This window comes from Ruditapes philippinarum, unplaced genomic scaffold (genome assembly GCF_026571515.1).
Source record: "Ruditapes philippinarum isolate M1 unplaced genomic scaffold, ASM2657151v2 ctg2325_1_1_1_1, whole genome shotgun sequence".
Taxonomy (NCBI): Eukaryota; Metazoa; Mollusca; class Bivalvia; order Venerida; family Veneridae; genus Ruditapes; species Ruditapes philippinarum.
In genome coordinates, this window is record NW_026862367.1 from 1,177 (window position 1) to 73,265 (window position 72,089).

The following is a 72,089-nucleotide window of genomic DNA, read 5'->3' on the forward strand; positions in this document are numbered from 1 at the left end:
TTGTAGTGATGTTAATTGCGTTGCGTTCATTGAACGCCGCCTTTTCGTGTTGATCTAGTTTACCATATTTTATTAAAGTCTTGTTCCTTTACTTTTGTTTTAGAGAGTGACGTGGAATTTTTTCACAAGGCGAAGTAATCATAAAAACTGTTCAGTCACTTAATATTACTTTACTTTTGAATGCTCTTAAAATCTATCATAGATTTGCAATTGAATTCAAATCTTTAGTCACTGCAAATTCTGCACTTTGAGTCTTAATAAAGATACATTCAATATAGTCCACTTGTTTTACTAACTATCCGTTTATTGAGGCGTAACTTCATATCATTTTCTTAATCAATGAGACAACTTGAATTAAGTCAGCCTATGGTATCTCTAATATATATCAAGCTCCACATTCTAATGAAAAAGTAGAGCTATTGTGTCATGACTCTGTCGTGGTAAATCTCTCGTCAAGGTCCATTTTCTCAGACATTATAAATTCTATATACTTCAAACATTGAATACATTTATTGTCATGACAAAAAATTATTTAATTTTGAAATTATTTTTTCTAAAGTTGTTCCCTTTTCAACTTATATTGTGAGCCCTGGTTAACCTTGTCAATGTCTATTTGCTCAGAAATATTAAAAGCTTTTTAATTTGAACTTGCTATACACATTCTCTCTCTGAATATGACAACATTTCAGAAGGGCAGACAATTCTTAAATTCATTTTGCACACATTGTATTAATTTTTCTTTTTTCTTTTTTTTCTTTAGATAAGTTTCTCTGAATAACAATCTGGAAACAAAATGATCCCTCGGAAGCATTAATCACAACAAAAATTACAAGAAAACTACAGACTCGATTTGATTGAGTCTGTACATGAGGGATAATGAATAAGTGCAACATCCCTCACGCCCCCTAGCACCGGCTTGAGCGGTACTCAATTCTCAACACTTAAAAATGTCAACTATATTCACTTCAAACTTGGACAACTTTTAATTGGAATGCATTTCTAAAGGGCAGGTAACTTTTTTCTCAATTATAAGTTACAAGAATACAAACATATACCCCCGCTTTCCGTTTGTTTTCATTTAATTGTTACGTTTCAATTATTGTATTTTTGTTGCTTTTGTTTTCCAAAAACAAATTAAATATCTCTATAAAAATGTTTAATTTTATTGTAAAGATTTATTATGCAAAAGATTGTTTAAACTGATTTCATTTTAGATGCTTGTGCGTTCAATTATGTCAATTATCTTCAATTAAAAAAATCTTGCTATTTGTAATTCATTAAGAAATAAACATTTTTTTCTCAACACTGATACGGGGTTATTCTAAAACCAATTTAAATAAAAAATTTACTTGAATCATTGTTACATTTGTAAAAATTGTAATTACATATTTAGCTTTTTTTCTCACTAGTTTTGGTTATGCAAATGTTTATATCTGGATGTTTAATTCACGAAACTGCGTTCCATTTATTAATTCTCTCAGATACAATTTATTAATATACTTAAGTGTTTTCTATTTTCTATTCTATTTTACAATATATACTTAGTTCATACCCGCTAAAATTATCAAATTCATCTTTGCTGTTCATTTTAATAAAAATAAAATAATATAATGCAAACAAATTGTTCAGGTAAGGTCTGTAAAGTGTGCTAAGAATGATCCAAAGGTACAATATATCAATGTTTATGACATAAATGCTGTACAGAATGTTCTGAGTGTACAATATCTCCATGTTTTATGACTAAAAGTCTTTTCAGAATGATCCGAGGGTACAATTTTTTCATGTTTTATGACAAAAAGTCTGTTAAATATGATCAGAGGGTACAATATATCCATTTTTTATGAAACAAAGTATAAACAGAATGATCCAAGGGTACAATATCTCCATGTAAGGTGGCACAAAGTCTGAACTGTATGATCTGAGGGCACAATATCTCCATGTTTTATGACATAAAGTCTGTTCAGAATGATCCGAGGGCACAATTTTTCCATGTTTTATGACAATATGTCGGTTCAATATGATCAGAGGGTACAATTTATCCATTTCTTATGAAATAAAGTCTGTACAGAATGATCCAAGGGTACAATATTTCTATGTTATGTTGCATTAAGTCTGTACATAATGATCCGAGGGTATAATATCTCAATGTGTAATGACATAAAATCTGTTCAGAATGATCCGAGGGTAATATGATCAGAGGGTACAATTTATCCATTTTTTATGAATTAAAGTCTGTACAGAATGATTCAAGGGTACAATATTTCCATGTAATGTTGTATTAAGTCTGTACTGAATGATCCGAGGGTATAATATCTCAATGTGTTATGACATAAAATCTGTTCAGAATGATCCGAGGATACAATGTCCCGATGTTTTATGGCATAAAGTAAGTACAGAATTATCCGAAGGTATAATATATCCTATTGATATGGAATAAAGTCTGAACAGAATGATCCGATGGTACAACATCTCCATTTTAATTGCATTGAGTCCGTGGATACAATATCTCAATGTTTTATGGCATAAAATCTGTTCAGAATGATCCGAGGGTACAAAAACTCCATGTTTGTTAAATGGCAAATCGTAGGTACAGAAAGAACCGAAGGTAAAATATTTCCATGCTTTATGACATAAAGTACTTATTGAATGATCCGAGAGTACTATATTAGCATGTTTTATGACTTTAAGTCTATTCAGCATAATCTGAGGGTACTATATCTCCATATTTTATTACATAAAGTCTGTTCAGAATGATCCGAGAGTACAATTTCTGCATGTTTTATAGTTAAACGTCTGTACAGAATGATCCGAGTGTACAATAACTCAATGTTTTATGGCATAAAGTCTGTTCAGAACTATCCGATGGTACAATGTCTCCATGTTTTATACCATAAAATATGTTCAAAATGATCCGAAGGGTATAATATCTTCATGTTTTATGGTATAAAGTTTATTCAGAATGATCCGAGGGTACAATATCCCAATGCTTCATGACATAAAGTATGTACAGAATGATCCGAGGGAACAATATCTCCATGTTTAATGGCTAAAAGAGTCTGTACAGATGATCCGATGGTACAATATATCCATGTTTAATGACATAAAGTCTGTACAGAATGATCCGAGGGTACAATATATCAATGTTTAATGGCATAAAGTCTGTACAGAATGATCCGAGGGTACAATATCTCCATGTTTTATGACATAAAGTCTGTACAGAATGATCCGAGGGTACAATTTATCCATTTTATATGAAATAATGTCTGTACAGAATGATCCGAGGGCACAATATCTCCATGTTATATTGTATAAAATCTGTTCAGAATGATCTGAGGGTACAAAAACTCAATGTTTTATGGCATAAGGTTTGTGCAGAATGATCCGAGAGTACAATTTCTGCATGTTTAATAGTTTAACGTCCGTACAGAATGATCAGAGTGTACAATATCTCAATGTTTTATGGCATAAAGTCTGTTCAAAATTATCCGATGGTATAATTTCTCCATATGTTATACCATAAAGTATGTTCAAAATGATCCGAAGGGTATAATATCTTCATGTTTTATGGTATAAAGTTTATTCAGAAGGAAACGAGGGTACTATATTTCCATATGTCATGACATAAAGTCTGTTCAGGATGATCCGAGGGTATTACATCTTCATGTTTTATAACATTTTGTCTGTTCAGAAGGATCCGAGAAATAAAATTTTGTCGCCTCTTTCCTTCAAATATATATTGCCTTGTCCTCAACTCATTACAATAGGGAAATTGTTACATTTACATTTTAAGTAAAGACTGAGGGGAACAGATCACATTTTGGCAATGTATTAAAGTTCCTAATATAATCGACCATTGGATTTCTCTATCCTCTATTAAACTCATTAATAGATTCTTTTATTCATAAAATCATTAACATTTCTTAGTTTGAGTATAGTTAGTAAATCTAAAGTTCTCAATATAATCGACCATCTTCGGGTTGTGATTTTTCTATCCTCTATTTAACTAAATGAAAGATTCTTTTATTCATAAAGTTATAAATATAACTTAGTTTGAGTATAGTAAGTGAATACAGTATAATATTATCATGTACAGATGCACTCGAAGTGCCTGTTTCTTCACATGAAACTCATTTCTTGTTTTAATTTAAGCACCATCTGCAGCTTTGACAAATTTGAATGTCTATACTCCCTTGTATTTTATTTGTTTAAGTTCTTAAAATTAAAGAAAATGAAACGATTACAAACTCATTTTGGAACAGCCTCGCGCAACAATCAATTCATATCAAAGAAGCCCGTAGAGTTGTGACAAGATAAAATTAGTCCTTGTCGTTCGAGATACAAATTTCACTTTCCTATCAATTATTTTTAAGAAAAAATATGATAAACAAGATCAACACGGAAAGGCGGCACACTATTGAAAAGCTTACACTCTTTTGCGATATATGAAAATTATTTACCTTTATTTATTAAAGGCACATTATGCCTCAGAATCAAATAATGTTTTACTTCTTTAGAAGGGAAAACATTAATTGTTTATAACGTTTAAATAAGTTTTTTAGAAAAATCTTATATGCTTGTTACCTGAAAAAATTAACTTACGGAACGTCGGTGGTTCTACTCAGGTGCCCTTTCGTGCCTGATACTTCACTGAAGGGCACCTGAGATCTTCCTCCGCCAGTAAAGCTGGAACGTCGCCATATGACCTATACTGCGTCGGTGTGACATAAACCCCAATCAAACAAACAAACAAACCTGAAAAAGTAGCGATAAATATTGTTGTTTTTTCCCATAAAACTAGCAAAATGTAAACAAAGTAGTATTTTGACTTCCATACAAAATACTAATTGACTATAACTGTTATAACTGTACTAAAACGCAACGAATGAAAAAGATGGTTCCAATAATTAGTCAAAGAGTAACATTTTTGGATACTATTAAAATACACCAACATTAAACAGATTTTGAGAAAAAAAATGAAAGCATTTGTGAGGCATAATGGGCCTTTAACGTTTACAATATGTCAAATTTGTTTCAAATTATGTTCATGTCAAAATTGCAGCAGCTTCATTTGAGCCTCTGTTTCTTGTCCCTTAGCTAATTGACAACCAGTTTTGTTTTGTACTACATTCAGACGCCAATCTTTCCTGTTAGTATTATAACGCTGTCATATGACATCAAATCTTAACAAAATGAATTTTATAAATTAATGTTGTTTTAATTCCAGAAAGAATGGACAGTTATTTTTACTGTATTGGGACATATGTTACAATCTATCAGTTATTTCAAAAGTTTCAATGATAGGAAACACTTAATCTCAATGATAATATCTGCAACATTTTGCAAAACACTTCTTTTCATCAAGTCTAAAACAAGTTAACATATTTAAGACTTATTTTTGGCCACACCACAGACATTAGTTCTCTATTTTTTTAATCATACAGTTGTCATTGTTTAATTCAGTAAATAAAGCCAATGCAGCTGAAAATAACCTGCAGTGTATTGAGACATATGTTACATTACGTAGTTACAGGTCTTATCCCATAAAAATCAAAGCAGAAGTAAAGTGCATAGAACGGATGATGAGGCTATCGGTTGCTCTTTTTTCTCTAGCAAATCAAAACAAAAGAATGTTACAATGTTTTTAGTTTGCACTTCTTTATAATTATAAAAGAAAATGTGAGAAAATATTGAGAACATAGCATAAATTCGACCATTTGTGTCCTGATCATAATTTGTTTATTTCTTCATTAAAAACGAGGCTGGCACAAATTTATTATGTACATAAAGTAAAATGAATAAGAATACATTAATAACTAGACAAAACAGAATCAAATTAGTTCAACAATTTATGTGGAAAGTAAATGCCTTGAAAATACATGGAATGTTACAAACAATGCCGCTCCAAAACTTGTGTGTTTGTCAAATTTTAACTAGATGAACGAACTCCTCGCAAAGATCAAACTGATATTTTTTTATCTATTTTCGGGAAAAAAATATATATAGAACATATGAATGTATTCTGAGATATGAAAACACAATTGCCGTGTGTTCCATGGCTTAAATTTTATCAATGTCTTATTTTCTTCTTCTTTTTTTTCGCATCAGTCTTCGACCTGAAATATATTGAATATATCAAAACATTTATGTTTGCTTACATTAGGAATGTTCCAGGAGTTATGTTTTATTTATGAAACTATTTGGAAGGAATCGGTGTAAACGGTAGAATGCCCTTATTAACAGATATTTAATCTACTGATTCATCACGTAGATATAATAGACAAAATCACTTATTTATCTATCATATTGGCAAGGTCATTGGAATAAATTATGTGTTAATTTAGAGTCAAACAAAATATTATGTTGTTTTTTTTGTTCTGTTCTTGTAAGATTTCTTTTAAGAAAAGTAAAGGTACGAGATAAATGTCTACAAATAGCATATTTTAGTTATCATCTCCGATATAATACGATGTCAACGAAGACAGAGAGTGTTATTTTTGTATATAAATTGCGGACTGTAGTTATTTGACAATTTAAAAATTACAATCACAATTTATTTCAAAATACTTATTGACATACAGTTATAAACAAATCCAAAATATCGTCAAAGTATATGCCATTTTCAGTAACGAATAACATAATTATTAAAATTTAAAAAATGAACGTTCTTACATTTATATCTATAAATATTAACTTAAGTCGACTGATACACGATGAGATTTTATAGAATAAGCAAGTAAATGATGTGCTGTTAAAATATTTTATCGTATTTTTGACAGAGATGCCGTATCCGTTCTTTGTAATCAAACAAGTTATGGGGCGAATAATATTTAAAATTATTGCAAAAAAAAACTAATATTACTTGTCTCATTTGTGCATGAGATAAATTTGACAATTATTGTAGTTTGAAAAAGTAATGCATATGATAAGCAATAAAAAATTATACATTGAAGTAAGCATTATATCACTCAAATGTTAACTGCTTATTGATAAAGAAAATAACTTTTAATGTATATATAAAGTATATGAATAATTTGAATGAATAATTTTATTGAACAAAAGGCAAATGCCTGTGAGAATAAATATACAAACATATAATACAAGGTATATCAATGTCCACAAACACGCATGTTCACTATTTATACAAATAGCATTAGCTATCAGCATAAATCATTGTTGCACTTGATAAACACCAATTGTTCAAACACACTGTCAGATAGTCTGTATAAACAAGGCGCTATCATCAAGTGTATATGATTCCTTTAGTCACATCTCAAGGACATAGTACAAAATTAGTACATAAATAAAAATAAGGACATATTGGTCAGTAACCATGTACTAAGTTTTCAAACCCCCAATTTCTTACTTTTGCTTTTTTGCTGTTTATGACACATTAAAAAGTTGTATAGACAATGGACTATATGGACAACTAGAATACTTAATAGAAAATTATTTTATAAATGTCATAAAATATGACAAAAAGGCATTAATATTAAGACCACACATCATCATTAAAGTTAAACAATTTATATGAAAGGCTTAGACGTCTGTCTACATGTCCATTTTCCAGTCAGTTAAAGGTCATAACGATTTTCTTCTCGACGCATATGGCGTCATATGCTCCGTAGTCAAGCAGGTTGACTTGGTGGCGGTAAACAGAGTTAACACCACGATTATATAAAAGTAGCCTTACGGTAAATTTCACCAAATTTTTTAGAATCCTTGTTTATAAACAGTTTTGAAATATTCATTAAACAAATTGGCCTTGAAAATAGTCTTAATCGTTGATGCCTTTAGCATGTAGTAAATTTACTAAATTAGCCGCGTCACGACAAAACCAACATAATGGGTTTGCGACCAGCATGGATCAAGACCAGCCTGCGCATCTATAAACAGACAGGTCGCCTTTAAAAGTACTGTTACAGATCATGTTGTTATTCTGCTGTCGTAAAAGCGAACGAGGTCGTTTAGATAACTTTAAGTAGCTTTAGGAACATTACCGACACGATTTTGTCTGAATAAGTTAGTCATATTCGTATTGCGTGATCACCGTTTAAAGGTTATCTTATATACGTTTGCAAATTGTAGGGTCCCAACTAAGTGGGCGCATTTTTATGACGAGACTGGAAATATAATATTTCGAGATTGGTGTACTATCTGATGTAGGTCTAGACCAAAAGCTTGTATGCAAAAGTTGAGATCTTTTTTCTCACTCTGTTTGTCAAGAATTATATTCCTATTATGAAGAATAACCCCAAATTTTCGAAACGCTGTTCACGCAAGATTAGCTTGAAAATGCATTTTTTTCTATTCGTTTTGGTGAATATTTTCTAATTATCTTTTGTATTTTTTACTTTTATTAGTGCCCCCATTTGATCTGTGTATGAAATTCAAAATCAAGTATTTAGGCTTCTAGACCTCAGTGAAAATTTTTAACAATAAAATTTCGAGTCTTCTCAATATGTCGTTATTTGGACAAAAGCGATCATTCACACTAACAGGCATCAGCAAAGTCCGATCAATTATAAAGTTTGAACAACCTTCAACAATAAATAACCTTGAAAATCTAAAATGGCAAACGTTATAATGTGGCATTACTGACGTCATTGGGCACACGGCTTTTCTTATAAAAAGAGATGCGCTGAAAAACGACGCATCAAAGATTCCACTGTCGCCTTAATGATGTGAAATGGATATGTCAAGTAAGTCTTTTGTTTCATTTTATATAACATAACCTTTTATTTGTTTTGTATAAAATTTAAATCTAACAATGTAAAATAAATACGACAATTATAAGTTATCTTTTATTTCATTTCTATAATTATATAAAATAAAACCTTTGTATCTAAGGAATAAACAAATTATTTGCATCGAAATAATTAGAATTATACTTGTGTTCTATTTCAGACATTTTAGTTGTCTGCGTAGCAATTTGTTTGCATTTAAAATTTTCACGTAAGTATAATCTTAGTAATTTTTTTGTTCTATTTATGTTAATTACCACACACGTATTTGTTATTTATTTACTTTTCGAAATTTAGTCTGTTCTAAAAATTTGTAACGGAAGAACAAATAACTTTTTATGACACAGTGAGTATGTTATGCCGATTGGATGATCAAATATGAAACTTTTCAATAACCAGTTAATACTTTTCAGTATGTTTTGACGGTTAAATGAACATCATTAAATGAATGTTAAAAGCCCTTTCTTTTTGTATATTTAACGACCCAAATTTTGATAATAATTTCATATTAAAGCCCCACGTCTATATTATATTCCATTGATTAATATATTATAAGTGAATGAGAATTTTGAAAAAAACTGTGTCCCAAAATCTGTCTTATAATCTAAAATGTTTGCATTAGAACGTATATTTACAAGTGATAAAGTGACAACCAATTTATATTTAACAAATAAATGGATTAAAACTTTTAAATAAAAGAATATGCCACTGTTTTTGTTGCTGGGTAGTGTAGGGCTGCGTTGATTGAACGGTGTCTTTCATTGTTGACCTTGTTTATCATATTTTAACGCTTAATAGTATTGTGTATTGACAGTGCAACTAGCATTTTAAATTTATTTGTTTGACATTAAGTAAAACTTGCCTTACAATGGCAGTTGTGATGCTAGTTTTTGTGAGTACTGCAATATTTCATTTATATTTATTTATTTTTTATTTTTGTGGGTTTGTTGTTGTTGTTTCTATTATTTATTATAATAGTACATTATATATAAACGTGGAACTTTAAAAAAAACACTTTTTACGAAATGTAAGATTGTGTTTAATTCGGTATTGAAATCTTAATCTTAACTATATAGTATTATTTAACATTAAGAAAACTGTAACTATAAAAAATCGTTGTTCTAAACGTTGATTTCGTGAATTTTGGTATTGAGAAAAATGTCGGATGTATTTTATTTTTTTATTTCAAGATTCCCTTAATTGCTTGTCTTGTCAGAACATAGATGACCCACATACCTGCAACAGAACGACACTATGTCAAAACTCTCAGGTATGAATATTACAAACAATTTAATTGCGTATTTTACTATACTTATTTACTGTTATATTTTGTGATATGAAAAACAACACTTTTTTAATGATAATTAGATAAAAACTTGTCCGTGGAGCCGATATAAACCCTTCGATTTAATGCTAAAACAAATTCGGAACATTCGTTCCGATTTATATTATGTAAAGTCATAAATTGGTTTCTCCTTCGGTGATTCGCAGCATCTCATATCACTTAGGGAACAAATTTCACGCCTCGACCTCTAGGAATGCAGTATAAAAGAGAGAACAATAAATAAACTTAAATTCGGTAATTTATTTCTTAAATTTGTATCTTCTACAGGAAATATCTAATTATTTTGTAGTACGCAGTGAGTAATATATGTATTCTATTGCTTCGCAAGACTGGTTACGTGAATAAGAAAGCTATGAATAGATGACCTTACATTGAAAAAATCGGAAAAAATATTTATAGATGTAGTTTTAGTTTTGAGTCTGAAACTGCTTTATTAAATAAAAGATATTTTAAAAATAACTAGTCGCGCAAAATAGCCGGAAAAAATTATACTGATCAGAGACCTATATTCCTGTTTAAATACAGCTTGATGTGAACTTATGTAAGAAATACTAATGCGTAGTCTCCCTTCGTCATATGATTGTTTTCGATTTGTCTCCCTTTATTATATCATGCCGCGAAACATGTATTGTATTAAAAGAAAACAGTATTAGAACTGAAAATATAAATTTAAAAAGTTTTTAAGTGTTGCTTTAAAAGGATTTGTTAACAATATAATCGAGGAAGAAAACATAACAGCCGCATATACAAGTACTCCTTAACCAGTGTTTATTGGCAGTTTATTGGCTTTTTCTTCTTTGTCTGTAGAGACAAAATTATGAGGTGTGTTAGAATTTGTATTATAAACGTCACGTACTATTTTTTTGTTTAAGGTACTTCAATGATATAAAAAGTATAATTGTTTGAAAACCATTAAATTATTACTTTAAAGGTATCCTACAAGCAGATGTAGTAAACAGAATTCAAATTAGATCTTGCAAGTTAATTACAAAACAATGTGTATTTTCATTACATTGCCTTGGTAAGGAATTATTTAAGAGACCTTCAGATCGGTAACCTGTAATCTATACACCATACCTCATTTACGTGTAATATTAACCCTTTCACTGCCATAGGGACGGCTTATGCCGTCCCTGTTATTTTCGGCGTATTTCCCATATGGACGGCTTAAGCCGTTTCTATAATAATAATAGTAATAATAATAAATTAATAATAATAATAATAAATATAAAGAAAATTATACATTCGACTATAATTATTATTATACTCACAGATTTGGAAGCATATATAATTATTATAATACTAATAACAAATAATAATAATTATATTAATTAATAATATAGTAATTTCGTAGAAAACCCTCTGGCAAATAGGTGATCAATAAAACAATAACCCTCTGGCAGCGAAAGGGTTAAGGTTTAAATATTAAGAGGATATTTATTCGTTTTGGTTGAAATATAGAATATATTTTCAGGAAACATGATAATATGCGACGAGCCGGGACGGCGAGTGAAAATATGTAGCATTTTATCATGTTTCGTGACAATATACACCATAAAAACGAATAAATAACCTTTTTTTATTTAATTTCATTATCAAAGAAAAATGGTGACGAATCCCCTTGCTTGCTAAGCAAATGCAATTGTACGGCGCAGTAATACATTGTTTTGACTGTTTTTGCACGCGCTGTTTGGTGTTACATTATGACGTCACATAAACAACTCTTTTAAACGTCTGTTCAGCGGTAATGACTGAATCAAAGATATTGGTGTTCGGATTTATTTTCTTAGTTAGACCATCTTCTATCATTTTAGACAGCTTTCAAAACAAAATTCAACAAAAGTTGGTTTTTATTTAACAGATTTTTCAAACAAAAATGTTTTTCACTAGGTATATTCCCTAGCCTTGAAACTAGCACGTGTTATACCTTTACACAAAGGGAGAGATAAGTCAACCCCCAATAATTGTAGGCCAATGTCTATTCTCCCAACCATTTCAAAAATACTTGAAAGGCATGTTGCAAATCAGCTAAATTATTATCTTCATTATACCAATATCATTAATGAACACCAGTCAGGTTTTTTTCCGGAGACATCATTCTTGCCAAACGGCTTTGATCCGCCTTATAGATGCTTGGCTTACGAATATTGATGATGGAAATATAATAGGTGCTGTATTTTTAGATTTTAAAAATGCCTTTGATTTAGTTGACCATAATAAACTGATTCATAAATTAAAACTTTATCATTTTCCTGAAAACCATTTTTCCAGTCATATCTCTCTAATAGAGAGCAAATTGTAAAAGTCAACAATAATAAATCTGAAAGCTTACCGGTTATATCAGGCGTGCCACAGGGCTCAATCTTAGGTCCTATACTGTTTCTTTTATATGTAAATGATATATCAGTCACAACGAATTCAGACATTGATATGTATGCAGACGATTCAACATTACACATAGCTGACCAAAGTTTGAGTAATATACAGTCTGGGTTGCAACTAGACTTACTAAAAATACAGGAATGGTGCACTCTCAATAATATGGCCATAAATCCAGAAAAGACCACGTGCATGATAATTGGATCAAAATGTAAAATAAATAACATAGGCAATCTTTCTCTGCATATTGAGAATTCCAGTATAAATAATGTTCATTGTCAAAAGCTACTTGGATTGCATATTGATAACTGTCTATCTTGGAAAACACATATTGATTAAACGTGTTCTAAGTTTGCTTCTAAAATATATGTCTGCTGAAAATAATTCAAATATTTCTTACACCTGAAATGAAATAATTATTTTATAACGCTTACATTGCCCCTACTTTTGATTATGGATGTATTATTTGGTCCCAGTGTAACAAATCAGATCTAAATAGAATAACAAAATTACAAAAAAAGAACCGCAAAATTATTTTAAATGAACCCTTAAAAACAAATTCTCTTGATATGTATCAAAATATGAAATGGTTATCTTTTCCATCTAGATGTAAATACTTTTCTGGAATTATGGTATATAAAACGATGAATGAATTAACGCCAGCATATGTTTCTAATCTAATTCCGTTATCTCAAAATAAAACTTACTTACTAAGATCAACACATAAAAAAGATATTATGCATAAACGACCTAAAACAAATTATTTCAAACGTATTTTTTATTATTCTAGTACGGAGTTATGGAACACTATTCCTTTAAAACTAAGAAATCTTTCAAGTATTAAATTGTTTAAATCACATTTCAAACATTTATTATTATCTATAGATGAATTATAGAAAATTTACCTATACTATGATATAATATTATGTCTGTCTTCTTGGTTGATTAATATTTACTGAATGTTGTAATCTTTACAATTGCTTGAATATGTCCATTGTTATGTTTATGTTTTATTGAAGGCCTTGTTGAAAATAATAATAATATATTGTATTTAATGCTTTGATGTATTGTCTTAATAAGTTACCTTTGTTAAATAAAGAGTTTATTATTATTATTATTATTATTATTATTATTATTTTTATTATTATAAAGAAGTCCCTTAAAATAAATGTAAGTTTTTACTCAGCCCACTTTCATATTGATATTTCATATTAATTGTTAACAAATATGAAATATGTTTGACTGATAAAGCACCATATTTCAGAGGTTAAGTTAAATTACTCGATATATTCGTTAGATACATAGAGGATACTGAATGAGTGTAAGTGCAATACTGAATTCATTGCACGAATTGAAAAAATATATTATGCGAGCCTCTGGCGAGCGTAATATTATTTTTTTCAACGAGCGCAATAAATTTAGTTACGAAATTACAAGAATTTAATATTCTATTTATCACATACCCAAATAAATACCGTTTAAAGTGAAATAAAAGTCATTTTTCATTGACGCGCCTATTATATGTTATTTTGGTTTTGGAGAAATATATGTGGATATATTACCTGTCAAGATTTCATATCACCCGAGCCGTTAGGCGAGGGTGTTATTTTATCTTGACAGGTAATATATCCCAAATATCACTCCAAAACCAAAACAATAATTTGATTACCCTTCCCCTGCCGAGTTAAGATGATTTTAAAATAAATCATTGCTACATCAAACAAAACGTCGAAATAAGATTCCCTTTAGGGTACCCCTTCATCACTACATGACGTCACATAAATACATGACGTTTTTTCTTTCGAACATAACGAATGTAAACAAGAGAAAAGGAGTAGTCTGTTGAACGCCGCACTTTTTTGGAGTTAATATCAAGCTTTCACAAGGTCATATTTGTTTTCAATAATGTTGAGAATATGTATGATTACTCTTTTTTGGTAAATATTTATCATTTGACAGTTAAAAAGTGCTTGTAAATCGGAATTTACATCGCGTAAAATCAAACCGTACGCGCATCGCCACAGCGCATGTTGTTTAGAACGTGGGTTACCCAACGGGGAAATTAAGTGTGTATATTACCCGTCTGGCTCGGTAATATCAATTTCTTTCGGGTGATCAATATCCAATCAAAAAGGCGGAACAAATCTGGAAGGGTAATAAAGTATAACACTAACATTCAGCACGTCTTTACATTATGTTTTTATAACGCTAATGACGTCGCGTCAAAATATATGCACGACCGTGCAATACCATATTTACGGAGACGCAAAATCGGCACGGGTGTGTGATAACAGTGTTTATCCAATGACCTTTGTGAAAGTTAATAAAGTGTCATGCCAATATTGTTGGACAATAACGGACACCTTAAAGTAAAGTCGATGAAAGTTTTTAATTTGGATTATTTACATTTGGATTTTTTACTGATTTTTTTTATATTTTTTAATATTTTCTTTATTTCTATAATTCACGCATTTTTTGCGCGGAGTTTCTCAACTGCTGCATTGCAGTGACATTTGTACTTGTAAGTATCCGAATTTGACAAAATAAGGTATATACTGACCGTAGAAAAATCATACGTTAACACAAGAAATAGACTGATTAAAAATTAAACGTGTGCTGAATTATATTGTACATAATAAATTATTTGCCATGAAACAAGACCTGGCATGATTAAAAAAATAGAATATAACAATGCATTTGCAAAAGTAGTATTTTATTTTCATAGGACGATACAAGAGGCGTAATGCCTAATTGGTTTCAATTTGCTTAGCTTTACATAGCTGTCCGGCATGTTATATACAAATGTCAAATATAGTCTGAATTAAAACGTTTTATACGTGTTTATCAAAATTCTGTTTTACTTTAGGAGTCACGTGTTGAATAGTTTAACGTTAGGGCAGCATGCATCCGATTCAAGATAACTTTCATGCAAATTTTGAACATGTATTTAAGAAAAAAATGATGGCGTGAAGAAAGAAACTAATCTACAGATTCCAAACAACACTTAATAGTCCAGTCAATTTGTAACAAAATATGCTAAAATACTTCAGAAAATGGGAAAAGCATGAAACTTGGCACAGATGTTAATAAAGGCAAAAGAAACATTTTGGGCATGGGACCCATTTCATATATGCCAAGATGGTTGCCATGGCAGCCATTTTTTAAAATGGCCGCCATTACATGGAATTATCACCATTTTTTTTCAGAAGAGGCTATTTATAGTTACAATTATACTGGAAATTACCTCAGTTTACACTTAACATATGAGATTTGCATTACTAATAATCAAAGATACTAGTTACAATTATAATGCTATTTATTGTTTCTGTTTCTATGGTAACAAGTTACTGAAATTACAAAACAGTCTATTTCAGTACTCTGAAATATTTTTTGATTATTTTCTCATATTCATTTCATTTGTTGTAATCCTAAGTAGACAATCGTGTCAAATAACTATGAGATATAATGCCTTAAAATGCTTGAATGTGTAGATTGTGAGCAATTTACCATATACGAAGTATTCAAATTTTAATGTCTGAATTTACATAATTTACAAACAGAATAGGATGTCTTAACATATTCCATTTCTGTAAATGCAAGGAAAGCTGGAAGTATTTATATTTCCTTCAGCTTAATCAACAATATTTTGCTAGCACCAAATATTACCTAAATTCCATGTTCAACAAATCTTATGATACTATGAAAATGAAAGAACAAAAGCGTACATGTATGTATCCAAGGTACTATATAGTGCCTGAAAGGGTGGATTGACCCTCATAAGGCATATAATACACACACGGTCCTGTAGGCATTGAGCTCTCAGATCTATTAAATGTAAAACCACTTTCATGTTGGATTATTCATAATTAAACTTTGTCATTAATTTGCCTGCGTATTCTTTAAAGTTTTTTTTTTTAATTTCATCATTTACGTTCAATATTAAATCTTAGTTAGGAGGATATTTAAAGAGTGTGTAGTTTTGCGCTTTGCAAGCTCTATGCATATTGAAATTCTATGGGTGATGCTTAGTGTCCTATTTCATGTATTATAATGATATCAAGTATCTCTCTAGTTGACGGAAGTCTATCTGAGGTAAGACTTTATCTGAAGTTTATTTTAAACAAAGTCCTGAAAGGATTGACAGCCTTAGACTTGATAACAATAACAACCGTGACTTAACATGCTTAATCAATCACAGGAATCTCAAAATATGAATACAACAGAGACCAACGTTCATTGAATGCAGTTCTGGGAATGTTAAGTCATATAAATTTGTTAATCAGGTTTTAACAAAAACCGGTAATTGTTATGTCAAAGTCGGCAGAAGGGCAGGTGAGCGGACGTCAACTTTTGGTTTCCGCTCAACTTGAGTTTGCTTTTGCCTCTAGAAACCAAACTTTGTGTGTGTGGATAGCTTATATCAAGAGGCAGCTTGGGATTGCTCCTCAGGTGTTTGTGAACCAGGTCACTGCTGCTAAAAATAGAAACTCAGTTTTCGCTCAATAGTTCGAGTTTGCTTTGACCTATTAACAACAACTTGTTATATAGGTAGCTTTATCAAGAGGCATCTTGGGGTTGCTACCATGGTGTGTGATAAGGGTCAAGGTCACTGTTGCAAAAAAAAAATGCAGTTTCCGCTCAATCACTTGAGTTTGCTTCGGCCTATTGACATCAAATTTAGTATGTGGGAAGCTTACACCAAGATGCAACTTTGTATTGCTACCAAGGTGTGTGTGCCCAAGGTCAAGGTCACTGTTTCCTAAAAAAGAAACTCAGTTTTCACGTAATAATTTGAGTTTGCTTTCATCTATTGACTCTAAACTTGCTGTATTGGGTAGCTTATATTAAGATGCAGTTTTGGATTACTATTAAGATATCTGGGAGCAAGGTCAATGTCACTTTTTTGTTCTAGAACTAAATTACAAAACTTGGATTGGTAGCAAAGAGCCTTAGTTAGGAAATTTACTCTTTATCTTTTAAAAGTTGCTCTTTGGGACATTTCTAACTGCAAACAAGATAACCATTATGTTTATCCTATTTGAGCTTCGAAACTGTACTAAATCTCAACCATCATTCTCATTCTATTGAATTGTTCGTAATTACGTCACATATCATAAAAAGAATTGCACACATGTCAGATCAAATCTGTCACAAAGGAACAAAACCTGCTTTTATAGCCTATTTTGGAATTTACGTTCTTGATCTTGATGATGAAAATCAATATATTTTACTCTTGTCTTGTTTAAGCATGTCAACGAAAATTTGGAATTTGTTGTCAAGTCTGGAAACTGCTGAGCTATAACAACAAAACCCAGCACAAAATACTGACTGAGACTCTCAATAATAACAAACAATGCATTCATATCAAAGTCTGTTCTCATAAGCATGATCAAGAGCTGTCAGAATTAAGAGAGAAATACCCTAGGTATCTGATGTTTTATGGGCAGCAAGGTGTACTTATATTATTTTCAATGTCCCATTCGTTCTAAACCGTATCTTGAATCTTACAAACATTTAAGGCCCTCAGAAGAAAAACCAGTGCCAAGACAAGACAAATTATCTAGCACGTTTGTCCATTGTTTTCCTTGATCTGATTATAGCGCGGAAATGCCGAGTCTTCATATAAAGGGCTATTGACTTTGTAATGTCTAAAATAAAAACTTGTAAGAACATGCCTTTTGGAATTTTGTTTAAAAATATGAGAAAACATGATTGCAAACGGAGGCCAAAAGTCATGAAACCCAGCAACCTAATATAATATTTTGTGGAACAGGGCACCCTTAGGGACACTAAAATGGAATTTGACATAAAATTAAGGCTGGTGGTGGCATTAAAGAAGGAAGAGGGGTATTATATCAATTTTGATACATCCCGAAGATAAAGGTTGATGCTATTTACAATAATGAGTTAGTGTAACTTTTAACTAGATTAGTTTTGAAAGTTTGTGTCAAGTTAGCAGATAATCAATCGAAAACCAATGTGTAGTGTTTAAAAACAGTTATTTCAACAAAGGTGTGTCAAAGTCTGAGTCTGTAAACTGCAAATTTCTACAAAATTATCATTCCATTTTTATACAACAAATGGACAGTCATGTACTTATATATGAAGAAAAGTGATATTTTAGAATGATTTTTTTTCTGTTACGCATACTTTGACCAGAGACAAAGATAACATCTACATCTCTGCTTTGACAAAATGTACATTATGTAATTATGTCTTCCAGGTTTTCGTTTGTTTCTTTCACATATTCTAAAAAATGCACTTTTATAAAGTTTCATATTTTTATGATATGACAATTCAAATACCAAATGACTGTTAAAATTAAACACATGTTAGCTTATAATTATGTTATTCACACCTTCTTTGCTTAATCCATTTCACAGCGATCAACAAGATAAAATTGCAAGGTGTACACCTGACTTGACGGGCAGATATTTAATTTCCGTTTGCTTGAGTTATGCTAGAATTTTTAAATACTTTTGTTTAATCTGTTTGATAAGTATTTCCTTGTGATAAATTTACATTGTAAACAATGAAAGTTGTAAAAAAGATGTCTTAACATCTTTAGAAGACAGCGATGACAGATCTCTACAATATCTTACCGTATAAGTACTTTTTTTCTGCGGGAACTTTATTTCTGCTATTTCTGCGGTTTATAATGACACCGCAGATTGAAAAACCGCAGAAAATTAAGCCTTTCGCTATGTCTAAATGTATGTTGGAATATGTCAACTACCTGTATTGTATAATTACATTACCATATCAGCTTTTGTAGATGGGAATTATTCTTTATGTATCCGTCATATAAAAAAAGTTACTTTACTTGTTCTTTTTGTATGATTTTCGCTCACCCTAAGCTTGGTTTATTTTAAAATAAAACTATTATAGTTTGACGGGTGCAATAAACATACCCTTTTGTATTTGTACACTATATATTGTGTCTACTTAGATTTTACCATTGTTTATTTTTCACACTTCATATTTATACACATGCAGTATTACAATTAATTGTTGTCATTGCACGTTGTTGATTTTTGTTTATTAACGTTTATATACCGATACATGGTGATTACGATGAACACACATTATAAGTCGTCTGCATGTTTACCGGAAGTAATGTACATGTTACATCAACAAATCTTGAAATATTGTCTGTTTGTATAGGTTAATTTTGTAAAAACGCAGAAATAAAAAGCATCAATGCGAGAATGATGACACCGCAGAAATAAGATACACAGAAATTAAAAACCCCTTATTTTAACCAAAACCGCAGAATATTAAGCCCGCAGAAATAAGTACTTATACGGTATTTCAACCGGTTTCCAGGGTCGTGAAAACTAATGACAAACAGAAATAATAAAATATGTTAAGTGTAATAGATTGAAAAAGACAAAGCAATGTTTAAATACTAATAACAACATTTTTTCTGATAACAATACCCTAATATGCAGCTATCTATCAAGTTCTCCTTGTTAAAACAAGCGTTTTTGAAATTTTTAACACGTGTGGCGGCCATTTTAAATTTTTCCCGCCATATTGGATTTTAGAAAATGGGTCCCATGCTCAATTTTTCTTATTTATGTCAAAGTTCATTTGTACCAAGTTTGGTGCTTTTCCCATTTTCTGGAGTATTTTTTCACAATTTGACTGGACTATAAGTATACTTTAATTGTCAAACCACAAGGTCAAAATATGCAAAAAATATTCTTTACTGTGTTAGACACGCAGTCAATATTTGATGATAAATACTACGAAGTCAGTCATAAATCTCATATAACATGTTAATTGTTACTTGTATTTTGAAACTTCAAAAGATCTGAGTACATTTTCATAAGTTCTTTAAATTTTTTGGAGGCATAATTATGCTCTTTTATGCGTAGCTGATAATTATGAAATTGATAAAGAATCGTCTTGAATATTAATTTTACTATGATAGCACTATACTTTCACTATTTAATGTATCCACGCATGTGATAATTGTAGATAAAAATAATTCACTTTATTCAGCCACGTCAACAATTGCAAGTTTAAAACTTCTTTTGTTTTGTTTTAGGTATGCTACTCGGATGTAAAGGAAGGGATATATCAAATGGGATGTGCTGATAACCAGGTTAGTGGCAAATTTCAATATTTTTCATTATCTGCCGTCAAAATGTAATTATATCTTGTTCGAAACAGTTTGATAACGATAGTTTTCCCTTTTTCGAAGTTTTCGAAGATGCCGTTCATCTAAAAGAAAAATGGTGGTTAACAGTGTAATTTACCCTTTCGTTGTACTTAATTGATTGTTTAAAAAGTACGAATGTCTGTGTATCATGAAGCTCATAGCAGGCGAATACATAAATAAGGATATGCTTATCTGGAAAAAAAAGTGATCCCTCGGAAGCATTAAGACAGCAAAATTACATGAGAATTGCAGACTTGGTTTGATTGGGATAATAATCAAAAGTTGCTAGACTAATAAGTTTTTTTATTGAAAAAAACTATTGCTTTAAATAAAATAGTATTTCTTGATGATTATGTACAGCGTAAAACTTTCAGCTTTTGCCCTCGTTATTGATAATTTAAATGTTTAAACATGATATTGTCTTATTCAAAAATAGACAAGTTTTTTTTGTATTATCATGATGATGATTTTAAGCGTTGTGGTGGAAGTGCCAGTATAGGTATCGTCGGACGAGATATGACGTTTCGGCAAACCTCAAGTTGTCTAGAATGTTGTTCTTTTGATAGTTGTAACTTAGACTTGTGCAAACACATAAAACGTAAGTTCATTGTAACACATCTTTGAAAATATGAATAAATATATTGCTTTGTCTGGTTTAGATTATGACATGCGCTAATTTCAAAGTGGTGCGAAATTTTGTATTTATTAGTGTTTTATTTCATCTTCTATGTTTGCATTTTATTGTCTATGTAATAGTACGGCTTCTTTTAATTCATTTGTAAACATAACTAAGCTTAATCTCATGAAAGGTCATTACATTGATGTCCAATATTTGATTAGTAAGAATGCTTATCAAATTATCAATTCAAAAACAATTTTTTGTCCATTGTTTTAAAATGTCTCATATAGTCCAATTCTGTTATATCAAGAACAATTTAACTTAGATCAATATCTAAACCAACCGTCAAAGAAATCTTAAATTGCAGCTTCCGTGTGCATTGACGATAAAACGGTTGACTGTGCACGAATGAGTACAATATTCCACATATGTACAGACGTCCAACATGCTAAGCTGGTTTGTCCAAAGTTTTGTGGTCTCTGTGAAGGTAATTATTCTTTTTAAATTAACTATAATATTAGAAAGTTATTGTGCCCCACTTTAAAGGGGAGGAATTCATATTTACCCTTGTCCGTCCGTTCCTCCATCCGTCTGTTCTCTTTTGTCGTATGTAGCTCAAAAGGTGTTTGACCAAGGGTCATGAAACTTTACAGGAATGATGCTCAGCATGTGAAAATGTGCACCTGAGGTTACGCTTTTTTATTTATCCTGTTTTGTCTGAGTAATTGCCCAAGACTAAATATTTACAATTTTAACTTGTGTCGCATGTAGCTCAAAACGGTATTTGACCTGAAGTCTTGAATCTACACAGGAATGTTGAACATGTGTTGGTGTGTACCTTGGTGTTTGTTTGTGAATTTATTCAGTATTTGTAGATTAATTACCCTTGACTTTGTAAATATTTGCAATTTTCAACTGGTGTTGCACGTAGCTCAAAAGGTATTTTACCTAGGATCATGAAACTTGACTGGAATATTGCTCAGCATGTGAAGTTTTGCAACCGGGGCTTCGCTTGTGGCTTCATTTGGTTTTTAGAGTAATGGCCCTCTGACTTAATTGAACTTCACAATTTTCATCTTGTGTCACATGTAGCTCAAACAGTATTTGACATAGAATCATGAAACCTTACTGGAATGTTGATCAGCATGTGTAATTGTGCAGCTGGATGCTTTCGTGTGGATTTATTCAGTATTTGTAGAGTGTTTGCCCATGACTTCATAAAAATTTGCAATTTCCATATTGTGTTGCACGTAAAGTATTTGACCTATAGTCATGAAACTTGTCAGGAATATTAATCAGCATGTGCGGTTGTGTACACGTGTGTTTGTGTGTGGATTTACTCAGTATTTGCCCTTGCCTTAGTAAAATTTACCAATTTTCAATTTGTGTCGCACATAGCTAAAACAATATCTGACCTAGGATCATGAAACTGTATAGGAATGTTGGTCAGCATGTGTAGTTGTGCACGAGGTGTTAATTAAGTATTTGTAGAGTTATTGCCCTTAAATAAAATAAAATTGCAATTTACAACTTAAGCGTGTAGATCTTAAACAATATTTGACCCAGCGTCATGGAACTTTACAGAAAATTGGTGTGCACCTGGGGTCTTGATTGTGAATTCATTCAGTTTTTGTAAAGTATTCACTTTTGACTTAGTAAAACCATTCCAAAAATGTTGTGTTATGTAAACCGTGAGTTCTTTAGTTAAAATCATCCAACTTTACAGAATTGATGATCAACATTACTGTGAAGCTGTGTACCTGAGGTCTTGCATGTGTTTTTTGTTGTGTTTTTGTTTTGTTTGTTTTTTGGGGGATTTTCTGTTCAGTTTTGTTAGAATTATTGCCCTTTAACTCAGCATAGATTATAGGCTTGTTAATACATAGCTCAAACGGTTTTTGACTTGTAGTCCTGAAAGTATACAAGAAAAAAATATTGGTCAGCATGAGTACTTATGCATTTGGGATTTGCTTGTAGATTTGTTTTGAAGAGTATACAATATCAAATTCCATTCAAGTAGTACATAGCTCACGAAACTATATTGGACGAGGCTCTAGCCGTGTCTAATATAGGTTTTACAGCTGTGTACCTGTCTAAAAGAATCAGTTTTTTTCTTAAAAATGTTCAACATCGTCTATATTTTGTACTTACATATTTTGACATTTTGGTATGATTTTGTTGCTTTAATTACAAAAACATGATATAAAATCGATTTTTGGACTCTCAAAAATGACAACGGGATTGAACGGAGTACGATGTGCATTTACGGACTCAAAAATAAAACATAGTCTATGTGTAGGGTTTGATATAGATTTGAGGTTAAGTTTTTAGAATCTGGCAATAAAAAGTAGGCTTTATGTAGTGCGATTTGGATTTGATATTAACATTTTGAACTATGGAAATGAGCAATGACGTGGTGCATATGCTGAAAGTGCATTGGTTATATTTCATAAAGTGTTAAATAAAGTGATGTATAAGTAATGGATACTAGATATTTACAATTTAACGTACATAAACATTGTCATTCACAAATTGAAATAAGTGACGCTTGTTAGCATTGGCGTTCTAAAAACAGAAGTCTAATGCTGTATTTTTTTAATGATTTTTATGTTTATATGACCGGTTGAATAAATTGATAAATTAATAATTGACTTTTAAAAAAATCGCAATGCAGATTTTATACACTATATTTATAAAACATATAATTTTCCTTTTAATTTTGCCATTTATTGAATATTGCAAATCAGCTTAAAATGTTTAAAATTACAAACACCTTAATCGTCCAGGAAAGTGTGTAAACAAATCGTCCCTAACACTTATCCTAACTATCATATTAAGTTGATGGAAAGTGGAGTGACTGGTCCTCGTGGACAAATTGTGACGTCACCTGCGACTTAGGCATCCAGACGAAAACTAGAACTTGCACGAATCCTGCCCCAGCAAATGGTGGACTTGACTGTATTGGAAATGTAACTGAAACTAAACAATGTCAAAATGATCCTTGCCCAGGTGCGTAATACTTCCATGTAACCTTATTGTTTGAAATCTCTTTTTATCAAATAGGATTGCAGTTTTATAAGTAACACAATTACGTTGGTAAATCAATTAACCAATATACAAAGAAAATAATTTCAAACACTAAATTGCTAAGTTTTTACTAGTTGGCATTTATCAAAGTAAATTGGTCAAATGCCTATGCCGTTTTTTTTTATTACCAAATACTTACTTCTAAAACTGACCTTTTCGGAATAAATATGTTATATGTGTTATGTTTCATAAATGTAGTCTGTCAAAAATAGGAAGCCACCCGATAACGCATGTTTAATTTGCATGTTTTCCATCACATATATTTTAATTGTTTTTGCGTTTTTCTATATAATGTTATATTTTCAATCAAATGTTATTATCAAGTCTAATAGAATAAAAATAAATTTCTAACAGTAGTAACTTTTGTAATTTAGATACTTTTATTCAGATACTTACTATGTCTTTATTTAGTGTATTTCTACAGTTATTTAATATCGTCCAGAGGAACTGGAGGCCATATATTTCATAACCTGGTACAATGCTGACAAAGTAAGAAGTAATTTAGGAGCCCAAAATTCTCAAATTGTTTTTCAGTGCACGGAAATTGGAGCAGCTGGGGGTCTTGGGCGTCTTGTTCAGTTTCTTGTGATGTTGGAATGCAGCACAGAGATAGGTCTTGTTCTAATCCGTTTCCCAGTTTATATGGAGACCACTGTTTCGGAGATTCACATGAAGACAGACTGTGTTTTCCTGGTGCATGTGCAGGTAATATATCTTATATACAAGCACGTCATACATGTATATCACTGTTCAATATTACTTGTTTTGAGTAGTTATTTGAAAGATAGCAAGGAAAATGAAACAAAACTGCAATAGGTAGGGTATCGATTATATCTACGTTGGCGATTGCATAACATTTGTTTATGCTTTTCTTTTAAACCTTTCATTTCATCTGCTAACTAATGATGCTATTTATTCAATATTCAAAACAGAACTAAAGCATGACAATGAATTATTTTAAATCGTGAATCTCCTTTTTTAGATGGTGGATGGTCAAGTTGGGAAAACTGGGGTTCTTGCAGTGAAAGTTGTGGAGGTGGAATTCAAAGTCGGCTAAGAACATGTTCTAACCCAAGACCATCTTTATTAGGAAGATATTGTGATGGAAGTCCAGACGAAATGAAAACGTGTAACAAACATATTTGTGCAGGTAAGTAATATTCTTTACTCTAGATGTCAATGAAATTTGTCGCATATAATGATTTGGTTGGAAAATGATTTTTTCATTATGTTGAAAAAAAAATTATTTAACTTTTCCATTATTCAATTGTAAATACAACTGAATGATACTAATAAATTGGTGGTTATTGTTTGTTTGGGGATAACAAGTAAAGAATAATTTTTCCAATTATTGGAAATGAAATTAATTTTGTTTTAAAATGCGAATACAAATGTATATTCCTTTTGGTGATATGAGAAACAGATTTAAGATGATATCACACTATCAGGACATGAATCAAATTCTACATTTCTACAAAAATCATGCTTAGAAACGTGAGATTTGAACTTAACTGCTGGTTTCGAAAAGCGAACTGTTTGTGTCGCAGGTTGTCATTAACCAGACTGTAGCATGAAAACAATAATAAAAAACTTTAAAGGTTAAAGAATTAGGTGAATTAGTCTTTAATGGAAAGTCTGTTAAGCAATAAATCATTGCGTTGAAAGTATTAAGTATCAAACATATCTACAAACCACGAAGTAATTATGAATGTATGAAAAAGTTGTTGCCATGTGTGAGATACGTGTTCCAAATAAAGCATATATTTATGAATAAGATAATAAAATGTTCTAGAAAACAAATAATATTCCTTTTATAAATGTTGAATTCTTAATCACTAAAAACACTTTCAACTTTTTACCAAGCAGCTTTTTATAAGAATATCCAAACGGTAAATTTCTATTGTTTCAATCAACATTTCAACCATTTTGAAAAAATGTGCCCATTGTAATCCTATTTTAAGTTACTTTAAGTTAAGGTAAACAAACAAGAATCGGTCATACGCGTAATCAATGAAATATAAACAAAAGTATTTTTAAGAACATCATTAATTTCGACGGACAAAAATAACAAGTACATTACACAATAGAAAAGTTCAATTTCAGGAATCGATGCGGTGGCTGAACTGTGCTCTGGTAAATTCAATGTGTTTTACTGTCGTAATCCGGAGTTAAAACTACCAACACCACCATTACATATCTTGTGTCCTCTCCATAACATTTAAACTACTTAGCATGACAACTAGATCAATACTCCTAAGATGCATTGATTACTTGGCACGAATGCTTATCCCAATGAGTGAATAATCCATGTTGATTCCACCAAGGGCAAGGGCATACAAAGAAGTCATTTGTTCTGGTCTAAAACTTTAATCTATCTTTTTGCAATTGGGAACGCTTTGAATAGGTCATTGTCAATCCAAAATTAAAATGCTACACACTCATGCGGCAGGAGATACCTTTCTTGTCTAAATTGTATCAGTCTTTTGAGCCCTACAAGTTAAAAATGTCATGATTGTTTAAAACGTTAGTAATATAATATTTTATAACAAAATAATTATCAAAATGATGAAATTATGTGAACGTTAACATCACGTAAAGCTAACAAAATGTCGTTTTTCATGCCCCCAGGCATATTTAAATGAAACGGACCGTTCGCCTGTCCGTATTAGTTTAACCTTGCACTATCTTAAGTTAGTGCCCTTTTCAACACTTTGAAAATAGAAATGGTTAACCTTAACTTGCAAGTTGAATATGACCTAAGTTCTACCTACTATTAATGGCTTTTCGACATTTTCTAGTTGGGTGGTTCCAATATTCCTAATTGAATAATGTTGAATCACCCTTAGGATATGTCGCCTGCTTTTTAAATTTGTCTTTTGACGTCTTATCTGTAATACGCAGGCTTCATAACCTCTGATCCCCTTTCAAAATTCCATTTTATTTAGTTCCGCCCATTGTTTTCTCCTTTAGGGCACACGCTTTTTATTACTTGGGGACCATACGCCGCTTTTCATGGAATGGCACTTACGTGTTACATTGAAGGTTCCTTGATAACCGCCGTATGAACACTTCTGCGGATGTTTCTAAATTCAAAATTTTACTATTTCACGTTTAAATGTTGAATTCTGCTTAAGCCGGTGCAAGGGGGCGTGGACGGTAACTTGCACTTTCCAGTACCGTCTATGAACAGGCTCAATCAAACCGAGCCTGCAACATTTTCAATTTTGCCGTGTTGGGCTTTCTTTAGGGATTCTGAATTTATCTATTTTATACTGCCTCATTTACTTTTCAATACAAAAAACATGCTATTGTTAAGTTATATGATTATGTCATTCATTTTATTACCCTTATTATCACTTTGTAAATAGAACAGGTATGATTAAACCATTTTGGCAAGTTGGACTTATCTCAAATGTCTCCTGTTTACATTTACCTTATGATATCTTCCTATTTGGTATGTTGATATCTTGGATATCTTGGATAGCCCTCTAACCTCCTTTTGTGAACGTAGGGGTAGTTTGGATCAAGGTCGAAGTCAGTTGGCATTTATTTTTAAGTTGATATATTTAATGTTTTATACGGATATGCATAGATAGTTCCTCTTACTATAGGTTAAGCATTATGCTGTATTGAACATCTTTAAAGATTCTTATTTCTCTCTATTTTATCGCCACATCAGCGTAGTTGTTGCCGTGTGGAGGCTGTAAAAAGTCGCCCCGTACATTCAATGAGGGATGTTATATTTCCGATCCTTAAAGATCGTTCAGCACGACATTACTGTTTTGCTTATGGTATTTTCGTTCGTTCTATTTTGGCATCTTGTTGGGTGTTTCCAGTATTCCTCACTTGAACCCTTAGGATATGTGGCCTGCTTTTTAAATTTGTCCTTTTGACGTCATATGTGTGATTTGCACGCTTCATAACCTCTGATCCCCTTTCAAAATTCCATTCTATTTTAATCCGCCCATTGTTTTCTCGTTTAGGGCACAAGCACTGTTTTACTTGGGGATCATATGCCGTTTTCCATGGAATGACACTAACGTGTCACATTGAAGGTTCCATGATAACCGCCATATGAAGACATCTGAAGATGTTTCAAAATTGTACCAGTTCATGTTAAATGTTGAATTCTGCTTAAGCCGGTGCTAGGGGGCGTGGACGGTAATTTGCACTTGACAGTACCGTCCATGAACAGGTTCAATCAAACCAAGCCTGCAACATTTTCAATAATGCCGTGTTGGGCTTTCTTCAGGGGGTTCTTGTTTCTATTTTAGGTCGACGTAAAGGTCAAGAGAATAAAAAATATTTGTTTACCCTTTTGCAGGTATATCCTTTATCTGTTGACAGATGGCCTTATATTTAATAGAAACATTACATATGAATTCTTCTACCATTCGATGGAGCGAGAGGTCAGTTGGGTTAAGGTCACGTGTACTTAAATAGATGATTACACTTTTGCTCATACAGCTTTTATTAATGGAAAGATGTATATTATATATGGAAGGATGATAACCTGTTTTGTCTTGTTCCTTTGGATTGAGTAAGGGTTCAGTTGGTTAATGTCAATATTGCCAAAAATAGTTTTCTACATACTGTATCTGCTTATATATCCTTTACTTGTTTACTGATATAGTTCATCTTTGAATGGAACATTAATTACACTTTTACCCAACTGAGGCATCTGTCTCAGTCATAAACACCTTTTCGTTCACAAAAATGAAAAAATATCAATTCAGAATCAAATATTAAAGCAACTAAATATATGAAAACAACTTTTTCTGCACTTGACATATATTGATATCAAATCGTCTTTATAATTACAAGTCTCAATATTTAACATACATCATTGAGTCTTGCGTTGAATTTAATTAGCGCCCTTGGAAAATACCCTCGAACAATTGTAATAATCATGTTTTACCTGATCTATAAATTTCACAGACATTTTAGGATTTTGATAATATTGAACAAAAACTTATCTTAACTTAAATGTTATCTTGTAGATTTACACGTTAGCGTTGCATTGATACAACATGTATTGAAATTCATTCATTTTACCAGTGTTAATAGCTCGCCATAAATTGTCTACTCGTATACGTTAATAAAGAATGGTTGGTACAAGATCATTACAATATTTGCAATATTCCAGTGTGACCATAGTATGCCTCACAAAACTATGAATATACCTTTAGTGATTGGATCCAAATATTGAATCTTTGTTTATTTGTTGGAGATGAAGACTGTGACGAAACAAATATAAACGATATCAGTGACGGTTAAAAAAGAATTATTTTTTACGTGAATAGATGAATGCATATTTGTACACTTGTAGTTCATATCATTACTAATGCCTGTCTCAAAAAATTTGAACATTTCAATTCTATACGTCCGTTCAAAGGAAACGGAAAATGTTATGAGATCGCCACTGCTTTGGCGTCGAATTGATTTAATTTTGAACACATCTGCGGATGTTTCTTAATTCAAAATTTTACTATTTCACGTTTAAATGTTGAATTCTGTCTAAGCCGGTGCTAGGGGGCGTGGACGGTAACTTGCACTTTCCAGTACCGTCCAAGAACAGGCTCAATCAAACCGAGCCTGCAACATTTTCAATTTTGCCGTGTTGGGCTTTCTTTAGGGAATCTGTATTTATCTATTTTTTAACTTGATACCAATGCGTACCATAAAATTGCATAGTGCTGCGTACATGAAGCAGGTATGTAGGTCAAAGTTACACTTAGAGGTCAGGGAAAAACGTTTGTCTGGAATATTTACATGCATTTTAGGCCTTTAACATGTTCACCATGATTATAACGCGGAATGTCTCACGCAAAAATTTTGTCATTGTGGCATCGGTCAAGCTCCACCATGTAAACCTTTGATATTTTTAACGTTGAAGCACTTATTTGGAACCTCTGTTAGTCATAATCCTTGTAAAATTAATAAAAAGTATCACATTTACAATAAGGTTGTTTTTAATTAAGTATGTGGAAACCCAAGTTTATAGTAAAAATATGTCCATATAACTTATTGAGAATAAACATGGTGGGAGTAATGTTGGGTCAGGGTCTGAACCCCGAGTACCTGTAATTTGTCTTGAATTGAGGGAGTTTAGAGAGTGTTCCTACGTAACATGCATTATAATTGGGAATAATTAACGACATCATATTGGGAATAATTAACGACATCAAGGTCAGATTTGTCGTTAAAGACAACAAAAGTGTTTCATACCTGGACCAATTTCTATAATTATAACAGTGGTTTTTTTATAACATAGTCTGTTTCGTGATTACATAAAGGCAAAGTAATCGTATCCGAAATGTGTGTGAACAAATGCTTCAGTGTAAAGTATAAGTCTCACCACTTATTTCCCATAATACAATGTAATAGTTGTCGTCCTTTTTTTAAATTAACTCACTATTCATTTTTATACGTATTTATATATATTTTTTTACGACATGCCCTAAAATTTCTTGATAAAACGGGGGCGTCCGTGGCCGAGTGGTTAACCTCGTTGACTTCAAACCTTTTGTCCTTCACATCTTTCGGTTGGAATCCCGACAGGGACTTTTTGATTATTTCATGTGAGGACGCTATTCAGCTAGCTGTCGTTCTACTCAGGTGCTCGTTTGTGCCTGAAATAATGCACGGAAGGGCACCTGAGGTCTTCCTCCACCATTAAACTTGGAACGTCGCCATATGACTTATACTTTGTCGGTGTAACGTAAAACCCAATCAAACAAACAAACAGACTGGAGAAAACAAAATAATCAGGTTGACCTTATCAATATAAATAAAAGAAGTATATGAATTATATGTATTTTTATACTTGTATTATATGTACTACCCATCCATAACGTAGGGTTCTCTCGACGTTTCGTCTTTACCAACCAAATATTACTTTCTTGTCTATATATGAGGTGGCTTTCCTCAAAAGTACAGTTAAAATTAATTATGAAATGTCCCATATATTACTCATTTTTACCTAAAAAGAGATTATTAAAATAAACTTGTTTTATTTCATATGACAACACGTCTGAAAATGTCAAGCGCTTTTTTCCCACCAGTTTAAGACAGCTTTACATCAATATATACTAAAAGGGCAATCAGAAATTATATAATTATCAAGGAATATACTTCATATCTCTAAAGTTGTGTCACAAGATGACTTATTGAATTCATTTATGTATATAAAATATTGTTTGTTTTAAAAGATTATAAACACTTCCGCCATTATGTAATTAAAACATGAATGGCATTTGTTACTGGCGATTCCATTTGCGAAATTGGATACATATTTGTACGTTAGCCAATGAAATAATACCTGCAATATCTCACCTACGGGATAGTGGACGGCAGTTAGACAGTCGAAAATAACATTTATAGAAATATCAGCTTTATTCTCCCTTGCTTCAGATTACTAAGAGGAAAGTTACTGATAATTACCGTTAATGATTTTTTTAATTGTGAAAAATTACAAAACTTTGAAAAGCGTCACTCAATCCGGCACAGATATATGATTTTGAATTCGTTTCTGAAAATATTTCTGAAATGTTTTTAGCATATCTTGTTATCTAAAATGTCCCAAATGACCTATCTAAGAAATTCAAATTCTATCTTTTAGACTTTCGAAATTCGAGTTCCTTCAACAAAATAACGAATAAAATAACGAATATATAATTAGTTTGCAGATGCAAATTTCATTTAGGAATGCTTGTCTGTATCCCACTTTAAAATAATTTATAAATTAAAGAGTCAATGTGGTAAAGTGTTAACATCCAAATAATCCCTCCTGATCCATAACGTTTAACGGAGTCGTGAAACCTGCGTGTGCATGTTATAAATTCTGTTATTACACAGATTAGTTAATCACAGAAATGTCTTAAGGATAAAGTAATGTGCATCTAATTCTCTTCGTTTTTATCTTGGAACTGATAGTATTTATTATGTGTTTTTCAGATTTACACGTGGCATTTACGGCATATAAGTTAAATACAAGTTCGCCAGATCACACAACCCTTAAGTTCGAATCCGTATACAACAACAATGGTCGTGGTTATGACGTCTCCACAGGAAAATTTACGTGTACAATCCCCGGACTTTACCATTTTTCTATTACATTATTAAAGCCATACATTAAATTGCCCTATATTGAATCAAATCTAAGGATCAATGGTTCAGATAAATTGAAAATGCGCTGGCAGCCATCTCAATCTAACGACGAATATCAATATGAATCGATCACGATATCACAATCTGGAACATTCCCTTTGAAAAAAAGTGATATTGTAGAAGTTAACGGCGTTTCTACCCATTACGTTGGTCACGAGTTTTCTATATTCACGGGATTCTTAGTACAACCCGACTAGTCTTGCAATGTCGGTAGTGATAAAATTGGGCAGCACGTGTAGGCCAGACTATAGTGACTATAGTGAGATAGTATAGAACACATGCTTGCTTCTAAACTTGATTTTTTGTTTTTGTTATTACTGTAAATAAACACGAAAAAGTATATGAGTTTGTTGTTAAAGAAAAGGTTTTGCTCGATCTGTGCGGTATAGATCGGTTATATAACAACGATTTTGAGTTATTGAACATAAAGGCCGAAATTGATGATATAAGAATACCAAATTTTAGTGTCCCTTTCCGTTTTGATCGGATATAAAGAACAGGTGGCGGAGTCGCAATTTATCTTGAGAATGGACTTTCTGGGAATACATCCAGACTTATCATTCCCTGACATCAAGGCTATCTGGATCGCAAAACAAAACCAAAAACTTCTAATCGGTGGCTTCTTCCAACTCCCTGATGCCAACAAAAACTATTGGTCGCTACTAGAAGAAAGAATTGACAGAGCATATAACATAAATATTCAAAATATTATCATCACTGGCGATTTTAATTGCAATTTACTCAACCCAAACAACCAGAAAATCCGAAACGTGATTAATTCCTATAATATGCATCAAACTATATCAGAGCATACACACATTATAGAACTCTCCTGCGCATCGTTCGAATGTTCCACTATCGCTCACTTTCTAACCTCTGCTAAAATTGTAGGTTCAGACCGATATATCTATTTTTAGACATGAAAATCTGTGTCTACACTTCAGCCAATCAAGCTTACTTGAAACGAATTATCATATACCTGAATTAAGCGCACCGTAATCTTAACAATGCGTGTTGATTTGTACTTTACTTAAAATTGTTTGTTTTAAACGTTTCTATTTAATGACACATAAAGCTACCAAAATGGTAAATTCGCGATGATATATTATTAACGGGTCGTCAATTGTAATGGGGTCTACGTAAACGGTACGAATAATGATCCGCATATTCTGGCTGCAAGAAAGTCCACGTCAGGCCGTTAAAATTATTTTTCTTATATTTTCTCAGATGACCAGTAGCATTTCGACAATAACTCAACCCATCCCTCGAAAAACGAGACATTCTTATATACATTGTTTACTACATGTATGAATAAAGTGGAAGAAGTTATCACATGGATGGGCAGGTTTTGTACAGTCATGATACACATGTATGTGCAAAATGACATACATACTACATACAGATATCTGCAGACTCAACATTTGATATTCAGCTATTCTACTTATTATATATAATAATAATATTGTAGTCAATCAGGAGACTACCAAAGCAACCATAAGCTTGTCCATTTATATCAACAAGGGCTGTCAATAGAACAGTTGTTCTATTCAACTATCCTCAGAACTTGATGGAAAATGTTTGAATTAACTAAGGAATATTTCATTTATATACATATGATCAAGTCTTGCAATTTTTTATGTTCGCATGAGGTCATATTTATTTTAAAATTCACAAGTTATGAGCCTTTGACAGTGACCTGCAATGTATACATTTATTAAATTTCAAGATTAATTTTGCACGCAAACCTTTAACCTGTATTTAATCAGAAGTTTAGAGGGTCATTCTTTTGTCAAAATCCATGCTAGAGTTAATGGCCTTGGGAAGTGACCATTTTTATTATCCCAAAAAGTGTGCAAAGTCTTTTACACATGAAATAATCCACTGTCCCTTGAAGATTTTAAACCAAGGTGAAGTGCAAGCCATTAGTTGCACGAAAAACATTAAGATGTTACACTGGTGAAGAATTCCAGGTGTGAAGGATAGCCCCATTTTTCATCAAAAAGTTAAGCTTGAAAAAATAACTGCATTGTAGATCATCAATGAATTTATTTCATACCTCTAAGTCTTGATTTTCAAAACAATATGCAATATGAAATTACAAATATAATATTTTATTGATTAAACCACATATTTAACCATGTATAACAACAATCCTAAATAAAATGTATCAAGGTTTGATCACATAAACATAAAATAAAATAAACAAAAATAAGAGCACATACGTTGGCTGTAAGGTCACTCACAATCACAGGGATAAATTGACAAATATTTCTTTTCCTATGAAGTTAACATCCTAGGTCAATAGAAACAATAGAAAAACAGCAAGATCAAACTTGACCAACACTTGTTATCCGGAATCCTTTCTTATCCGAACGATTGTCCGGTCCCGATTTTTTTCGTTATATTTTCAATAGTAAAAAACCTTTCGGATCCGGAACCTGTCTACTCCGAATTCCAGACGATTTTTACAATTTTTGTTCTTATTTTACTCTAAAATTAACCTCTGGGATGCGAACAGATTCTGCCAAATGTCACACTACTCAGAACAACAAAAAATCGCACATTTTGCAGGTGTAAACATACACCAAACTGATAAGAGTAATTTCGCTTATTTAATGGATGAAAAGTCTGATCTGCGAAGGTGTGAAAATTACACTTAGCTTGTCTTGATATCTACTATTATTGCTTAATTGGTTGTTTTTCGTCACCTTCAATCAAGTGAAAATGTCACTTTTCTAATACTGTCTTTTTTTCTAGAATCATCGACATAAAGTCGAATTGAGAAACGATTAATCCAATGTAAGATGGATTAAAATTGCAAGATATTTGTTGATGGAATTATTCTTCATTGTGATTTTACTTTCATTTAAAAGTTATTCTCGGACACTGTAATAAATATCATTTTCTTCGAATACACATCATGCACAGTTTAAGCTGTAGAAAATGACAACTTATATTTGTAAACACCAAAGTGTGTACCTACATTTTTTCAAAATATAATAAAAATAGCAACTTATACGATGCTCTCATCTTTATGTCAGAATTTAAGAATATCAACCAATAAAAACTGTTTAGAAATCAGCTTTCTTCGAAACACAATTTATTTCATTTCCAGAGTAACATAAATACACTTAAAATGTTACTTTTCTAACACTGTCTTTCTTTTAGAATCATCGCCATAACTGTGAAATAGTCTGCAACATCACCGAATGATTTTGTAAACGGCAATAAAATTTTATGATAACAAATAAGACAATATACAAAGGAAAGTCTATACGCAATCATTAAAAGTAGTATTTTGCAACATTATTCAAAATCAGATGTTGTAATACGCCTGTACGTGTTATACTTTCGACCTTGTACCTGTTTTAATTGAAAAAGTATCATGCAATTTTTATTATAATCATTTAAAGATACTGAACATTTGTATTCATAAATATATTACACGATAATCTACCTGTATTTAGCAAGGAATATTACCATCTCTATCTCATATTTGAGTGACATTAACTGACAAAACTTTTAAAATTCGACTTTTTGTCTATTTTTCTCTGAACAAATATAACAATTAAGAAATTCATGTGTATACTGTTTAGAAATAAGATTTCTTCAAAACACAATTGTTTTCTTTTTGGGAATTATTGAAATATTCTTGAAAAACAAAATTTATCTATCATAAAATAGGTAAAGAAATCCAAGGGAAAATAGTTTTTTTGATGAATAATAGTTTGTTTGACTTTTCAGCGTCTTTGTTTGGTTCAAAAACATGGCTTAATGTACGAGCTTTAAATGAATTGTTACTTCTTTAGGAAATAGAATTGCCCTTTTTAAGTTTCAAAAGTGAAGATGGAACGAAATCTAATATACTTAAAATGTCACTTTTCTTACACTTATATTCTAGAGTCATCGACACATATTTGACATCAAGTCGAATTGAGAAAACGATTAGTTTATATATTCAATCCGATGTAAGATGAATAAACATTGCAAGATATTAGTTGATTGATTTATTCTTCATTGTGATTTTTTTCATTCCTGTGTTATTCTCGGACACCGTAATAAATATCATTTTCTTCGAATACTCATTTTGCGCAGTTTAAGCTGTAGAAAATGACAACTATTTTTTGTAAACACTAAAATGTGTACCTACGTTTTCTCAAAATAAAATAAATAATAGCAAGTTAAAAGCTGCTCTCATCTTATGTCATAGTTAAAGAAATTCAACTAATTAAAACATATTCAAAAGTTGTCTTCAACACTATTTTTTCTGATGTATCTTATCCTTATCGAAATTCGGCTTTCTGTCTGTAATTTTTGCGATATATCTAAGATGAATTCTTATCTGCGGAATTCGGAAATTTCAATATGAATGACTTGATGAACCGTACAAAGTTTATTTTGCCTTGCATGAAATAACTGATGATTCTTATACAAGTCCTTAGATATGTTTCAAATATCTTTTCTCCTTTGGAATTCCTGAATCAATGATTATTGAAATAGTTCTGATAATTGGAAAATAGTCTGTAACATTACTGAATAATTTTGTATATGGCTATAACATTTTATGATAACAAATAAGACAATATACAAATGTAAGTCAAGTTTCAAGTTTTATTAAATATATCTCAGTATGTAATATACATAGACATGAGAACAAATTCTAATAATACACGTAATCACAGAGGACAACTTTTATTTAAGATCTTGAAGGAATTTATACGAATTCAAAGTGAAAAAAAAATCTATTCCGTAATTAATGATATTGATACCAGTCCATTCTAGTCATACTCATGGATTTTAATAATGCGCGACCCGGTCTGTAGATATTTTAATCAGGTTATTTGATTGGTCGATTGATTTACACACCGTGTAAACCCATTAATTATGTCACGTAGGTCAGTCAGGTTATGCAGAAATTGTGTCATTGTGTCAGGATGAGGTTAATATCATGGAAAACGTGGATTTTGTCTGTCTCGGACTTAATCACACGTAATCTGATTAAGGGTAGAAGTTGACATCTTCGTACTGGGTTATTAAATGTTGTCTGCGGTCTGTGGAAACTGGCAATAATTCATTTTTGGAATAAATGTGAATCAGTGAACTGTGTCATTTTGAAATTTATTTGATGGATTATTTATAAGAGGGTCCGATTATAAGATGCTCACAATCTCCTGTTGGCATGCATAACAACTGTAGAAATAGGTAAGTGAATTTTATTTTTATTTATTATTTTTGTTGAGTTGTTTACACGTATAGGGATTGTGCATGCCGTCCATTTGGTGAACAGGCCACTATGTACAGTCCTTAAAACGAAAGCGAAATTTGAAGGGCTGCTGAACTGGCAGTTTTCTTGTCAACAATATGGATTTTAAATCTAGTGAGCGCGAATTTTCAATTGAAATGCATTTTCCAAACTACAGTAAATATTTGTTAACATTGAAAATGAATATTTCCTTCAAGTTTTTAAACAAACTTCGTCCTGTACAATATAAATGCATGTTAGTGACAGCAAAAAAATATATATCCGAAGTATTATGGAAAATTAAATGGTTAAGAATTGTATAAATATTTTCTAAGTTAGTCATAATATTTAGATCTATTTACTTAGAAGTTAGAACAATACAGTAGTTACAATAGAGTGCATAAAAAATGTTAACAGCAATATGCAAAATGATTCCATATGTTTGAATTGTTCTAGATCTATTATAAAAAGATTTTCCGAAAAATTTAGCATCATCCTTCAAATATTTTACCAACTTACAGTAGCTACTGTCTGGTTTATTTATGTATATACAGTATTGAAGTAAGGAACAATCTCAATAGCAAAAATATACATTAAATGAACACATACATTGATATGATTATGTAAAATTAAAATTGTTTATTTATTTATTCATTCATTTACTCAATTATTCATTTATTCATTAATGTTTCGCACAATATGTCTCATTATGAGATAGTAATAATAGATAAATGTTAAGGATGTTAAACAATAAAGAGTAAAAAAATAAATAAATAAATAAACAAAAACTATTAATAATAGAAAAAATAAACAAACAAACAAACAAAAAATACAAAAAACATACATCCTTATGTGCAAAAAAAAATAATTAATTAGTAATAATAATGTTTGTGTAAAGAATATACTGCAAATGCAGTAAAATAGCAATAAGGCAAAAAGAAAACAATATAAATGTACATCTGAATCAGCTTAATTGATACATAGGTCTATAAATAGAGTTTTCAATCTTAATATTATACATATATATGTAAGTTAATAATGTTTATACAATTTATAACTTTACATCATATATTGAACAGTACACTTGACATGTTGATGTATAATATAGTACATACATATACTTCATGTATTATTTATATATAGTAATATGTTAGTTTCTTTGATCTTACTGACTGGGTATGAAATAAGTACATATAAAATGGTTTATTTTTATTTTCCTATTTATATTACATATCTTATGTCTTAATTTGATTTAGTTGTAATTATCAAACTTCATGTGTAATAAGTTTTTACTGTTTTGGTGATAATTTCAATAAATTTACTCAGTTTAATTAGCTCTATTTTATTTTCAGTATTGAAAAGTTGGTCAAATTTGAGTGTATTGTGGTTGTTGTAGTAGTAGGGCTTTATTAACTTAATTCTACTATCATTAAAGTGATGGCATTCTAAAATATAATGATATTCGTCCCCAATTCCGTGATTACATAGGAAGCAAATTCTTTCATTAATTGGTATATTATGATAGCGACCCACCTCAATGGGACATTTGTGGTTTCTTGTGCGGAATCGTGTTATTACTTGACAGTAATAGTTTGGGATTATTGTAAAGTATTTATTTAGTTGTATGTTATGCTTAATTGTTTTATACATGAAATTTGTGGACTTATTAACTGTTGAGCTCCAGGTTTGGAAATATTGATCTATAATGTTTCTTTTGAAGGCGAGTGAGAACCATTTAAGATTGACGCTGTCTTGGTTCAACCATATATTGTTAAAACCGTTTGTTTCTGTTAGACTTTGAATATAGTCTTACCACTTCGATTTGACTCTTCTTTGGTTTTTTAGGGCTAGTAGAATTTTATATAATTTAGTAGATAGTTTATTGTTGGTATCATTAATATTACTTTTTAATCTACACCAGTATGATATCATTCTAATTTTTGCTTCTTCCTTTAGAGGAATTATTCCAAGTTCACTATAAATCATATAGGATGGTGTTGACATTTTTAAATTGAGGATGTGTTTAAAAAATTTCAATTGTACTTTTTCCAGAGTGTTCATGTTGCTGAAACCAAATAATTCACTACCATAAAGTAGGATTGGCCTAATGGTTTTATTGAATAAGTCTATTTGTATGTCAAAAGATAAATCTAAATGTCTAATTTTCTTTAGTAACATGTACATTGCTTTAGTTGCTTGTTTAGCTATGTGTTCTTTAGTTTTCTTATAGTTACAAGTTTTTGATAAGTATAGTCCCAGATATTTATATTCATTTTCTAATTCTAATTCATCATTGTTAAATTTAAATTTTGGAATATTGTTTCTTAGTCTTGATCCGAAAATAACTATTTTAGTTTTGGATGTATTTACTGTTAGTTTCCAATTTGTACAGTATTGTTCAAATATTTTTAACTCTTGTTGTAGGCCTGTTTCATTATCACTCATCAAAACTGTATCATCAGCATATAGTATAACAAATAGTTTTAGGTAAATTATTGATATGTCTTGTTCATTGTCAATGTTGCAGGTTACTCCCTGTGCATTATTTTTCGATAAAAAGGAGTCAAGGTCATTCAGGTAAATTGAAAATAGTATGGGGGATAAATTTTCTCCTTGCCGGACCCCAATCAAACTTGGGAAAAATTCAGACATACCTTGGGATGTTTTAATACAAGATTTTATATTTTCATACATACTTTTAATTATTTTTAGAAATTTCCCATTTACGTTATATTTTATCAGTTTTTTCCACAATCCTTGTCGCCAAACAGTATCGAAAGCTTGTTTAAAGTCAATAAATGCACAATAAATTTTCTTTTTTTGGGTCCTTAAATTATCTATTAAACTTTGCAATATAAATAGGTTATCTACAGTGGAGTGGTTTTTTCTGAATCCTGCCTGGCAATTTTTGATTATGTCATTTTCGTCAGTATACTTTGTGATTCTGTTATTTAAAATGGCTGTAAATAATTTTCCTAGGCAGCTTAGTAATGTTATTGGCCTGTAGTTTTCGGGAAGATTTTCATTGCCTTTATTTATATATATTGGAAGAATAATACCTTTTGTCCAAACTGATGGAATGCAACCAGAGTTAAATATTATATTAAACAATTTTTAATATATAGGGAGCATTTTTTCAAGGGTAACTTTTATATGTTCGTTTAGTATTTTGTCAATTCCAGGGCTTTTATTGTTTTTTAGTGTTTTAACGGCTTTCATTATTTCATCTTCTGTGATTTCGTTATTTATTTCTTCATTAATTTCAATTTGGATATCTTGTTCATCATTTTCAGTTAAGTTTTGGTCACCTTCATTCACTTTCTTAAAAAATTCATATAGGTCTTGTAAATTTGCTGAGCTTTGTTTTTTGGATTTATCTAAAGAGTTTATTATTTTCCAATATTCTTTTGGGTTTGTGCCTTTAAGGTTTCTAAGTTTGTCTATTCTAGTATTCCTGTGATATCTGTAAGCATTATGTATACTCTGTTTATATTCTTTACTAATATTTTTAAGCATTGACTTATTTCTATCTGTTTTACTTTTATTATATATTCTTTTTGCTATATGATATTTATTTCTCATTGATTTACAATTTCTATTAAACCATGGTTTCCAATTTTTCTCTTTACCATTGATTTTATTTTGTTTTATTTTTTCGAATGTTAATGTACATGCAGTGTTAAATAGTTGTTGGACATCGTCAACACATTTATCTATTTGTTCTTGGGAAAAATTCTCTTTTTGCCCTAGATTATTTAGGTACTCATTTATGTTTATAATTGTTTGGTTGTCTATATTTTGTGTAAATGACATTTCTTTATTTTTATCCCATAATATTTCATATTCTTCATTATTGTTTTTATCTGCGAAATTATCTTTTGTGTAAGCTGGTTTTACCGGGTTGAGAAAAAGTTCTAATGGGTTGTGTACATCAGAGTACAGGCATGAGAATGGCAAAATATTTAATTCATTGATATATTTGATAATATTTACACTACCTATAAAGTAATCAATAGTGCTAGCTCCTCTACAGGTCAGTCCTGGAGAAGTCTTGTCACTATCAATTCTGCCATTTAGAATGAATATATCATTGGCCACACATAGGTCTAAGAGTTGGTTACCATAACTATTTACTATTTTATCTTGGGTTTTTCTTTTTAAGGGTATATTTAGCAAATTTAGTTCTTGTAATGGTATATTACTATCTATAAACAATTCATCATTACAAAACATGCCAAAAATATATTCATCACATACTATAAAGTCATCTTTATCACCGGTTCTTGAGTTAAAATCTCCCATCAATAAAATGTTTTCCTTATCATATTTGTCTATTTCGCCCTGTATCTCCAAAAATGAATCAGGGTTCTCGTATTTTGTGCCAATCGGGGGTATGTAGACATTGCCAATATATAATTCTCTTACATTGTCTTCAATTTTGCATGTGAGTTTTAGCCATTGGACCAATTTACTTGTAACATCTAAAATTTCAACTGATGGTTCTATTGTTTGAGAGATGATATATGCAGTACCACCTGACCTATTTTTGGAGGTTTTTTCTCTGTTTGACATATTTATGTTGTACCCTTCAATGTTAACTCTATCTAAATCATCCAGTTTACTTTCCTGTATAGCTACAATATCATAGTTCTGTAAAAACTGATTAAATTCTGGTATTAGTACTTTTGATTTAAGACCACACACATTCAGTGAGCATAGTTTTATGTTTTTTGTTTTCTGTGATGTTCTAAACCTGTTGTCCTCTAACTTTTCCTATTGCGGTTTTGTATTGTTTGTCTTTTCATTTGGGTTTTTGTGCATTACACTGGTGTTTCCTCTTTCAAAGTTTATAAATTGTACATCCTCACTATCGCTTTCGCTAGATGAACCATTAATATCTCTGTATTTTTTTGGGTATGGCTCAGCGTCAAGAGGGGATCTTTGACTAGCACTTCTTTTATCTGGCTTCTTTCTAATGGGATCATTTAAGGGTGTGCAAGAGTCTAAACAGTCAAATCTATTTGAGATGGGGGTTGGGACTAATGGTATCTCAGTGATTGGGTCCTTCATTCTACTATTGTATACCATTCTGTATCTTGCATTCTGTGGGTTATTGACATTGGGATTGTATTTGGGCCTTGATTGTCTATTTTCATTGTCAGGCCTCCTTCTGTTTCTGGTTTCAGTTTTTGGGTGAAATCTTTCATTGTTTATGCACAACTTATCTCTCACTAACTTTACCTTGTCACCATTTTCTTTTGCCTTTTTAAGCTCTTGGTATAATGGTTTTCTTGGGTACTGCTCTCTTACAGCATATTGTGTTTCTTTGAGTTTATCGTAAGCCATATGCTGTATGTATTCCTTGTCTTTTAGAGATATTAGCTTTATCACTATTGGTCTTGGTTGGATTTGGTGCACTGATCTTTTTCCTAGTCTGTAGGCCTTATCAATTTTGATGTTTTTCTTAATATTTAGTTTTTCCTTCATAAAGCATTTTACAGCCCCTTCCGAGTATTCAACAGCGTTTAACCCTGCTTCAATCTCTTCTATTCCAAAAAATAATAGATTTGTTTCCAAAAGTTTACATTGCATTTCTAGAATTGTTTCTGCTTGAGTTTCTTTATTTAATTTCAATTGTTCATTTTCTTCTTGTAATTCTAATATTTGTTTTTTATGATCAGTTAGGGCATCCCCTGCATCTCTATTTGATATCATTTGATTGTCAAACATGTCACTATTTGTCTGATAACTAGTTTCTAGTTCTATCATTTTACTGTGTATATCACTTAATTCTGTATTAAAGGATGATACCTTCATTGAGTTACTGAGTATTGATTGTTTTAGGTTATTGCTCAAGCCTTTCATGTCACTTTGCTGAGCTTCTACTTTTGCGAGCCTATCGTTTTGAGCTTTCAATGTATGATTAGTAATTCTCCATTCTTCATTTTGTTTTTCTAATTTTGACTCAATACTGTTTAATTTAATATCTAGCTTCTTGTTAATATCTTGAAGTATGCCAGCCCGCCAATGAGGCAGCCAATGAGGGATTTCATTATTGTACCCAGGTGCCCCAGTATGTGCTTGAGTCTGGTTTCGTGGTTAGGTTTGCATTCTTGGTTGCATTGGGGGCATAACAAATGGTGGAAATGGGGGGTACATCATATACGAGAATTCGCTATTATTGTTCATAGTATTTTGTGGGAAGTCATTGTAATTGTTCGATTGACTTTGTATATTTGTTGTATTTGCATCAATTTGAGGACTTTGACGATCGTTCACCTCTTGTTGATTATTAGTGCATCAATTTTTACTGCTGAAGCAAAAGCTATCGATTTAGCATTGTCATACATAGCACAGCATACCCACGATAAATTTGTGATATTTTCTGACTCGCTTTCTGTTTTAATATCCATTAAAAATAAAAAATCTGACAATATCATGGTAAAGAAACTTCTTTTGCGATTTCATGATATACTAAAAACAAAATATGTTAAATCATATTGGATTCCAAGCCATGTAGGAATACGAGGAAATGAAAAAGTAGATGCTTTAGCTAAACAATCATTAAATTTTCAAAAGACTGACTTATTGTTACCTGCTGGTGATTTTAGACCGGCTATAAATAAACTCGTATCATCTGAATGGAAAGCAAATTGGGACAATGCCGTTTTAAATAAACTTCACGATATAAACCCATCTCTTGATATGTCACCATCTCTATCTCTGTCAAACCGCCGTGATCAAACAGTTCTTCTTCGATGCCGAATTGGACACACTAAAATTACCCACTCTTATCTCCTCACAAATGACAATGCCCCTTTCTGTGTAGGTTGTAATGAAAATTTTACTGTCAAGCATTTTCTTCTTGAATGTCATGATTTTTCACAGGCCCGTAATAGATTTTATTCTGTAAATTCACTCAAAAAACTTTTTCATACAATTCCATCAAAAAACATAATTGATTATTTAAAAGAGATAAACTTGTATTCTAGGATCTAATTGGCTCATTTCTATTGTCATTTACAATGTTTTACATAATATTTTTAAGCCTATTATAGCATTCGGCACGATATGGCCAGTTATGTGTTGACGTGCCGTAAAAATCCAAACAAACAAACAAACAAAAGTGGTGGGGTACAACGTCTCCCTTGCCTGTGATAACTGTTTCGTAATACTGTTTTCAGGGGATTGATTGTTCATCTCATTCGTTTCAGTAGCTACATTCATATTATTTTTGTTACTATATAAACGTTCACTAAATAAATACTGTTCACAATGTTCTCTATCATCAATGTCACCAGTGGGTGGGGTATTGTTATTGTTTGGTGTTTTTGTTCGTTTGCTCTTTTTATCTATAATCGCCTTATATGTTTTTTTCTTGGGCATCATACGTGTTTACCTGCATGAAATCATATTATTGTAGTACAATTGGGTTGCTCTGTGCCCTGAATTCTCGATACAAATATTTTTTTTATTGACAAATTTTGAATGTGTCCTCCATGATCACGTGACAATCACCCAGTCATACGCAATCATTGAAGTAAGTATTTTCCAACATTATTCAAAATCTGATGTTGTAATACACTTGTACGAGTAATACTTTCGACCTTATACATGTTTAATTGAAGTAAAGTATCATTCAATTTTCATTATAATCATTTATAAATATGAAACATTTGTATTCATAAATATCATCATCTCTTTTGCATGTTTGAGAAAAATTTACTCACCAAACTTTTTCAAATTCGCCTTTTTCGTCTATTTTTCTCTGAACAAATATAACAATTACGAAATTCATGTGAAAACTTTTTAGAAATAAGCTTTCTTCAAAACACGATTGATTTCAATTCCGGAATTATTGAAATAATTTTGAAAAGCAAAATTCTATCATACAATATGTAAAGAAAATCAAGTGAAAATAGGTTTTTAATGATTAATACCTTCTTCTACTTTTAAGCGTCTTTGTTTTGGTTAAAAAACATGGGTTAATGTACGAGCTTTTAATAAATTGTTACTTCTTTAGGAAAGTGAATTCCCCCTTTCTAATATTCAAAACGTTAAGATGCAACGAATTCTAATATACTTAAAATGTCACTTCTAACACTGTCTTTTTTCTAAAATCATCTGAATCAAAATGAGTTAAAACTAGCTTGAGGAAGAACAACATCTGTTGAATAGCTTGAAACAATTGTTTTTTTAAAAAATACTTGATATTTAATGAATGGCATCACCATAACAAAAAAAATTACATTTTAAACTTCCATTGGTATATTTAAACTAGAAATAAATCCATAGCTATACACAATAAAATAAACAAAATATAAAGTTATCATACATCTTGGTGTAATATAATTATGAAATATCTTGATATAAAAGCTATCATTTGTTTTTAATAATCGGTGGCCATGGAAACAAAAATATAAAAAAAATGTCAAATGCAATAGTTTTGCACTTAACATGATTAACTCATCACCAAATTATTGCATATATTATATTAAAAGACAAGAATATTTAAGACCTTTCCGAAAAAAGGAGTTTTCATTTTCCCCATAAATTGTTATTGATAATAAATATTAACATAAAGGATTAAATACTCAGAATTACAGTAACTTTTCTATGATTGAGGCGAATATCATAACTTAAGTTAGTCCACTTTAAAACGCATAGCTGTAACATGATAGCTTATAGATTATGAATCCAATGCAAAACAAATATTCTTTAATGCACTGATTACAAAAATGGTGTATTTTGGTTGCCTTGGTAACAAAAAATATGAAAAAAATGAAATTATTTAACATAATGGCATTTTCTAAAAATTATTCCATATAAAATATGTATTCACAATAACTTCAAAGATCTCTCAGAAATTTAACCAAAAATTAGTAAGAGTTTGCACTAGTTATTTTCCTGACTATATTTACAGTTACAGATATTGATAGTGTAATTATATCCTGATCAGTGTATTTTAAAATGTATAATATGAATAACATATTAGTATATTTTTAAATTGAAAATGATGTTAATAATTTGAAACAAATTACAGATTCTTGCAAACACATGGGAAGTCAAAAATAACAGCTCACTTAAGTAATTGAATGTAGTCTTGCAACCCCCGTTGAGTGTTTGATCCATACAGGGTAACAACAACCATGTCTCCTCATATGTCTCCAGTTTTTGGAAGCAGAAAATGAATCATATATAAAACTTGCAAAAACTTGTTTCACAATTCATAAGTAATAATACTGTAACATTTGCCACTGCAGTATTCAGCATTTTCAGGGATACTTCTGAAGACATAAATTCTATGAGAATGTAATACACTTTTGGTATACTGTCAAACATAGACAAGTCATTGACTTCTCACATGCCATCCTGAAATAAATTGTTGTATAGTATTGCACAGCTATTTGGTTCATATAAAGTATTGATCATCATGTAAGAACTATGTCAGCAATATATAATATATATCATGTACATGTAGCTTTAACATTCTTCTTGAACATGACTAAAATAATCTAAATCTACATTATGTGCATGTATTATGGTGAAGACACCTCACGTCATATTTCACAAAATAGAGTATTTAATATGGAATACTGCATAAAATACATGCTAACCCAATTGAAGTGTTTTTTATCTTGACCAATATAGTACTGTTGATACAAAGTGATTGTCTTTTTTACTCCATACCCCTGGTGCTAAATAGGGCAAAGATGTCACACATTTTGCCTCATTTCCAACAATTGTTTAGTATATTCATCAGCAAATAGATGCAATACTTATGTGTTCTTTTTTAAGATCTCATCTGACATTGTATATACAATGATAAATTGCAAATAAGTTACATTGCTTCCAACTGCAATTCAGAAAATTTAGTATTATCATTATTTTGATAAAAGGGTTGAGAATGGTCAGTTCATGATGATTATTTACATATGTATACAATGATTACAACATAGTTAATCATGTTATCTTTAAACCAAGTATCAAAACTCTTACAAGAACATTTCATTGTGGTCTTGAAGAATATGGCTATAACATGCTGGATACTATCTGCCTCAAAACTCTAATGAACTAAGTTGAAGATCTTAACTGTATGTTGGCTGTCAGACCTAAAATTGCAACACAAACTATTTCATCAGCAAAAAGTAAAGGCTCATAAATGTTAAAAATATCTTGAAGTTTGGGAGTCATTTACTCCTTGAGTTTGGCTTCCAAAATAATGCTTTTCCTTCTTTACCTATATTTAAAGTGACTTCCAATTACAGACACTTTGCAGTCTTTGACTGCCAATGTTTGGAACTTAATGGAAGCCATACTGATAGAAAATGCTTTATTGTATTTCAAAAGCAGCATGCTGTACAGGGATAACTTTTTCTCTACTTTATTGGATCTTGAATTATAATAGAAATTAATTTGTCAATAATTACAGTACTGGTACAGTACTGTACAGTAGCCTATACATATATTTCCTTTAATAGCTACACTGACTTTTAGAAATATTTTAAACAGTATAAATCTACTTGATGTAGATCTATATCAAGCTCATTCATTGAAAACAAATAGCGAAATATGTTAATGGGTGTGTCCAGTAACATTTTTGTCCCGGTGATGTAGGAAAATATAAACAAAAATTAAGTGGCAACATTTTTTTTATCCACACTTGTTTAATTTGTTCATTGCTGCCTGGACTTTTATTTATTTTGTAATGTAATTAATATCTAATTTAGAAAAAAAAAACAATTTTCTATAAAGACCATGACAAATACAAATCGAGTGCAATAAACAATGTATCCCAAAAAATTGTCTGTCATGACCTGACCCAGATGCCTGCCATTTTATTTATAACCCAGTCCCATTTATTTCATACGATGATTATTCAACATATCAGAAAAAAAATGAACAAAAATAGCATTAATAATAAAAGATGCACTTATCTTGGTGTTTATTTAATTAAACCTCCAAATCTGCAGTAACAGAACATTTTTTACTCGCTGACATGACTCCTGAGTTTACACATGTATACATGTACTGTTTTCCCAAAAATCTATATTTAGAATATATATACTGTTGAAAAATGGACATAAGGTTAATGATATATAAAAATTGACATAAACACCAATTTGTTGATAATTTACCACAAGGTAGAACGTTTACACAACGTGTTGGAAGGGCGAACATTTAATTTACAAAAAATACTAATTAACTAAACCGATGCTGATAAGATAAAAAAATATTCACCAAAAAATAGATAATGAATTTAACAATTGGAAAAAACAAAATACAGATAGAAACTAGAACTATCGCTGAATGCGAGTCATACCCCCACAAATATCCTTGACAGAAGACAACCTGGAAAGGTGGTTAAGGAAATAACTTTAGTGGCACAAATACATAAAAAGAAATTATCTCTGGTGAAAAAAAGACTAATTGTACAGGTAATAGTATAAATATTTATTATCAAATCATGTTCGAAACAGTTACAAATAACCTTTCGTTTTCCCAATGTACTAAACATTTTATAAGTCAATTTTTGACCTTCAAGTGTGGCCTTGACCTTATGCTGGCACAATGGTAAGATAGGTTCTGCACAGTGCCCAGTTGGGGTGAACAATTGAGTAAAGTTTGAAGAAAATCCTTCCATAAGTATAGAATTTATAGAGCGGACACGACATATTGTCTAGTATTGATTGTATTTAAAAAAAATCCATTTATTATATTCTTTCATATATGAATTACAAACATTCCAGTTAACATACTGTTGTTACATGTATTCAACATAATATATTCCATTTTAATAATTATTCACTTCTAAAACAGTAATGTAAACACACACTCAAACGCACGCACACACACACACATACACATACACACACGCACGCATATACACATACATACACAAGCACTCACTCAGGCACGCTCTCTCATGCACAAAAAAAATGTTGTCCCTTTTTTATAGTCATTATTACAAATCTTATTAGTTTTCTTAATAAATATTGTTTTGGCATTGTTTTACTCTTGATTCAATCGACAATTCTTATATTAAAGAGGATATTCCATTTAGTCTTAAGCGTTTACAATTTATCTTTAGATAAAGCAATTTGTTCTTCTACTTGTATTCTACTGTATAACATTTTTCTAAATATTTCAAAACTTGGTGTATATTTTTGATATTTTGTCTTAAAATGTAATATTTCATGAGAATGAAATTAATTATGTTACTATGCAGATTAATTTTAAGTTCTCCAAAGAATAATATTTCTTTCAAAATATTAAACATAATTCCAATTGAGTTTAGCCGTGTGTGTAGCTTTGACAAAATATTTTGTATTTTCGTACATTCCCAGAAGAGATGGTCAAAATTTTCAATGCTATTATGACACAAATCGCACAAATTTGTGTCAGACAGTTTGCATTTGAAGAGAAAAGTATTAGTCGGTATAAATCTATGAAAGAATTTAAACTTGAAATGTCTTAATGTGACATCTAGTGTGCTCTTAAAAGGCAGTTGATACATCTTTTTTCCAGTCAATATGCTTTTGTATATTTTCTTCCCATTTAGGTTCATTACTTTTTTCCCTTGACATTTTCCGTTTTTCATTTGCATATCATATAAAAGTTTATTCACAGATTTGGATTGTATAACATTTTGTATAAAAGGTTGCAAGGAAACAGTGTTTATTTCAGCATTTTTCAACTTGTTGATAAGAGTGTCAGGTATATTTCCAATAAGCATAATTATAATAGTTTAAGAAATCTGTATAATTGGTGCCATACAAATATTTAAATTCTTCGAAATTATAAAACTTTCCTGTTCTGTAATCATATAAGTGTTGTACGAATTTTATTCCTTTAATAAACCAATTTTCATAAAATACAAGTTTACCATCTATTTTTATATCCGAATTATTCCAAATAATGTCTTTATAAGAGATAATTTTTGTTAAGCATGTACTTTTTATTTTAATCCATGCATTTAGCATATTATTTATAAAATTTTTGTAAAAACTTTTTGTATGTAAATTTGAAGACTTAAAAAGGAGCATAACTTTGTCAGAATGCAATACAGAGTAATGAAACTTGACCTGCATATCTTATTTGTGACACCTCATATAAGTTTCAAGCAAATACCTTTCCTAGTTTCAGAAATATTCAAGTATATGCGAAAATGTAAGAACATTTTCTAAGTTTTTGACCTTCCAGTGTGATATTGACCTTTAGCCGCCACAAAGGTGACATTGATTATGCACATAACCTTGTTGAGGTAAACATTTGAGTAAAGTTTGAAGAAAAGTCTTTCATTACTATAGGATTTATAGTGTGATCACAATATATTGTCTAATATTTGATTGTATGTATATTTGAAGACTTCAAAAGGGGTATAACTTTGCTAAAATACAATACAGAGTAATGAAACTTGACCAGCATATCTTAATTGTGACACTTCATATATACTTTAAGTTTCTAGCAAATACCTTTTCTAGTTTCAGAAATATTCAAATTACATGTTAAAATTGAAGAATATTTTCTAAGTCAATTTTTGACCTTCAAGTGTGACATTGACCTTAAGCCGGCAAAAGGGTGACATGGGTTCTGCACATAACCTTGTTGAGGTGAACATTTGAGCCAAGATTGAAGACAATCTTTCAATTAGTGTAGGACTTACAGAGTGAACACGAAATTTTGTGTAATCTTTGATTGTTTGATATTTGACCTTTAATTGTGACCTTGACCTTGAGCTGACACATAGGCAACATGGATTCTGCACATTCCCTTGTTGAGGTGAACATTTGAGCCACGTTTGAAGAAAATCTTTTAATAAGTGAAGGACTTACAGAGCGGACACTACATACTGTCTTATATTTGATTGTGTTTGATATTTGACCTTCAATTGTCACCTTGAACTTGAGCTGACACATAGGCAATAAGGGTTCTGCACACCCCCTTGTTGAGGTGAACATTTGAGCCAAGTTTGAAGAAAATCCTTCATTTGGTATAGGATCTATAGAGCGGACACGAAAATGGAGACGGACCGACCGACCGACCGACGCGACAAAGCGAATCCATTCTAGCCCCCCCCCCCCCACATTTTGTGGTGGGGGTTTAATAACATCGTTTTATCTCACAAATGTCAAAAAGTAAAACTCTACATAGTATCGGTAAAAAAAATATATATGTTGAAATACGACCGCATGACGGATAGATAGATACACTTGCATATCTTATATATATATATAAAGCTAGCTATTAGGTAGGCAAGTAGTTTGGATATTTCAGGTTTTAAAGTACAATTTGTGCCTTCAGCACTGGTTTAATACTAATCTTTCTGAGTCAGATATCCAGTCATATTGTTACATGTTTCAGTGAAATCATGATACCCATTCACATTGTTACATTATACAATGTTTACTAAATACGCATTCAATCAAAGCAAGAGCCTACAGATTATTATCTTATTTTTGGTAAATCAATGGTAATAATTTAACAAATTTCTTTCAAATTAGTTTTTAATTAAACCATAATAGTCATGTGACCAGCATTACTACGAATATAATCAGAAGAAACTTAGACACTAAAGATATATAAATTCCATGTACATGATCTACTTGTAAACAAATAAACAAAAACCTCCAGTTCTTTTAAACTGTTTAGGGTTTTCTAAGCTTTATCAGCAAGCATGCAAGCAAGCTATCTTGTTAATAATTTCTCAAATAATGACATAGAAAATCATTCACACGAAAAAAAAACAAGGGGGCCATGATGGCCCTGAAGACGCTCATCTGTATAAAGGCCCCCTTGGCGGGCCCAATTTTTACCCAGGGGCTTTTATTTGAACTTGATAGACACCCATTTGAAGATGTTTCATGATAAATATCTAAGCTCTAGCTCATAGAAGATTTTTAGTTTTACTATTCACATATAGGGAAACCCAATGACCCCCCCCCCTCTGGGCGGGGCCAATTTTGTCCCCAGAGCTTTTATTTGAACAAACTTTGAAGACACTTACTAGCAGATAGTTCATGCTAAGTATCTAAACTCTAGCTCGTTGGAGTTTTTAAAAGAAGATTTTTTAATTTTTTACTATACACATACTATACACATATATGGAAAATCTATGACGGAGCCAATTTTAATTCCAGGGCCCTTATTTGAACAAAAATGGTAGACACCCATTACAAAATGTTTCATGCTAAATATCTTAGCTCTAGCTCTTAGGTTTTTTTTAAAATATTTTTTAAGGTTTTACTATATGGAAACAAGGGAAAAACAATGACCCCCTGGGGCGGGCCAATTTTGACCAAAGGGCTTTTATTTGAACAAACTTGGTAGACACCCACTAGAGATGTTTCATGCTTAATATCTAAGCTCTAGCTATTTGGGTTTTTTAGTAGAAGATCTTTTAAGATTTTACTATATACAAATAAGAAAAATCAATGACTCCCCTGGGCGGGGCCAATTTTGACCACAGAGCTTTCATTTGTAGAAACTTTGTTGACACTAAATAGACGATGTTTCATGCAAAATATTTAAGCTCTAGCTCGTTAGGTTTTTTAAAAGAAGATTTTGAAGTTTTTTCTCTCGGTTGCCATGGCAACCAAAGTTCTGCATGGAATTAAATTATTTGAAAATTTTTGAAGTTGACTACCAGAGGAACATTCCTGTGAAGTTTGGATGAAACAGGCTTAGCGGTTTATGAGAAGATGTTGTTTAAAGTAAAAGTTTACGGACGGACGACGGTTGAAAAGCGATCAAAAAAGCTCACCATATCACTTTGTGACAGGTGAGCTTATTATATATATAAATATTTTGACAATTGCCAAAAGAAGGCCGGAACAGTATCTGGTTTATAAAGCTATTACTAAAAACAGATCATATTATTTGGTCGTAATTTAGCATTATCCACAGGACAGTGTAATTGGCTATTGTCATGTTTGATTGTACATAAGCTTTACTAGCTTATCAAAGAAAGTGTTCAATAAGTTTTAAAGCCTGCATATTAATCAAATTATTGACATAAAAATAAACTGTACTTAGAATTTTAGAAAAGTAAAAAGTTACTTTGTATTTTACATTATTAATCACCATATTCCCTCAGCGTGACTTATAAGAACGGCTTATTTTTGCATATTTGACTTGTTTTTGGTTATTTACGTGGAATGTAAGTGCCATTTGCAGTGTGTAAATTACTTTCTTTACTCACTTCACAATACTATGATATTAAAAATATATTTTGAAAATTTTAATGAAAATTAGCATGCACCTGGATGCATGCTGCTTTAAGTCTAAGAACACAAAATGTAAGATGTCTTTAATTGTCAGAGCCTTGAACTTTTCCGAGATAATGCCTACTAAAACATTTAACTCTTACACTGCTGAAACCGAGTGATTAGCCTTTGCCAGCAGAATACAGCAAGGCTATCGAGACTGAACAAGCTCCACACTGTTGTCTCACTAACTTTAGCTTTTTATCCTGATGTATAATGTACCCGAAAATGTTAATAAACACTTTTAAATATGAAAGCCAGACATGTCACTTAAGGTAGCTCGCTACTTTCCGATCTAAATTTGACAATATCTCAGATCTTGATGATTTTTGGTATACAGACATGTAGATATGTTAGCTTTACTTCTGCCGCATTTAACGTAAATTCTAAGTCGAAAAAGGAGCATAATTCTGTCAAAATACTTGATACAGTTACCTCCTCCTGTCTACAGGTTAGGGTCATGATGGTCAACTAGTGTGAAAAGTTTCAAAGCCATATGTCAAAGGACTTGAAAATATTTGAAGCATTACAAAAACTTTAAATGTAAATTCTTAGTCGAAAAAGGGGCATACTTCTGTCAAACGTTTCAAGAAATATTTTACATATTATGACCAGTGACTAAAACTCAACAATATCTATATATAAATAGATTTACCTAAGCTTCTGATTGTTTAAACAAAAACATGTCCAAATTTAGTGGCCCCAAAATTAAATATTTGTAAAATAAATAGCATGTTCTTTGCAAAAAAATCTAAGATAAAGTATTTACTTAACTGATATTTAGTTTACACAACATGTTTCTATTCTTTAATTGTGCCAATGGCAAATAAACAAATGATAAAAAACCACTTTTTTCTAAGATTTTCAGTCATATACTCCATACAGACAGCGCCAAAACCTTCACCACTTTTATCAAACACAGTTTATTCACTTCCTGGTTTTTTTTACACCTTTCCTTCCTTTCAGTTTTAAATTTGATCTTTTTTTCTCCTTTTCCTCTGCTAATTGAATTGCTTGTATCACATTTTCATTGATAATATGAGGATTCTGAACAGGTGGCTTATACTTTGGGAGCTGGTTCACCTTTGGTACATTAGGCTTCATCACTTTCAGTTTTAAATAATTCCTCCACCAAAGTACCTCCTCCTCTCCTAGCCTGCCGCTCATTTTCCATTTTTCAATTTCGTTTTCCATTTTCTTTGCCTCCTCTTTCATTTTGGGGTTCATGAGAACTGGCTCTACAGACAAGTCTTCCGGAATTCTCTCATGTATATCTAAGGTTTTGTAGCTCTTGTCTATAGGCCAGTCCTTATAGTGAAGAATTACCTTCCCCTCTTTCTTCTTTATCATGAACTGATGAGGCCCTGATATTCCTTCAATCATTCCTCTAACATTTTCTAAAGTTGCCTTGTAGTTGTATATGCCTTCCAGATTTACAACTTGTGGTGAAGGTGTTGTTGAATCACCAATTGCATGTAGGAGAGCCGGTAATGTTGGGGCATCTACATGTTTCATGTGGCAACTTATCCTTGAAAACACCTGATCAATGTCCTCATGAGTATGCCCGACCATTAGAAATGATAGCTTCACCTAAAATTATAGAGAAAAGTTAAAAACAATAAGTTTGTATCTCTAGTGTTGTAGCAGAGCAACAGATAAGGCGTGTACATGCATATTTATGCAACTAATTTTATAAAATACTCATTTAGAATGCGTATCGAAACCTATTTAAAAAAAATAAAATACGCAAATGTCTTACAGACCCAAGGGTATTGTCATTTTCATCACCGCAAAATTAACCTCGCTCGTAGTTTTGGACAAATTATATTGAACATGAAGGTTGTGTTTAAAGAATTGTTGTGTCAAAGTATGAAAACAATAATCCTTTCATGCATAACACATGTTTAGCCTATTACAGCAGAAATCTAAGAAATTAAAAAAAACATTTGACCTTGAAGGTCATTGTCAAGATCAACCTAGTTTACTTGAAAATCTTGTTCAACATGTTTTGTATATAGACAATTTAAAGACAGGCAAATATATTGTTATCGTTTCTGCTGGGCAACTGCAACAGCAAAAGTAATGGGAACAACAATTTAACTGTAGCAATGGCTCAATTTTTTCTCCCTACATAAATTTTTGTTATCCTTTGCAGAATAGTCAGCTTGAATATATAGAGTTGGTGGTAGCATTCCTCCATTTATCTGAAATAATTACAATAAGGTTTCAACCAAAACAAAAGCACTAATTTTTAAAACCAAAAATCCCATGAAGCTTTAATTACAATTATCATCTCTACTATCATCTTATCATATATTTTTTGCTCATTATCAATTATGTAACAAGACCATTTAAGAAGTAAAATTGTCAGTTTAGAGTGATTAGCAATTAAACTAAGATTGCATGATTGTAACAGACAGGTAAGCACTATATCCATGTAATTATCAGGGATAACACCCACATGAATAAAACATAACATAGGTTTTATTATTATAAGATATGCTACTTCAGTTTACTTAAATAGCTAAAAAACTATATGAAGATATTATTAATGTTAAGTGTAATAAGATAGTTATTTACACAGTATTGAAAGCATCAACTGGTTTATTTTTGTTTATCAAGTCTTACAGTCAATAATGTTTCTTTAACTTTTACTTAACTATATTACATTAAAAAGAATTTGCAACAATAAATAAATTTGCCAAGAAACTGATTGTTTGATTTTCTTTTCTGTTAATAAATTTGTGCAAAATTAGATTGCTATTCTAATGAATCGCATCTCCTTTTGATACAAAAAGTTGTTTCCTGAGTCACCAAAAGGGCTTAAGTATTACAACTTTACAAAATCAACTTGATACAACTAAACAGAAAAGTATATTCATATGAAAGTAATTATCAAATAACTGTTTACATAAGGTCATATAACCTATCAAGAATCTGAATCACAAATCTATAAAAAGCAAACTTCCGTTATTTGAGAAAAAAAGAAATTAATTTATAAATAGACAATAGCTGTGTATATAAATTATATAAATATCACAAATATCCAATGGAAAGCGATGTTTCAAATGTGTAGTTTTATAGAATATATTTGACTGTCAATTTAATCATTGAGTTTCTTGCATATAAGAAAGGATTATCTACTCTTTACAACTGTGCTAGAAAAACCTGCCTTACATCCCAATGTATGTTTCATGCCTTAAATGAAGTCATTCCCACCTGCTTTTTGTAAATGAATTGCGCAAACACATGCCAGCATACATGTCATTCTGTTTTCAGAGAAAACTTCAAAGTATAATGTTCAGTGTCAAAGAATTTTCAAAATATAAATGCCAGAAACAAACTATTTAATCCAAATATGGCGCAATAATCTAGAGCAAAATGAAGTTGTTGGACACATTTCTGTAAAGAAGTTTACATTGCAATATAATTTTTCTTAACTTTAAATATTTTGTTTCCAGAAAATGGGATAAAGGGAAATAATTCCAAGAAAATAAAAGATAACCAAAATATTTTCATTTTTATTTGTATCATGTATGAATGCTTACTGGTCGGAGACCATCAACCGGACACTTTTGTAACATTTTTTTTTCATAGAGATTACATAATTGTTATCCTAGGCACCAAAATATTTGACACAGTTCAGCTATAGGTTATTCTCCTAACTAACAAACTAGTTTGTTTATTTCTGATTGTATTGATACTTATATCTGAGGCTCGACAATGAGTGTATCAAAATTACCTAAATTGTCTACACTACAGTACCATGTGTCCGGCAGATATGTATATGATGTGATATAATTCAGATATAAGCTTTGGGTGTTTTGTTTGTTTTATTTTTAACATGATTTACAATATGTCAGCAACAAATGCTGTAGTTTTGGATATTCTATTATTCACTCTGCAAATGATTATAGCTGGTATATGAGGTCAGACTTTGCTTTCTTGACCCCCAAACTTCAACGTCAGCAGTAGGTTATGGGTTTTAGAGAGTTTGAGGATTGTTCTTGATAATATTATATAAAAATCCGGAATTAAAGTGATCCCTCGGAAGCATTAATCACAACAAAATTACAAGAGAAATGCAGACTCGGTTTGAGTCTGTACATGAGAGATAATGAATACATGCAACATCCCTAACGCCTCCTAGCAACGGCTTGAGCGGTATTCAATTCTCAACACTTAATAGTGATAGCATCAATGATCCCGAAGGACCAGAAAAATACGACAACACTGAACTGAAGTACGGGGCAACTTTTTACAGCTGCCACACACATGACACAGCACTTGACACCTGCTGTAAACCTGTTTTTTTACTTATTGTGTTTTCATTTATTTTGTTTATCATTTTCTGGTGGTGGTTTAACTTTGCTTTTCTAATCTCTTTTTTTACTTCATTCCGTTTTTTTCTAAATTTTGACATGTGATAATCTGTATGTTTTGATTTTGCAATTTTGTGGAGACGTGCTCGAGAACGAATCAGTTTCTTATATTAGAATTAAACCATGGAATAACACACGGACGGATAGTTACATCATTGTTTGGTATTATTTCTCCTGCGGCATTCACACGGAGGAGGAAGTGTTACACGAAGGATGGAGTTCTTATGATAACTTGTTCAGGAGTTCTCGTGATAACTGTCACGGAGTTCGTCGGAAAACATCTGTATATATTACAAAAACACTCGTTAAAAATGGTTATTTTCATCTTTCAAAAATGAGTTTAGGTGCTAAATTGAACTGTAATGATTAAGCATGTTTTACATCTGTAATTTGTGTCAAAAACTAATTCACAGGCTTTTTTTCATCGTCTCTTACTTCAAATCTGGTAGTTGTGAGTAAAATTTCCAAATTATTTGCCAATGCACAAGTATTGACCTGTTTATTTCTGGTCTTCATCCTTGCCATACATAACTACTAGTACCTAATTATAATGCGAAATTGCAAATATAAAGCACCGGCTAACAGATTTATACCCGATTTTTCAAATGTTGGAGTTCTTGTGATAACTCTGAAGATGTCACAGAGTTCTTATGATAATTTTCGTTATTGCCAATGTAATTCTTGAACTAAATCACGGCACGTTTTAGCGTTTTTTTTAATTTAATGAGATTGTAAACCATAATAAAATGTAGTACGATCATCCTTTGCGCAAAAAGGATATATAATGTTGGTTTTGAGTTAATTTTAGTTCAAGAGAAATTATTAATTACCCCCGTTTCTCTTTCATAGTATTTTTTTTTGGTTTGACGCAGATTTCGTATACTGGAAAAAAGATTAATGTACTGGTTTCCTAGCAGTTTCCGGCCCCTAGCAGTTTTCTGGCCATTTATCATTTTCATCCAGACATACAGTCTATTTTTTATCAGTTAAGCATCTGTGTTACTGCATCAGCCAGAGAAACATTTGTTTATTATGTACAGTTATAATAGTACAGCGATTAATATGTTTGAAAGTTTTGTCTGTTGTTTAAAGTTACATTAGAGAACTTGCGACACTTACAAGCAACACCTGGAGAATTCTAGTTTGAATGCCCATGCACAATAACTGAAATCCAATTCTAGGTAAATCTGGAATCTGGAGGGACAGTTCAAATTATTTCGAAAGATCGGTAGTTAGAGCCAACCGCAGTTGAGTTTTTATCTTGTATCGTACTTTTTTAAGACATAGATGTGGAAATTATCCTGGCTATATACTTAAAATGATACAAATTACTTAGCCCTTAGGTAAAGGAAGCATGCCTATATATTGTCTGCTTAAGAAAGGTGGTTGCTTAAAACATGTTAAACTGAGAACAACGTGTACATTTTAAGACATTTTGTTTTGTGGTTTAAGCCATAATACTGCTGAATATCAGTGGCCGCTAGTTCAATTTTTACTGTAGATGATAGCCTATCACGTATGTATCCTTTGCAGACACTAAAGACCAACGTTCTGTCCACATTTTTGTGCAAAGGATGATCGTACAGCATTTCAAAATGATTAACAATCTTATTGAATGATAATAAACGCCAAAACGTGCCGTGATTTAGCGCAAGAAACACACTGGCAAAAACAAAAGTTATCATAAGAACTCTGTGACATCTTCAGAGTTATCACTAGAACTTCGGGACATTTGAAAAACTGTTACTAATAAATGAGATAGCACCTTTAATAAATTAACAATAAGTTATGTCTATTTTTTCACAGTCTTAAACAAATGTAGAACTGCAGGAATCTATGTTCTAATTACATTGTACATGATTGCATTTGAACTGGGGACATTTGGTTCACATTAGCATCTTATCATATAGAACAAGCTTCATAAATCCTGCATGATTATTTTTGTTAAGGAATATGGTTCCTGTTCATAAGTTAGATTTTTTAATTCAACTTGTAATGTCTCAACCAACAGTTTTGCTTGAACATGAAATTATTTATGGGATTTGTCATTCATGACTACATAATAAGACTTGCAGCCTTTCTTTAAATGATTTCAAATGACCTATTTGATTTAGAATTTTGCAAAATGAAATCATTGATGCAAAATTATATCAACCCTTAGCCTGTAGAGTTTCTTAAGGTAGCTCGCTACTTTCCGACCTAAATTTGACAATATCTCAGATCTTGATGATTTTTGGTATACAGACATGTAGATATGTTAGCTTTACTTCTGCCGCATTATTTTACAAATAAACAACGTTACTATGACGTCATAGCGCCCTCTATCGGTGGTGGCGAAATTGCGTCTTTTTTATCAATAAACCGGTCTGTTCTTATCAATTTTCATCCGATTTCCTTCGTTTTAATTTTATAATGTTCAGTAAATGTATGTCTTTGAAATGATGTCTTTCTTTAACATTTGCTTAATACTCTGCGATTCTACGTTATTTTAACCCACGTTCTGACGTCCATTTATGATGAAAATATCGCGCGACATCGCAATAAAGATTGTGAAATAACAAAAAATCAACACGGTGAATTTTGTTTTAATTTTTTTTAACATGTAGTGAATTCATGAAAGAAAATATTTATGCAATAAAAATATAGGGTCAACGCGTAAGATATTTTGCTATTACTATTTGAATATAAAACAAAGGGTGAGTAAAACGTAATGATTTTGGTGACGTCAAATATTTTTCTCAAGGAAATTGTCACGATTTTTCCGATAAATAGCATACTGACTGGAATAAAAATGTGTGAAAACCATCAATAACCATAGTATTTAGACATGTTCCGTAAAATGTTCTTTTAAAAGTCCTGTCAGGTGCCTTCATTTCGATGAACAACTTCAATTATATACATGAACAACAAATCAGGGTATGACTGTCTGCAAAAGTTGGTATCAATCTCTGAAACACTGCAAGGAATGGTTATAAATACCTCGAGGACTGAAGGACAATTCAGAATATTGAAAGATATAATTAAAATGCCACCTAAGTGGAAATAATAAAAACATAAATTTTGCAAATAATGTCCTAAAAAAAGAATGAAAAGGCCGGTGCAGTCGCAGTGTCATCACGTTATGTGTATCTCGGTACTACATAAACTTCCATGTTATCATATGTTACAATTTCGAATTGTATATATCAGTTAATAGTAGGGAATGAATCAAATTTACGTTTCAAAAATGTATGATCAACTGGAAGTAACAACGATTTGTACGTAAGTCATGATTCACTGGCAGTATTAATTATATAAATCTAGCAGACATTTATTTTAAAATTTTCCTACTATAAAAATTTATTTATTAACAGCCATCAGTTATTCTATTTTCTCTCGCAGCTAAATACTAGTAAATAACATTCCTGCACTAAGCGTGAGACTCAGATTTAAAGGAGGAATCACACTCTCATGCTATAGTTTTAATTTCTCACGTATTTCACATAATTACAGATATTCTTATTTATTTAAAACTCGCTGACTCGCGGTATGCGTTTACTAGCGCATCTTTGAGGCGACCTGAAGCCTGAAGCCGCGATTATTTCTCGATTCGAGTCGAAGGAATCCGTTGATTAATTTTATATGTTCATAAGCGGAGAATTTTGCATATTAAATAAAGATTCCCTTTTATTGAAGACGATCATGTATGATCCTCAATTTGTGTGAATATGGTTGTGGGAGAAGCTCGTTTTTGTCTGCACATAATGCAGTGCTATGTAGAGCCTATGAAAATAATGAAATATGCATTTTATGTTTTATATCTTCTTATTTTTTTAATTTTGGGTTTAACGCCGCTTTCAACAGTATTTAAATTATAGCTGAGGGAATTTAATGAAACAAGTGTTTCTCACAGTATAAACTTCTCTTCGGAAATAAATGCCATGAGTCCGAGGTGAATCTTGAAACATTTCATACACAGTAAACAATTCTAAAGGATAATCTATTAGTACAATACGCAATGGTGTCTCGAATCCATGCCTTCCGAATACAGCGTAAGACCACTTTACCTATTACACAGTGGCAACAGAAGAATATTCGAAGTTAAAAAACTGATTATGATCTCCCTTAATAAGGCAGAAGTCCACTTTATTATTTACACCATAAACACGTGTTTTTGTGTGTGTTTTCGGGGGGGGGGGGTTTCTTTTTTTTTGTTTTTTTGGTTTTTTTTAAAAGCAAACTGTATTGTATTAAAAAATGAACACGATAACGTCAACATAATACATTATTCGTATTCAGTGGTAACAAAAGTTGCACAAGATATTTTGTATTTAATTAAAATATACTGTAAAACCTCTACAGAGAAATGCCCTTTGTTGCCTAGAGTGGTTGCCCTACAGAGGTAAAATGTAGTGGAACTCTTTAGAAATAAATAGTATTTTGAGGGCCGCTATGTTATACTGTAATGAAAAAGCGGTAAGAAGGTATACGTAAATCCGAGTTCCAAAAAGTTTTATAGTTTGTCATTTTCTTATTATCATGACATTTTAATTAGATTATAATAATATAATCTATGTATTGCACAGACATAAAAATGGTAAGCAAAAATAAATGTTTTTGTTTCTTGTACAGTTTGTTTTTAAATATTCTTAACATATCTGAATATTATTTCTGAATTTAATTTATCACTTATTTCACATTTGTATGCATGTATTTTTTAATTGCATTTTTACGATGTATTTTGACACCGAGGCTCGTCTGCCTGTATGTGATTTTATGAAAGTGTTTAAAAGCTGAATGTAACGTAAAATAAATATTATTATGGGTATAAGCTAAGCAGCCTAATATTCTTACTTCATTCATACAGCAATATGTGAATCTTAATTTTTTTGCGCTGAAACTAGTTAATTCATATGATAATATAACACTTTTCACTCTTTCATTACAAACATCAAATTATATGATTAGAATTAAAAGATGTATGAGGCTGCGTCCTGCAAATTAGAAAAGTATTTAAGATTAAACATTGTAAATGTGCTCATCTAGCGCATGCCTTTAATGAGAAAATAATCAACAATTTAAAAAATATACATTTCATCAAGTTCCTGTGTTGTTTATACTTTCTATCGTAATGTTTGACGTAATAAATTGTTATTTGGTATTATTCTTTGAACTCCAACGTCTATTAACGGCACCAAAACCATTACGTTACATTCCCTTTATTTTATTTTAAAACTGTAATAGCAAAATATCTTACGCGTTGACCCTATATTTTTATTGCATAGATATTTTCCTTCACTTTCTCACTACACGCTCGAAAAATTATAGCAAAATTCACCGTGTTGATTTTTTTTATTACACAATCTTTATTGCGATATTGCGCGATATTTGCATCAGATATGGACGTCAGAATGTAGAGAAAAATGACGTAGAATCGCAGACTATTAAGCAAATGTTAAAGTAAGATATCATTACAAAAACATACATTTACTGAACACTATAAAATTAAAACGAAGGAAATCGGATGAAAATTGATAAGTACAGATTGGTTTACTGAGAAAAAGACGCAATTTCGCCACCACCGATAGAGGGCGCTTTGACGTCATAGTAACGCTGTTTATTTGTAAAATAAAGATGCAGAATTAAAGCTAACATATCTATATGTTTGCATACAAAAAATCATCAAGATCTGAGATGTTGTCAAATTTCGGTCGGAAAGTAGCGAGCTACCTTAAGGGACATGTCTGGCTTTCATATTTAAAAGTGTTTATTAACAAGTTAAAGTTTTTGTAATACCTCAAATATTTTCAAAGTCCTTGAAATTTTGCACACTTGTTCACCATCATGACCCCAACCTATAGACAGGAGGTGGTAACTCTATGAAGCATTACAATTTACATTAGAATTTACAATAAGTTTGCATACCACCTCAGATATTATCATATTCTATTGACATCTGGCTTTGAAACAAATTGAAATTGTATACTCTTCTTTGAGAGCATAATAGGACTGTCTTCAATGCCTATAGCTGTTACATAGATTTAAAGACAAATTTTGCCCTTTTGTTTACGTAGAAAATTTTACATTATAAGGGTTATTTAATATCAAGCACTAAGAATAGTCGGGCGTTGCTGTCCTACCGACAGCTCTTGTTATGTTGTCATGCTTTAACGTTCTTTGTTGACTGTCTGTCCGCCTGTCTGTTTGTCCATCACAATTTGTCCCGACTCCTCCCGACCAAGTCCAGTTGTATACATAATCAGCATTTACAGTACATTGATTTTTGTTAAAGTTATGGTTCTTTTGTAATTGTTTTTTGTCAAGACTACTTCTCTGCAATTTGCGTGAAACTTTATTGTATTGACTTATACCTCAAGTTCTTCCCGATTGTTAATTGTTTTTTGTTTGTTTTTTTTTTCAGTTAAATGATTATTTTGCTTTGCTATGGTCCGTGAATAAAAAAGGAAACATATTGGCTTGTTAATGATTTTTGTGTCTCCTGCTACACAGTTGCTGCCACAAGGTACAAAGTAGCCTCGACATAAACAACAAACTGGTCAATCACTCCTTAATACATATGCTTAATTTGCTGTCATCGCCTCATGTTGTCACTGGGCACTCTTGTATTTTATTGTAGATCAAATATCAAGTGATATTTTAGGTATCAATTTAGAGATTCATGATCTTGGTTGAAATCTAAATTCGGACTGACGCATATATTGTGTCACTTTAATGCATACTGTATAGGAAAGTCTATTAGATACTTTTGTACAATTTGAGCTGTGTTGGATAATGTTCTGTGTAGAATGTCTTATGTAAATATGTGTAGGGAACATCATCTGAATGAGTTTAAGGTAATTTATAATATTTGCATGTCATTTGCAGTAAGTATTTAATTTAATTATATCTCTTACAACTGTTCAAATGTCCATCATCTATTACTTAAAGGTCTTTGTGGAGTTCAATGATCAATTATTATATTTTGAAAATGGTAGAAGCATTTGGTTTCTAGATCAGACAAATAATCACATTATAATTCACTGTTTATTTTTATCTCATCATGCGCTAGAAAATGAGCCATTGTGATACAGTTATGTAAATCCATCTGTCGTTAACATAATTTGTTTAAACCAATTACTTGTTTGCTTATAGAAAAAGTAAACAAAATGAGCCTTGCACCCGCCAGGCAGTGGCTCTTGTTTTTTTATCCTGGCTATGAAGTATTTTAGCTATATAACGACAGCATAGTAACACAAATATAGACACCTGCTTCTGTATATATGATTTGGGTGAATTTTCATACTTTCTAGACATAATTTTAATATGTCAATATTGAGTTTTTAAAATGTGTTTCAATCATTGACTGACAAATGTCAGAAAAATTTTGATGATACATTGATATTTATACCAGATATGAAGGTTAAACCTGTCATTTTGAATAAATAAATATCAAATTTATTAAATATATTTTATGCGACCCTATTTTATGTTCATGTTGTATTATATACACTGTATACCAGATATAAAGGTTAAACCTTGTCATTTTGTATAAATATCATATTGATTAATGTAATAAATATATTTTATGTTCATGTTGTTTTCTTTTGTGTTTATAAAAGCCAACTCCACTTATTTCGGAATTCATAGCCCTTGTGGATGAAGGGTTGCATGTAAGGGTTGAGGCATCAGAATTGCAGCCTTCACTTTCAACTCTGTTACTGAAGTATCGACAAAGTGGGTTTGAATTACTGGAGGCTATGCGTCTTTTACCTCCAGCAAGTGAGGTGGTTGTGACAGTTGGTTTTGCTCAAAGTTTGCCAAAAGAGTGCTTTTGTAACCCAGTGGTTAAGGCCGTGTTTAACAAACCACTTGACCCTCAGTGCTGTGGGTTCGAATCCCAACAGGGTTTTTGGGTTCTTTCATGTGAGGAAGCTAGCTATCGGAACTTCTGCCGTTCTACTCAAGTGCCCCTTAAGGTTGTTGACTTCAAACTACTTGCCCCTTACTGCTGTGGGTTCGAATCCCAACAGGGACTTTCGATTCTGTCATGTGTGAAAGCTATCCAGCTAGCTTACAGAATGTTGGTGATGCTACTCGGGTGCCTGTTTGTGCCTGAAATAATGCACTGAAGGGTACCTGAGGTTCTCCTCCAACACTAAAGCTGTAACGTCGTCATATGACCTTTACTGTGTCTGTAGACATAAAACCGAATCTTTCCTGTTACGGGGCCAAATGATATAAATAAAAATTGTGTTTTTGCGTTACAAAACCAAAACAAACAAAAAATTTCAGGATGATTATTATATGTTTGCTTAATATAACGAGACAAGCAATTACTACTAGATGATCAGATCCATGGCAGAGTGGATAAGGTTGGGAACATCAAACCACTTGCCGCCACATCTTCATGTTTAAATCCTGTCATTAACTTCAGAATCCATCATGTGAGGAAGCTAAACAATACAGCTATCGTACGAAAAATCTCTTAGGACCAGCAGGTGACGTGGTTTTATTGACACCTAGTGTTGCTTTAACTTTGTTTCACCGGAGGTTTGATGAAATCATTTTGTACTGTTTATGCACCATATGACATTGTGTTGGTGCACCATAAAACCAAATAAACAAAATTTCAGATTTAATGGTCATTTTAGTATTTTTTACGTTTAGAGCTTGGCGATAAAATTGTGGCGAAAATTATAGCATGGCCACAGTAAGTTATAAAAAAATCAGTGACTGAATTGAATAATAGGACAACCAATTCCTACTAGATAGAAAAACAGTAGCATCTGTGGCTGAGTGGTCAAGCTCGTCAACTAAAAGCGAGTGGCGCATGCTCAAAATCATTGCTAAACGGATAAAACCCCGACTTGAAAAAGCAAAATAATATTTTGTTCCTGGACATTTTATTTTGTGTAATATGTACATCATCATGTGGTTTGAATAACAGAGACAAAACAAGACAATCAACAAGACAAATTTGCTGTAATTACCCATGATTGGCCGAAGAGGTAACCATCAATTTTGCCATATTTCTTTTTGAATTCATTAAATTACGTTCAGGTTTAAAGCAAGATTTGATTGTCACAAAATAAGCTACAATATAAATAATATAAATTAAAGCATAAAAACAATACAAAATAAAAACAAAAAAATAACAAAAAACAAACAAAATAAAAAGGAAAAAAGCAGCTCCTATCGAAATTCTAATTATTCCTCTAATTAAAAAGTTATCATAAACTATTGGGTATTTATTCATTTCAAAATTTTGGATTAAAATCCCATAATAAGAAATGGAAATAATTTAATTATTTTAAAAATCGGATTAAATCCCATTATAAAAACTGGGATTTACTTCCCATTAAGAACAGCAGGGTTCACTCCCATTTATCAAAATTGGATATTCCCCCATTATATCAGGGTTACAGGTATATACAAGTACAAATGTTGCTGCAATGCAGCAATTGAGAAGCTCCGCGCAAAAAAAAATGTTCTCGTTACAGATACCGTACCAAATTACATGTATTCTTACGCACAGGTCATGTTATATTCAGATTAAGTACTATTGTAGATTTTTTCCGAATGTTTTGTAAACTATTTTTTGCATAATTATACTTATCTTATGCACTGTCCATAATTAAAAAGAGGGGAAAAAATTTTAATATAAAAATGCTTTCACTGATGCCTACCTGGTAAGGAAAGTAATTCTATTGAATACAAACAAGACTTGTAAATGTTATGTGACATGACTGTACTGTGCACTATTGTAGTCATAAACAGAAGATGATAGAAATATCAAAGTCTGTTGTAATTGTAACAAATATACAAATAGTAACAAAAGGGACTAATATTATAATATAGTAATATTACACGCATATTTTTCATGTCAAATTAAAAAAGAATGGTTTTTTCAATACTGAAAGTAGAACACACTCTGGAATGAAAAAATGGGATGAATTTCAAAAAGATCAAATTCAGGATTTTTTTGTTTGTCATACACGCGTTACATGGTGATTTAGTATTTATCAATATAAGAGAAGACTGTAACCTGCATTTTAGGTAGTAGTGAGGAAATTCACTATTATCATATTCGTGCGAGACAAAGATATGAAAGCTATTTGATATTAATAATATATATATAAAAAAATCTATTGTTAATTAATTTTTAGGGAGATCAATATATATTTTCTGTTGAATTGCTTTACAATTATTCATAAAAAAAATTACACTTCATGTTCAAACTGCAGATCAAAGTGTTTCTGTTGTTGTCATGATATCTATCTATAGCCTATGCTTAAGGTGATTCCGCTTTGTCAGCCATGTTTGTTTTCACTAAAGTCTGTCCAAAGTGAAAGTAGGCCAAAATTCATATAACAACAAAGCTCTTATTGTAAAATGATGAACCATTTGAAAGTACACTTCCAGGTTTATATTTTAAGGACAATTATAAACAAAAATAAAAATGATAACAATAAGAATATTTACCTTGAATGTGCTACATTTTCTGAAGACCAAAAACATTCTGTTGCAAAGTTTTATGCACATTTCATGAACGGCAAAATCCTTTTTAAAGTCTGTTTTAGTGCCAACAAAAGCTACAAAAATCTTTGAAAACTTAACTTAAATAAATCAGTATCTCATGTCCTTCTAAGCACATGGCCTCCATTATTTTTTGTAAAAAAGTAGTGCAAGAAAACAATCATCATTTATAGCCTTATGAACTACAATTAAAATGAAAACACACTCGAACTTAAAAAGCTAACCTTTTTATGTGAAACAACAAAGTGTGTCTGTTTGTCATGTACAAATGATATTTATTTTCATGGTACTACATTTTTACACATGCCATGGAGGCCATGTTTTTTCAAGGTCAGATAAACTACTTTCCTAAGATTTTTATTTTTTTATTTTTTGTATTTTCTTCAAAAAATAGCATTAGTTTGCACTAAAACAGACTTTAAACTGGATTTTGCCATTCATGAAATGTTCATAAAACTTTGCAACAGAATGTATTTGGTCTTCAGAAATGTAGCCCATCCAAGGTAAATTTCTTATTGTTATCATTTTTATTTTTGTTTAACATAGAATTGGAAGTGTACTTGCAAATGGCTTATCTTATAAAGTGAGCTTTGTTGTTAAATGAATTTTGGCCTACTTTCACTTTGGACAAACTTTGTGAAACAAACATAGCTGAGAAAGCGGAAACACCTTATTGAAGGTGCATCTGCTCGTAAGAGTACATAATGCAGCTTTCGCTACGGACCCGTCGAACATAAATATCACCAGTCATACCACTATCTTTTTTACAAAGTGGTAGGCGGTTTAAAGACGCGCATGAAATGTAACGTTATATACTAAAGTTTAATTATTTCAAAACAACCAATATATCAACATGTTATTATTAAACATTTTATTTCATAAATATAAATTACATTTAATTATCAAAAGCAAAATTGTTAAAATCTTTCGCCTGAAATCTTCTTTATATTGACAAATTCAATCACTTATAGTATACTTGATATGCTGTGTGTAAATGTATTTCAAGATGTAACAAATTATAATTTCATGTACTACTAAAAAAGAGAAATAACACATTTATAACCGAAAGTACATCTACAGCTATTTATAGCTTTCGAATTTATCTAACAGCAGAACTGTTTTCCGGTTCTCATTCATTAATATGACATGCTGCGAATCACCGACGGGGAAACCAATATAGAAATTGAAAGGAGTTCTTGGATGCGGATTTACTTTTAGCTGTTAATCGAAAGGATTTATTGCTCAAATCCGGGTCCATGGACAAAAAAATAGTAAACACAAATAGCTCCGCGCCTGTGGGCGCAGAGCAATAACGATCCGCTTCACTGACAATTCGCCACACTTTACCGACGATCCCCCCTTCTTATATATTGGACTTTTTTATTCATTTGAATTTAACTAACAAGGCAGATTTTTGTTTTGTTTGGGATTTTTTTCCCGACAAAACTAAGATATGTACGAATGTATGGATCCACTAAGATCCATACAAAAATAAAATCTATACATAAGATCTATATGAATATAAGATCTTGATGAATAAGGTCTGCATGATTATTATTATTATTATTATTATTATTATTATTATTATTATTATTATTATTGTGACCGCAATTTTATATTCGCGAATTACAGGTATTTAAGTATGATGTATTTCGGGACAACTTCACTTTTTTATTATTTTATTTATGAAAATTTTATTGGCTATGAAATCAATCAAAGCAAGTATAATAACTATTACACATTAAAACGCATTCAAACAGAAATTTGCACTATAAAATATTAAATCTTATTTTCGTAGCCTCGACTTTATTTTCGCGGAAATAGTAAATTTTCGGTAATTATTATAATAATATTAGTGACAATTTTAATCAATTTTTCCCATATTAAGAATGGGAATTATCTCCCATTATAAGAAATTGGATTTTATCCCATTTATCAAAATAGGATTTTCTTCCCATCATTAAGATGCCTTTTACCCATAATGATAATTGGAGATTCTAAAAATATTAATATTTCGATCTATATTTTTGGAAGGAATATCTAAAGTCAAGATTAGTGATTTTTTTTTTAAATAATGGTATATAATTTTTTAATTCTCCCGCAATGTTTTTCTCCCATTCTCGTAAAGAGGAAATGGAACCCCATTAAACTCCCACTGGGGGTCCAAATCCCCAATGGGGGAATCGAAAAACCCCATTGGACGGCCAACTTTGATTGTCTCCCCTGCATTTAATTTTAAGGGTATCGTCATTGCAAAGGCCAGGATTTACTTGACTCTATCTCTATTATTGACCGGTCTTTAAATTTTTTCTCTAATCAATTTAAAAAAGGTAGATGAGTTTGCGAAAATTCCGGATTTGCAAACTTATTCCGGAGGCTGTTTTAAGTCGACTGATACACGATAAAATTGTATAGAATAAACTAAAACAGCGCAGCATTTACTTGCTGTTAAAATATTTTATCGTATTTTTGTCAGAGATGCCGTATCCGTTCTTTGTAATCAAACAAGTTATGGGGCGAATAATATTTAAAAGTATTGCAAAAAAACTAACATTACTTTCTCATTTGTGTATTAGATAAATTTGACAATTACTGTAGTTTGAAAAAGTAATGAATATGATAAGCAATATAAAATTATACATTGAAGTAAGCATTATATCACTCAAATGTTAACTGCTTATTGATTCAGAAAATAAATCTTACAGTATATATAAAGTATATGAATAATTTGAATGAATAATTCTATTGAACAAAAGGCAAATGCTTGTGAGTACATATATACAAACATATAATACAAGGAATATCAATGTCCACAAACACGCCTGTTTACTATTAATACAAATAACTATATGCTATCAGCATAAATCATTGTTTCACTTGATAACACCAATTGTTTAAACACACGGTCAGATAGTCTGTATAAACAAGGCGCTATCATCAGGAATAAATGATTCCTTTAAACACGTCTCAAGGACATAGTACAAAATTAGTACATAAATAAAAATAGGGACATATTGGTCAGTAACCATGTACTAAGTTTTGAAACCCTCAATTTCTTACCTTTGCTTTATTGCTGTTTATGACTCATTAAAAAGGTGTATAGACAATGGACTATATGGACAGCTAGAATACTTAATAGCAAATTATTTTATAAATGTAATAAAATATAAAAAAAGGC

At 31.3% G+C, this 72,089-nt stretch overlaps 2 protein-coding genes across 2 annotated transcripts; one reads left to right on the top strand and one right to left on the bottom strand.

Annotated features, from left to right (window-relative positions):
• The first annotated feature begins 8,881 nt into the window (after positions 1-8,881).
• On the top strand, positions 8,882-32,847 carry LOC132718832 (coadhesin-like). Its single transcript, XM_060702570.1, has 9 exons — positions 8,882-8,952; positions 9,932-10,011; positions 20,519-20,575; positions 21,107-21,230; positions 21,619-21,738; positions 24,090-24,260; positions 24,873-25,043; positions 25,321-25,488; positions 32,295-32,847. The coding sequence occupies exons 3-9, from the start codon at positions 20,555-20,557 to the stop codon at positions 32,702-32,704; spliced, it is 1,185 nt and encodes a 394-aa protein (XP_060558553.1). The 5' UTR covers positions 8,882-8,952; positions 9,932-10,011; positions 20,519-20,554; the 3' UTR covers positions 32,705-32,847.
• A 21,845-nt stretch (positions 32,848-54,692) lies between these two features.
• On the bottom strand, positions 54,693-55,757 carry LOC132718827 (uncharacterized). Its single transcript, XM_060702565.1, has one exon. It carries the CDS (start codon positions 55,584-55,586, stop codon positions 54,942-54,944), a length of 645 nt encoding a protein of 214 aa, XP_060558548.1. The 5' UTR covers positions 55,587-55,757; the 3' UTR covers positions 54,693-54,941.
• Positions 55,758-72,089: the final 16,332 nt, after the last annotated feature.

Coding starts and splice junctions, on each gene's coding strand:
- LOC132718827 (XM_060702565.1), bottom strand. CDS start 55,586: ATGGTCGGGCATACTCATGAGGACATTGATCAGGTGTTTTCAAGGATA.
- LOC132718832 (XM_060702570.1), top strand. CDS start 20,555: ATGGGATGTGCTGATAACCAG. Junction 24,261..24,872: donor TCAAAATGATCCTTGCCCAG/GTGCGTAATACT, acceptor ATTGTTTTTCAG/TGCACGGAAATTGGAGCAGC. Junction 25,489..32,294: donor TAACAAACATATTTGTGCAG/GTAAGTAATATT, acceptor TGTGTTTTTCAG/ATTTACACGTGGCATTTACG.